Source organism: Lithobates pipiens, unplaced genomic scaffold, assembly GCF_037356315.1.
Source record: "Lithobates pipiens isolate NorthernLeopardFrog02 unplaced genomic scaffold, aLitPip1_a1.2 Scaffold_13, whole genome shotgun sequence".
In the NCBI taxonomy this organism is placed as follows: Eukaryota; Metazoa; Chordata; class Amphibia; order Anura; family Ranidae; genus Lithobates; species Lithobates pipiens.
Genome location: NW_027507718.1, coordinates 372,918,605 through 372,990,693, shown reverse-complemented (window position 1 = coordinate 372,990,693; position 72,089 = coordinate 372,918,605). Strand labels below are relative to the sequence as shown.

General features: G+C 42.1%; 1 long non-coding RNA gene across 1 annotated transcript; it reads right to left on the bottom strand.

The window, feature by feature from the left end:
* Positions 1 to 56,042: 56,042 nt before the first annotated feature.
* LOC143976129 (uncharacterized) lies at positions 56,043 to 56,828 on the bottom strand. The gene is made up of 2 exons (XR_013272527.1): positions 56,702 to 56,828; positions 56,043 to 56,279 (listed from the first exon to the last, which is right to left on the bottom strand). It is a non-coding gene; the product is annotated as an uncharacterized LOC143976129 (long non-coding RNA).
* Positions 56,829 to 72,089: the final 15,261 nt, after the last annotated feature.

Here is a 72,089-nt window from a genome sequence, read left to right as displayed (position 1 = left end):
TAGTTTACAGCTATTCTGTGCAGACAAGCAGCAATGCTGCTCAATGCCTGGTCTAATATGCTGTAATTACAAATGCAGTAGAATAGGCTCCACAGCACAAAGCAATAATGACGGACAGAAAAGGTAGTTTAAAGCTATACTATGCAAACAAGCAACAGCGCTTTGCACATTCTGTTAGAATATGCTGCAGTTGAAAATTTAGCAGAATAAGCCCTAAAGCATAAAGAAAATAACTGGAAGAGTAGTTTAAAACACAGCTGTACAGTAATAATCCCTGTCTGACAGACCCTGCCTGCACTAAGTTCTAATATCCTGAAAATACTGTAGAATAGCAGCAGTAGAAATCAGTTAAACCCCCCCCCCCCTCAAAAAAACTATGCAGCCCAGCAATGATATAACTGGCTTGACCATCAGACTAACTGTCACCACAAATATGGTGTCTGGAGTCCAAGTGGGGAGACATGCTTCTTGATACACTGGATTCATGTCCCTGTTCATCCCTGTCTACCGATTGGCTTCAAAGGCCCAGGGCATTATGAAATTGCATGTCAAATGTTCTTGTGAACATTGTAGTTATTTGTTCAAGTGTTCCCACAATATATATGTGATACTTTAGCCTAATGCATTTTGGTGTACATCCCCACTCTGACCAAGTGGGCTTTGTTCCACACTGGTCCTATTTAAAGCAGTTCTCCAGAAATTTGGATTATCAGGCAATATATATATACAGCTGTTTTAGCCCTCTGTTCCCAACCATCTGCCAAAGTCTGGACCTCAGGCATCCTTTCAAACCCATTCAAAATCACCAATGTCCCAAGACAGTGCTGCCCCATATCTCCACTAATATTCGCCCTTTTATTGAACCCCTTGCGGAAGCTATTCGGGACATCTGCTCATCATATCCCTTTGAGAAGGTCCCACTACCCACGCTATTGGATTGTACCATGACAATGTGATTGTTGCAATGACCAATCACACCCAATCTCTTACAACCCTTTATGACCTCCTAACCAATTCCAATAGTCAAATTTCTCTATATAAAGTCAGTTGTACTTCTATGCTTGGAAATGAAGCAAACTATCTCAGGTGCCTCCCCCTTCCCATGGGCTCCCGCCTCATCACTGTCGTACTTAGGAATACTTAGGAATACAGTGCCTTCAGTAATATTTTTCACTTAAATTATGAAATTTTGCTAAAGAAAATTTAAAGACTTATGTACCTCCTTATGATCCGTTCGTGCCTCATGAGCCTGCAAAATATTTTTACCTTTGTATTATATTTCTTCAAAACACCCCAGAGTAAATCATTCTACTCTACGTACCTCTATGACATAGGCAGTAATGGGAGCGCCAGACATTCAAAGCTACTACAAAGCCTACACCTAATGCCACGTACACACGATCAGAATTTTGGTCGGAAAAAGCTCTGATGGTTTTCCAGACAGAATTCCAAGGGGATTTTGCTCAAGCTGTCTTGCATACACATGGTCACACCAAATTCCGACCATCAAGAACTCAGTGACGTACAACACGTACGATATGACTAGAAAAAGGAAGTTCAATACCCAGTAACCAATAGCTTCCGTCTCATAGTTGAATCTGAGCATGCGTGAGTTTTTGTGCATGTCTTGGCAAATCACAAGAAATTCTTTAAGTATGTAAATAGTAAAAAAAGGAGGACAGACCATATTGGCCCCATAAAGAATGAGAAAGGACATCTGGTTACAAAGGATGGGGAGATGGCGAAGGTATTGAATTTATTCTTCTCCTCAGTCTTTACGAGGGAATCGGGTGGCTTCAGTAACCAAAACTGCTGTTTATCCTCAAGACACATCACAGGAAGCACCTCCATGGTTAACAGAGGACAGAATTAAAATTAGACTTGGGAAACTTAACATTAATAAATCACCGGGACCAGATGGCTTGCACCCAAGGGTACTTAGGGAACTCAGTCAAGTAATTGCCAGACCATTGTTCCTAATTTTTACTGATGGTAAATGGTACCAGCTGATTGGAGAAAAGCCAATGTAGCACCAATATTTAAAAAGGGCCCAAAATACATCCCTGGGATTTACAGACCAGTTAGCCTAACACCAATAGTATGTAAACAGGGTAAAATTGGTCCATCATCAAGGGGCACCCCGGGAACGTGGGGGAAGAACTCTGGTTTCCAGAGACCACCTTCCGCAGAAAGAATGGGTGAGGTTACTGATATAAGGGGTAAAACTTTATATCAGTGCCCCCTTATATTATTGTATTCACTCTCCCCTTACATCAGTGACCCCCCTCAGACTTGCCTGGTGGCGCTGTCACTGACCTACTCTCAGGTGCACTGTGCAGGGCTCAGTTAGATGGCTTCAGGTTGGTGACTCTGGTTTTATCCTATAGTCTCTTCTCCACAGTCCACACACATCTGACTTCTCCCATGACCCCTATCCTGGTGGCACTCCCACTCTCTCCTCTCCTGACTCCCCCTCAGAGACTGCATACATGATATAAGACAAGAGATGGTCAGAGGTTGCAGACATGATACAAGAGATGGTTAGAGACTGAGGACATGATACAAGTGATGTTTAGAGACTGAGGACAGAATACAATAGATGGCTAGAGACTGAGTACATGATACAAGAGATCGGTAGAGACTGAGGACAGGATACAAGAGAAGGGTAGAGACTGAGAACATGAAACAAGATATGGTCAGAGGCTGCAGGCATGATGCAGTAGATGTCAGAGGCAGCAGACATGATACAGGAGGTGTCAGAGGCTGCGGGCATAGTACAGAAGATGGTTAGAGACTGAGGACATCATATTAAAGATGGTCAGAGACTGCAAACATCATACAAGAGATCAATGCAGCCTCATCAGTGCCCATCAAATGCAGCCTCACTTTGTCCATTAATGCAGCCTCACTGTGCCCATCAATGCAGCCTCACTGTGCCCATCATTGCAGCTTCACTGTGCCCATCATTTCAGCCTCACTGTGCCTATCAAATGCAGCTTTATGGTACCCATCATTGCAGCCTCACTGTGCCCATCAATGCACTCTCACTGTACCCATCAATAGGCATAGGTCGAACACCCCCCCTCCCCCCAATTCAGTTTGCAGCATGAACATACCGATCAGGCAAACAATTTGGCAGAACATAAAGTCTATGGGACATGAACACGGATAATCAAAAGTGCTAATTTTAAAGGCTTATATGCAAGTTATTGTCATAAACAGTGTTTGGGAACCCGGGTCCTGCCCCAGGGGACATGTATCAATGCAAAACAAGTTTTAAAAACTGACTATTTTGGGAAGCAGTGATTTTAATAATGCTTAAAGTGAAACAATAAAAATGAAATATTCCTTTAAATTTCATACCTGGGGGTGTCCATAGTATGCCTGTAAAGTGGCGCATTTTTCCCGTGTTTCGAACAGTCCCTGCACAAAATTACATTTCTAAAGGAAAAAAGTAATTTAAAAGTACTCACGGCTATAATGAATTGTCGGTCCCGGCAATACAGATAAAAGTAATTGAAAAAATGGCATGGGATCCCCCCAGTCCATTACCAGGCCATTTGGGTCTGGTATGAATTTTAAGGGGAACCACAAACCAAAAGTAAAAAAAAAATTGTGTGGGGGTCCCCCCCCAATTCCATACCAGGCCCTTGATATAGTATCTGGAAAAAGTTTATAATACACCCAACCAGATACATAATTATGGTAGACAGATGAGGAGTATTTAAATTACCTAAACAGCAAAAGGTTCCAATTACATATTCCATACCAGGCCCTTCAGGCCCCCCTCAAAATCCATACCAGACCCTTATGTGACGAGTGAGTGCCCCTCCGTCCTGAACCATAGCAGGCCACATGCCCTCAACATTGGGAGGGTTCTTTGGGGTAGCCGGCGGGTCCGTCACGGCTTTGTTTTGTTTTTCTGGGTTTTTTTCGGTCCATCGGTGGAGCGAGAGAAGAAGTTGAATTGACTTCGTGGGACTTTTTTTTTTTTTAATAAAGGACAAAGTGTGTCTTGTGTTTTTTTAACATTTTGACATATTTTTTTAAATGGTATAGGTACAATGTACCCGTTACCATTTCAAATGGAGGGGGTGGGATACCGGGATCTGGGGGTCCCCTTGTTAAAGGGTGCTTCCAGATTCCGATAAGCCCCCCACCCACAGACCCCCACAATCACCAGGCAAGGGTTGTGGGGGTATGGCTCTTGTCCCCATCAACATGGGGACAAGGTGCTTTGGGGGTCTACACCAAAGCACCCTCCCCATGTTGATGAGAAGGAACTGTCTGAATGAGATTGCTAAAAGGTGTACCGCATCCCAAGAAGTTAGAAATAGAGAAACCCCCTAAAATGGGACTTTAAAAGTACTAACATCAAAAGTGAAAATTATGAAAAAATATAATTAATTTACTATACACAGAGAAAGATATATATGTACAGAAATAACAAATAATCCAGGATGCATGTTAATGTGCAAATGATGACAAGAAGATACAATGCAATATCCTTAACCCAACAACATTTAAGAGATGAGCTGTAGTCTCCTTCATCAGGGATTTTCACAGGAAGTACAGTATCTACGAAATGTAAATACAAAATAATCAGCCAACAAATCCTGACATTGATTACTACATAGTCATACATCCTAATCACTAAATAAGTACATTCAAGCATCAATAAATCTTAAAAAGAGGAACAGACATCGTGACGAAGAACCTCCCACCAATCACACCCACCAGTTGCCGATTGAAGGCAGCTACTAAAAATAGTAATGAGAAGGGACTCTCGGAGGGGGAAGAGTGGATATCCCCTGTTAGTGCTTCTACCAGGCACACTGGGGTCTGGGACAACATACCAATAGTGGGCTGGCGTGTGTATTGAGGCCCAATAGATGGAGAATCTGAAAGGGAACAAACACAAAAAAAGCCAAAACATAATTCACAGAGAATAAACATAGATGGGAATATTGTTAGGAGGGAAACAATTGTTTCCCCTCCAAAGGAAAAAAAATCCAAATAAGAAACATAATGCCAAAATCCACCTAAAATAAACTATGATGTCACTCATAGACCAGTAATGGAGCACAGAGAGGCGACTAGGAGCTATTTGGGGGAACCATATGCCAAGAAACCGCTGTCAGGTGGGAATACTGTCATAAAACAAAGAATACCCACAAAGGGAACCAAATAAGCCAAAAAAAAAAACAGGTATAAAAACATGATATAGTATCTGGAAAAAGTTTATAATACACCCGACCAGATACATATTCATGGTAGACAGATGAGGAGTATTTAAATTACATAAATAGCAAAAGGTTCCATTATAGATTCCTCCAGCGCCTCCAAAGAAGATCCCACTCCTGGCCCTACCTGACCTGTAGTGAGCCTGTGATTTATATAGGAACGTAGACACTCACAGCTGATCTGAAAACATACCAATTAGCTGGGCAGTGTCCGCCCAGTTACAAAACTCCATTGGCGGGCCCTCCCACGCCATGCCTCCACACGGCACCGGGTACACCTACAATGGGTAAGCAAAAATAAAAATAGAGAGTCCCCAAACCTAAGACATTAATAAATATGTGGAGAAGGAAAGAAGAAGAAATTCTTTCCTACATATCCATCTTCCTGTGTTTAGAACAGTCCCTGCACAAAATTACATTTCTAAAGGAAAACAGTAATTTAAAAGTACTCACGGCTATAATGAATTGTCGGCCCCAGCAATACAGATAAAAGTCATTGAAAAAAATGGCATGGGATGCCCCCAGTCCATTACCAGGCAGACAGATGAGGAGTATTTAAATTACCTAAACAGCAAAAGGTTCCAATTACATATTCCTCCAGCGCCTCCAAAGAAGATCCTACTCCTGGCCCTACCGGACCTGTAGTGAGCCTGTGATTTATATAGGAAAGTATACGCTCACAGCTGATCTGAAAACATACTGGTCAGTTGGGCAGTGTCCGCCCAGTTACAAAATTCCATTGGCGGCCCCCCACACCTCCACAAGGCGCCGGGTACACCTACAATGGGTAAGCAAAAATAAAAATAAAAATAGGGAGTCCCCAAACCTAAGAGATTAATAAATATGTGGAAAAGGAAAGAAGAAAAATTCTTACATATCCATTTGCCCTAAATGGGAAAGATGAATGCTATACAATACATGGTGGGTGAGACAGGCCGGGGCCCCACGCCAGGATCACGTTTCTCAATATACTGAGCCACATATTGGAAAACTAGAGGACAAAATGAAAGAACAAAAAATATTGGGTAAATAATGATGACAAATAGACATCACGTAGCTAATGTTTATGCAAACCATGGGTAAATAGTTTTGAGATGGATTAACTGTAAACTACAAAGAAAGGGGAAAAAATAAGGAAAAAAATACAATGAAATAGAAAAATACAATGAAATAGAAAATAATTTTATGGATGTCTATTTTTTTCATCCCTCCCGAATTGAAGCCCTCCAAAAAGGGCTTAAAGCAAACAACATATTTTAATCCAGGGGGACAAGTAGCCCTTAGAATATATATACACCGCAGTTCAAGCTGGAGGAGGCTTTTGTTCCAGTCTTCTCCCCTTGGACTGGGGTGGATGCGGTCCAAGATCAAAAATTTGATCTTGGCTAAAATCCCCTGGTGGACCAATATGGTATGTCTTCCCAACGGCAAGTCGGGGTTACAGACCTACATACTGCGAATATGTCGGTATGCTCTCTTCCAAAAGAGGAGCTTTGTTTATAAGCAGCCGCAGTCACATCTGAGAAGATACACCACCCCATAGGTCTGGCAAATCGCAAAATGCCTTGATTTAAAAATCTGACCATTAGGTAGAATGGGACTCCTGTTGGTGTCCATGTACCGACAGTAATCACATACACTGCACATAAAAGTGCCCTTGTATTTGCAGTGGTCCGTTTCTTTATCCCCCTGTATTCACTCTTCACCAATCTGGAGGCAACTGATGTTGCCCTCCTAAAGGTGAAGAGGGGTACATCTGGGATCAATCGGCCTAGATGGCCATTCGGCCATTCCTCAAAACCTGCACATTGAGGAATGAGATTGTATTGGTGTTTGAGGACATTGTAAAGGCAAGGTTGAATTAATTCCGATTCATTCTTGTCAAACATTGATTAAGTAACTCAAGTGGGCCATCCCAAATGGTGAAAATGTCGTCAATATACCTAAACCACACCAAGAAGTGGTCTGTGTATATTGACAAGTCCTCACCACTTAGGAACATATTCTCCCACTCCCCCAGGTACAGGTTGGTGTACGAAGGGGCAGAACAAGTCCCCATCCCCACCCCCAGCACCTGGAGGTAGTGGGAGCCATTAAAGGTAAAGACATTGTGGTGAAGAATGTATTCAAGAAGAGACAAGATAAATTCATTAACCCCCAGTCCACATCGCTGCACTGATAGATGGTGTGCTTCACAGCTGCCACCCCCTTGTCATTGGGGATGGAGCTGTAGAGCGCTTCCACATCTATTGTAACACGATAGGCATCAATGGGAATAACAAGATCCTCAATGATCTTGAGGAAATGGATGGTGTCCTTCACATAAGACTGCAAACACATCACAATTGGTTTGAGATGTTCATCAGTGAGCCGACTGGCATTCTCGCTAATGGAACCCCTGCTGGAAATGATCAGTCTACCCGTAGGGTTATGTACATCCTTATGGACCTTGGGCAATGAATAGAAAGTTGGTACTCTTGGGTTTAGGATATTGCATTGTATTTTCTTGTCATCATTTGTACATTAACATGCATCCTGGATTATTTGTTATTTCTGTACATATATATCTGTCTCTGTGTGCCCACAAAGTGCAGCTTCTGTGTGCCCACCAATTGCAGCCTCTGTGTGGCCACCAATTGCAGCCTCTGTGCCAGCCAATTGCAGCCTCTGTGCCCACTAATTGCAGCCTCGGTGCACACTAATGTCAGCCTCTGTGCCCACTAATGTCAGCCTCACCATTCTTTGGATAACACACAGCGCTCCTCTCCCTCTAGCCTCTGGTGCTTGAATGTCACGGAGCTGGGTCTGTGTGCAAGGTCCCACCCCCCTAGCTAGACTGGCTTGTGTGATAGGTGGAACACTGATTCAATCAGTGTTCCATGTAGAAGACTATCACATGAGCCGGTCTAGGGGGTGGAACTTTGTAAACACAGACCCAGCTCCGTGACACTCAAGTGCCAGAGAACAGAGGGAGGAGAGCACAGCAGTCGCCACTCAAAGAGGCCCCAGGGCAGGCAGCCTACCGGGAAATTTCCTGGTATCCTGGTAGGCCAGTCCAGCCCTAGGGACAACTGTGCACATTTGGTGGTCCTGCCCGACGGTGTACTCTTTTTGGACAGAACTCCATTTTCGTATTACAAAACTGGTATATCACAAGCAATTACACCCCAATTGGCTTTGCTGGGACTGAGCTTAGAGAATTGGCCCAGACATTATCATCTTATTCTAACACATACCTGCATACCTTCATGACGTTTATCCATCGCACATACTGTAAATGGAAAAGCAAGCAGTACCCCCTCTATCCAACAACTTATTAACATCCTTAATCAACATTTAAATTTGGAACTCATGTTTGCCAAAGCTCATATGACAATTCACACATTTATGAAGGATTGGTCCCCCTGGCTAAACAACCCTAGAAGTAAAATGATTGCTTAATATCATCAACCCTCCTCTTATCACAACTGTTCACATTCAAAGCTACCAGACCTCAGTCACAGTAAAGCCAAACAAGATCAGGTGTTGTTCTGACTTAGTTTATAACTTGTAGCTCCTCTAAATGTATTACCTCCTCTCTTTTAGCTCCTATTATCTCCACTATCCAAATTAAAAAACAAAGGACACGTTTGGAAATCTTCTGCGGAACGAACAATACATTGAAAGGTTAATGTGTTTCCTGTCCAAACTGTTTGTAAGAAAATGTATTAATTTATGTCCACTGAAGGATTTATTGGTCATTACATGATGGCACTATAGTTTGCTTTTGAATGTTCGTTTTTCGAAAATGGGTTCGGAAATCAAACACTAGTGTGTTTGATTGGAATGTTAGATAGAAATGCTACTCTGTTACTTATGTTACTTTGTAATAATAATCTTCAAGCAAACTTGGTTCCTAATTGCTAGGGGACCAAACATGAGCAGTTTGTTGCTTTATCACTTGTTATGCTTGATAAAATTCAATAAAACTTGTTTCCAAAAAAATATATATATAATATCATAAAATAACTAATTTGGTTAGTGCAATGTATACTTAGGTCCCTAGTTCATAGCTCATAAAATATAATCATAATCTATGTGTATGGCTTAAATGCTACACTGTTCATTTTTGCATTATTTTCCTTTTACAGTTTTTCTGTTTTGCTTTTCAGTCTAAGCATATTAAGAAGAAATTAGTATTTTACAGCTGTAAAACATATTTGCAAACATGAATATGTTAATGTAGCCATGTAGTAAATCATTCATGCAGCAGCAGCTGCTGTATCTTCCATATCTTTGACTAATTCCTTCAGTGCTGGAGTGTATTACCTTAGATTTTAATCCTCTATAGAAAACCACTTGAAATGTACATGGAACCCATTTCAGCAAGGTCATTCTAACACACATCTACCTTGCAGACAGAGCACAGTAATGTAAAGCAGAACATAAAAGCCTCTCAAAATGTGAAATGTACTTAGTCTCAAAAGATCACAGTATATTTATTAGAACTCCTATAATAAATATGTATATTTTTCAGCAGTTGTTTAGTTGTTATGCATAGCTAGGTGACACATTTATTCTGACAGCCTACTCAACAATGAGCATAATGATAGAAGACCAGCTCTAATCAAAGCACCTTTTTAGTTTTGGACAAAGTGATGATACACAGAACCCTTGTCATATTTTTATTGTCCTTTCTTTCTGGAGATGTGCCATCACAATGGTGAAGGAAATTCTATCTCTTGGTGATGCAGAGTATATTAACCACTTAAGCCCCGGACCAATTTGCAGCCAAAGGACCAGGCCCCTTTTTGCGATTCGGCACTGCGTCAATTTAACTGACAATTGCGCGGTCGTGCGAAGTGGCTTCCAAACAAAATTGGTGTCCTTTTTTCACACAAATAGAGCTTTCTTTTGGTGGTATTTGAGTGACAATTTTGAAAAAAATGCATTTTCTTTACTTTTTGCTATAATAAATATCCCCCAAAAATATATATATAAAAAAAAAATTCTCCTCAGTTTAGGGTGATATGTATTCTTCTACATATTTTTTGTTAAAAAAAATTACAATTAGCGATTATTGATTGGTTTGCGCAAAAGTTATAGCATTTACAAACTAGGGGATTGTTTTATAGCATTTTTATTCATATTTTTTTTACTAGTAATGGCGGCGATCAGTGATTTTTATTGTGACTGCGACATTATGGAGGACACATCGGACAATTTTTACACATTTTTGGGACCATTGTCATTAATACAGCAATCAGTGCCATTTAAATGCACTGATTCGAGTGTAAATGACACTGGCAGTGAAGGAGTTAACCACTAGGGGGCGAGGAGGGGTTATGTGTGACGTTGTGTGTTTTTTTTACTGTAGGGGCGTTGCTTGGCATGTGACGTTACTGACCGTCTTTCGCTATAACAGGGAACAGACAATCGGTGACAGCCACAGTAGGAAGCGCGGGGAGAGGTTTGTTTACACATACCTCTCCTCGTTCTTCAACTCTGTGATCCGATCGCGGGACACCAGCGGCGATCGGGTCCGCGGGTCCCGCGGCCACGGTCACAGAGCTCAGGACCGGGTCACGAGCGCTGCCCATGGCTGGGCACTTAAAGAGCAACGTACCTGTACATGCTTTTGCTCAGCCATGCCATTCTGCTGACGTAAATGTGCAGGAGGCAGTCCTTAAGCGATTAAAACATATTTTGTGAGAAAAATGGGAAGGATTAGAACCACGGTCAGATTATTTTTACTGTAGTGATTTCCTGTTGATGATTGTTCACAATATGTTTTTTTTTTTTTTCCATAAGTTTTTATTTATTTATGAGAAAAAGGGTGGTACATAGAATAAAACAATACAGTACATAGTAGGTTGTTACATTTATACCGCAGAACACCAGTTTGCAATGGAACCCTTGGATCCAAAAGAAAGGCATTTCCAAATTGTAACACAGGGTTGTACCAGATGTCACTAGTCGTAGGTATAGATCGAGTGGTGTGTAACTTGTAATGAACTATAACTTTTGTAGAAGTCAAAAAAAATCTAGAGAAAACTAGACGGCTACATCTGCGAACAGGAATCAGATGGTTTAGCCAAAAATGATAGAAAATACCTATATAGGTCGACCCCCTGCCCAGGCACCCCTGGTGGGAACACACTGTTCCGGGGGGGGGAGGGGGGGGGGATTTTAGACACCGAAAGTAAAACATTCATAGAGGTGGTCTGTGATGTGTGACAAAGTTTCCTCTGATCCCAGAGTGACGTGCAAGTCGAAATATGACTATTAGAGCCTGTCTGTGTTCTTTTGGAAAGGAAGTTATTAAAGGGGGGGGGGGGTGTAATGGGTGTCGTATGATCGGCGTCCAAAATCACATGAACAAATTGTAATAAGTCGTATCTTATGAGGGATGTATGCACTGTGTTGTGGGATGAGGGTAGAATGTGTAAGCTCCAGAGAAATTCAGGGTGTGTGTGAAGTGGAAGGGGGGATGTATGCGGAGAAGGGGGATGGCAGACACTTCAACTCAGGTCAGATATCTATCATGTACGAGTATAGACTATTAGTTCATATCGAAGGGTTGGGTGACGGGTCAAGTAGTAATGCCTTAAATTCTTGGGAGTCTCTGAAATGAAGCCAGCAGGCCCATGTCTTACGAAATCTAGTTGGTTTATCTTTGGCTTGATGTATTAAGTCTTCCATTTCTGCTATTCTCTCTGTACGTTTCAGCCAGTCTGATATTGAAGGGAGGGAAGAGTTTCTCCATCACAATGGGACACGTTGTTTAGCTGTATTGAGGAGGTGTAGCATGAGAGACTTCCTATATGTGGACTGAGGGAGTGATGTATGGTGGAGCAGGTATTGAGCTGGGGTGTAGTCTACCGCGTAGGTAGTGATTCGGGTGATCAGGGAGTGTAACTTCTCCCAGAACACTTTTATGAGCGGGCATTCCCACCAGATATGAAGAATAGATCCCACAGCTGAATTACATCTCCAACAAAGTGGGGATATAGAGGGATCAGAGGTGTGGAGTGTGGGGCAGACTCTCAAGCGGCGGGGTGAGTGGGCGGCGGGCACACTGCACACAGCTGCAGACAGTGCAGAGTGAGCTCCGCGGCGGTGGATGAGGGGGGTAATAAGAGTATGTGTAATATGCATGGCTTAGGCTGCCTGTGTCCAATAGCAGCAGCGCTGTCCTCCGAGTCCTAGCCCTTCCTTCCCCTAATGGTGGCCCAATTGCATGCCGGGAATTGTAGTTCTCCCACAGAACACAGGCACATAGACTTCAACATGGCCATCTGGTGCCTGTGCTCTGCAGAGACTACAACTCCCAGATTGCACTGCAGGGTAGAGCTAGAACACCATGTGTTGCTTCTCCAACTGAGTCCTGCTGCCTTTACCAATTTGTAACCAAGGCGGGCAGGTAGAGTTTATAACTATATATATATATATATATATATATATATATATATATATATATATATATATATATATATATATATATATGAAAAACCTAACAACAATGCACCCCCACCAAATTTAAGAGTCCAAAGGCCATATTATCTCTGCATTGACAAGACAGTTTTATTTTCACACATTCTAAAAATAACGTTTCATCTGCTTTACTGAGGATGCTTTACAGTGGCTGCGTTTGATGGACACAGTGGCTGCGTTTGATGGCACAGTCGCTGTTTTTAATGGCACAGTGGCTGCGTTTGATGGCACAGTGACTGCGTTTGATAGCACAGTGGCTGCGTTTGATGGCACAGTGGCTCCTGTATCAGACCATCTGTTTCTGACCATCTCCTGCATCTTTGTGGCATGATTGTCTGTCAGCACCCTGTCTGTGGCTCCAACTTTTCATACCGTGTTAGCCAGGTAAGAGTTTTCTTGTCATTATCATAATAAAACCATCTCCTGTATCATTGTCTGCAAGTCTCTGACCGTCTCCTGTATCATTGTCCACACACAGTCTCTCACCATCTCCTGTATTATTGTCCATACAGTCTCTGACCGTCTCATGTATCATTGCCCACACACAGTCTCTGACCATCTCCTGTATCATTGTCCACACACAGTCTCTGACCATCTCCTGTATCATTGTCCACACACAGTCTCTGACCATCCCCTGTATCATTGACCACACACAGTCTCTGACCATCTCCTGTATCATTTTCCGCAGTCTATGACCATCTCCTGCATGATTGTCTGTCAGCACCCTGTCAGTGGCTCCAACGTTTGATACCGTGTTAGCCAAGTAAGAGTTTGCTTGTCATTACCATAATAAAACCATCTCCTGTATCATTGTCTGCACAGTCTCTGACCGTCTCCTGTATAATTGTCTGCATAGGCTCTGACCATCTCCTGTATCATTGTCCACACACAGTCTCTGACCATCTCCTGTATTATTGTCCGTACAGTCTCTGACCATCTCCTGTATCATTGTCCACACACAGTCTCTGACCATCTCCTGTATCATTGTCTGTACAGTCTCTGACCATCTCCTGTATCATTGTCCACACACAGTCTCTGACCATCCCCTGTATCATTGTCCACACACAGTCTCTGACCATCTCCTGTATCATTTTCCGCAGTCTATGACCATCTCCCGCATGATTGTCTGTCAGCACCCTGTCAGTGGCTCCAACGTTTGATACCGTGTTAGCCAGGTAAGAGTTTGCTTGTCATTACCATAATAAAACAATCTCCTGTATCATTGTCTGCACAGTCTCTGACCGTCTCCTGTATAATTGTCTGCATAGGCTCTGACCGTCTCCTGTATCATTGTCCACACACAGTCTCTGACCATCTCCTGTATTATTGTCCGTACAGTCTCTGACCATCTCCTGTATCATTGTCCACACACAGTCTCTGACCATCTCCTGTATCATTGTCCGTACAGTCTCTGACCATCTCCTGTATCATTGTCGACACAGTCTCTGACCATCTCCTGTATCATTGTCCACACACAGTCTCTGACCATCTCCTGTATCATTGTCCACACACAGTCTCTGACCATCTCCTGTATCATTGTCCACACACAGTCTCTGACCATCTCCTGTATCATTGTCCACACAGTCTCTGTCCATCTCCTGTATCATTGACCACACACAGTCTCTGACCATCTCCTGTATCATTTTCCGCAGTCTATGACCATCTCCTGCATGATTGTCTGTCAGCACCCTGTCAGTGGCTCCAACGTTTGATACCGTGTTAGCCAGGCAAGAGTTTGCTTGTCATTACCATAATAAAACCATCTCCTGTATCATTGTCCACACAGTCTCTGACCATTGCCTGTATCATTGTCTGCACAGTCTCTGACCGTCTCCTGTATAATTGTCTACATAGACTCTGACTGTCTCCTTTATCATTGTCCACACACAGTCTCTGACCATCTCCTGTATTATTATCCGTACAGTCTCTGACCATCTCCTGTATCATTGTCCACACACAGTCTCTGACCATCTCCTGTATCATTGTCCACACAGTCTCTGACCATTGCCTGTATCATTGTCTGCACAGTCTCTGACCGTCGCCTGTATAATTGTCTGCATAGACTCTGACTGTCTCCTTTATCATTGTCCACACACAGTCTCTGACCATCTCCTGTATTATTGTCCGTACAGTCTCTGACCATCTCCTGTATCATTGTCCACACACAGTCTCTGACCATCTCCTGTATCATTGTCCACACACAGTCTCTGACCATCTCCTGTATCATTGTCCACACACAGTCTCTGACCATCTCCTGTATCATTGTCCACACACAGTCTCTGACCATCTCCTGTATCATTTTCCGCAGTCTATGACCATCTTCTGCATGATTGTCTGTCAGCACCCTGTCAGTGGCTCCAACGTTTGATACCGTGTTAGCCAGGTAAGAGTTTGCTTGTTTTTACCATAATAAAACCATCTCCTGTATCATTGTCCACACAGTCTCTGACCATTGCCTGTATCATTGTCTGCACAGTCTCTGACCGTCTCCTGTATAATTGTCTACATAGACTCTGACCATCTCCTGTATCATGTCCGCACAGTCTCTGACCATCTCCTGTATCATTGTCCATACACAGTCTCTGACCATCTCTTTTATCATGGATGTGAGGTCGGTGACTGTCCTTTAGCTGGGTTGGACTGTCCCTTAGCTGGGCTGTCTCTTATCTGGGACTGTCCCTTAGCTGGATTGGATGGGTCAGACTATGTCCCTCAGCTGGGTTGGACTATGACTATATCCCTCAGCTGGGACTGCCCCTTAGCTGGATTGGACTGTCCCTTAGGTGGATTGGATTGTCGCAGTTCCATAGCTGAATTGGACTATCACACTCCTATAGCTGGATTTGGCTGTCTCTCAGCTGTATTAGGCTGTCCCTCAGCTGGATTTGGATGTCCCTCAGCTGGATTGGGCCGTCCCTTAGCTGGGTCAGACTGTCTCTTAGGTGGATTGGAATGTCACAGTCCCATAGCTGGATTGGCCTGTCCCTCATCTGATTGGACTGTCCCTCAGCTGGATTGGACTGTCCCTTAACTGGTTTGGACTGTCTCTTAGGTGGATTGGGTTGTCACAGTCCCATAGCTGGATTGAACTGTCACACTCCCATTTCTGAATTGGCCTGTCCCTCATCTGATTGGACTGTCCCTCAGCTGGATTGGTCTGTCCCTTATCTGGGACTGTTCCTAAGCTGAATTGGACTGTCTCTTAGGTGGATTGGATTGTCACAGTCCCATAGCTGGATTGGAATGTCCCACTCCCATAGCTGGATTGGACTGTCCCTCAGCTGTATCGGACTGTCCCTTAGCTGGGTCGGACTGTCCCTTATTTGGGACTGTCCCTTAGCTGGATTGGACTGTCTCTTAGGTGGATTGGATTGTCACAGTCCCATAGCTGGATTGAACTGTCACAGTCCCATAGCTGGATTAAACTAACACAGTCCCATAGCTGGATTGAACTGTCACAGTCCCATAGCTGGATTGGAGTATCCCTTAGCTGGATTGGACTGCCTGTTAGGTGGATTGGATTGTCACACTCCCATAGCTGGATTGACCTGTCCCTCATCTGATTTGACTGTCCCTCAGCTGGATTGGTCTGTCCCTTATCTGGGACTGTCCCTAAGCTGGATTGGACTGTCTCTTAGGTGGATTGGATTGTCACACTCCCATAGCTGGAATGAAATGTCACAATCACATAGTTGGATTGGCCTGTCCCTCAGCTGAATTGGACTGTCCCTCAGCTGGGTCCGACTGTCCCTCAGCTGGGTCCGACTGTCCCTTAGCTGGGTCAGACTGTGCCTTATATGGGACTGTCCCTTAACTGGGACAGACCGCCCCTTATATGGGACTGTCCCTTAGCTGGATTGGACTGTCTCTTAGCTGGATTGAACTGTCACAGTCCCATAGCTGGATTGAACTGTCACAGTACCATAGCTGGATTGGATTGGACTTAGGTGGATTAGATTGTCAAACTCCCATAGCTGGATTGACCTGTCCCTCATCTGACTGGACTGTCCCTCAGCTGGATTGGACTGTCTGTTAGGTGGATTGGATTGCCACACTCCCATAGCTGGATTGACCTGTCCCTTAGCTGGATTGGACTGCATCTTAACTGGGACTGTCCCTTAGCTGGTTTGGACTGTTTCTTTGGTAATTGGATTGTCACAGTCCCATAGCTGGATTGGCCTATCCCTCAGCTGGATTGGCCTATCTCTCAGCTGGGTTTGACTGTCCCTCTGCTGGGTTTGACTGTCCCACAGATCGGACTACCTCCTAACTGGATTGGACTGCCTCTTAAGCCCCGTACACACTATCAGATTGTCTGCTGAGTTTTTCCTTCAGATTTACCAAAACCATGTAGTAGAAGGGCCTGCCTGATTGCATACACATTGAAACTCCTAAGGTTTGACCTCATATTATATGGTTTTGGTAAATCTGAAGGAAAAACTCAGCAAACAATCTGATAGTGTGTACGGGGCTTTAGCTTTTTGTCAATATACACTGAAAAACTCATTATACAAGTATCCTTGTTAATCAGTGTATTTGTTTGCTTATAAAGTGTGTGAAAACAGCAAGTGATTTAGCATGAAAACAGTTTGACCAATTGAGAGACCAGAAACAGAAGTCACTTCAATCAATTAAATTCTGTTCCCACATTGGTCTTTTTACCATTTTGTTTATTTTGTTCTAAAATTGTGTGTTACTACACTGTGTGTAGTTACTAGATTAGCAGAATTTACATTAGTTTTCCATAAATTTAAAACAAATATGGCTAAAAGTGGAAGAGAACGTGACAAAGGGCGAAAATTTGAATCTGGTCACCAAAAAAGAAAAAAGAATATTGTTTTTGAGGAATGTAAACAAGAATTGCGTGGCTCTATGCATACCTTTTTGAAGACAGGCAAGATAAGTACAAGTCAAGAGGTGCCTGAGCTTAAACATGAGACGATGGTTTTGACTGAAAGAGAAGATGATTCACAGACAAGCACTTCTGCCGAATCTGAATTGTATACCATTTTGTGTAGCGCAGAAGAAGGAATGCAAGAAAACCCTATTGTTTCAGGTTCTGAGCAACCAGTCTACATATCAGCCTCTAAGTTATGATCCTGGAGAATGGACTTTTCCAGGAAGATAAAAACAGAATCTGTTTTATACAGAAAGTGTAAGGGAAGAAAAGGTAACTTTTCCATTAGACAGTGGAAAAATACATTTTTCTACCTTTCATTACACCAGGGTTCTAAGCAACAAGGAAACACAAGACAGGCGCTGGTTAGTTTATTCCAGAAGCAAGGACTGTGTTTTCTGTTTTGCCTGTCGTTTATTCTCACCATTACGGAGCGCTTTAGTGTCAAATGGCTGCAATGATTGGAAGAACCTGAGCAATCGTCTTGGTCTGCATGAACACAGTTCTGACCACTTAGAGAACATCATCACATGGATGGAAACTGAGAAAAGATTTAGATGTGGGGAAACTATTGATGCATCTATGCAAAAGCAAATACTCCTGGAAAAGCAACGTTGGCATGAAATTCTGGAAAGGCTTATAGCCATTGTTCAATTCTTTTCATGCCATAACTTACCATTTCGAGGACACAGAGATAATTTAGAGGAAGAGAATAGTGGCAATTTTATCGATTTGATAAAGCTTTGTGCAAGGTTTGATCCTGTTCTTCATGAACACTTGCAACCAATTGAAGAGAAATGTATTCACAACCATTACTTGGGAAAAATCATACAAAATGAACTAATCTCATTGATGGCCAAACTTGTCAAGCAAAAAGTAATTGAAAAGATTCTTCACGCAAAATATTATTCCATAATTCTGGATTGCACTAGGGATGTGAGCCACGTTGAACAGATGACTGTGGTATTACATGTTGATGAAAAATCAGGAGATGTTGAAGAGCATTTTATTGGATTTTTACCAGTTGAGAAAACGACAGCTGAAGAGTTAACTAAAACCATACTGCTGGAAATTGAGGAATCAGGTTTGGACATCAAAAATTGCCGTGGTCAAGGATATGACAATGGAGCAAACATGCGAGGGGAGAAAAGTGGTGTAAAAACTAGGATATTAAATCTCAATCCTTTAGCTTTTTTTACACCCTGTGGTTGTCATAGTTGGAATTTGGTTCTGGATGATGCAGCAGCATCTTGTGTAAAAGCCAAAATATTTTTGGGGGTTTTGCAAAGACTTTACACATTATTTTCTGGCTCATCCAATAGATGGGCAGTTTTAAAAGAGAAGGTAAATATTACGCTCAAGCCATTGCCAGAAACCAGATGGGAGTGCAGAGTTGAGAGTGTAAAGGCTGTCCGTTACCAGCTAAAAGAAATTGCTGAGTGCCTGGAAGAGATGACACAGATGAATGCTGATCCTGCTTTCCGTAGTGAATGCAATTCACTAAAAGAAGAAATTTTGTCATCCGAGTTTGTTCTGTCATTAATTGTATGGTATGAGATTTTAGTAAAAATCAACCTTATCAGCAAGGTGTGGCAAAAGGCTTGTATGCAGCTGGACACTGCAGTAAAACATTTGGAGGCATTCCTGTGCTGGCTGAAAGAATATTGCCAAAATGGCTTTAATTCTGCCATTGTTACTGCCAGAGAAATTGCTGAAGAAATGGACATTACAAGGGAATTTCGACAGTGCAGGATACGCAGGACCAAAAAAATGTTTGATTATGAGTGTCCAGATGAAGCAGTTGTAAGGCTCGGTTCACACAGGGGCAACACGACTTTTGTAGGCAACTTGGATGTGACTTGACGTGACTTGACGTGACTTGACGTGACTTGACGTGACTTGGACGTGACTTACAACACTACTTTAAGTCGCCCCAGGCCAGGCGACTTGCCGTGGCCAATCAGAGAATGAGCTCTCAGGGGGGAACTCCTTTTGAGAGCTGATAATTCTCTGAGAGTCGCCTCTGTATAGACGGAGATCCGACTTGGAGGTGACCTCCATTGAAATCAATGGGTACCAGTCGCCTACAAGTCGGATTGAAGTAGTACAGGAACCTTTTCTGAAGTCAGAGCAACTTCAGTAGTGTGCATTAAGACGGCTCTCATTCACTTACATTGATTTCTACATGTTGTGCGACCTGAGGTGACTTGGGGCGACTTGAAGTCAGATCTGAGTCGCCCCTGTGTGAACCGGCACTTAACCCTGCAGACAGGTTAAGGGCCGGTTCACACAGGGGGCGACACGAGGCGACACTACTTGTGAAGCCAAGTCGGATACGACTTGTATCCGACTTAACAGCGCGACTTGGGGCGACTTACAAGTCGCCTCCAGGACAGGGAACTGTACAAGTGAGCTTTCACCCCTTGTGACATCATTCCTGTTCCTGTCTTCTTCCTTGTTCCTGTTTTTGCCAGTTGTTCTGTGTCCAAAATGCTCTCTGTGCGTTACCTTATGTCAGCTGTCCTAACAGCTGGTTTGGCAGTACTGATGGAAGAGGAAGAAGAAGAAATGAAGCGGAGGAGGAGGATGGGAAGAAGACGTCGCTACTGGATCCATCCAATCATTGCCAATCGACATAACAGAGGGCAGTTCTGGGCTATGTATGAGAACTTGCGTAGTTTTGATGACAAGTTTTTCAAGTATACACGGATGTCGATCACAAGGCAAGTACATATGCTGTATGTCATTGTCCACTTTCCACGTCACTTGCCATACAGACTTGGCATACAGACACCTTCTCTCCCGAACAAAGCGTATGAGGGACTCATTGTCCACTGGTTCTCTCCTGTTCATAGCAGACATTTTGCAGGACTGAGCTCTTGGTCTGTGTGAGTTCAAGATAACCAGGAAAACGAAACTAATGTGTATGGAAAGGAGGGGCTGCCTGCAGTGGGGGCTGGGTGACTTCCTGTCAAGTAGCCTGCAAGTAGCCTACAGATGAACAGGAGAGGCGACTTACATTGACATGAATGGGTACAAGTCGCCTAGAAGTCGTTTCCAAGTAGTACAGGAACCTTTTTTAAAAGTCGGAGCTACTGCAGTAGTGTATATTAAGACAGCTCCATTGACTATCATTGTTTTTAATGCAGCGCGACCTGGAGGCGACTTGAGGCGACCTAGACCGACCTGAAGTCGGATCGCAGTTGCCCGCAGTGTGAACCGGCCCTTAGAGCAGAATATTTCAATGTTATTGTCGACAAGATTCATGCTAGTGCTGAGCCTCGGTTTGAAGGTTTAAAAAGCTATGTCAGCAATTTGGGGTTTTTATATGATATCTCCTCTTTATGCATAAAATCTAGAAATCTGAGAAAGATCTATTAGAAAACTGCAAAGAACTTGAAGCCCTACTTACTTTACCCAATTCTTCTGATTCTGACATAAGAGGTCTGGAATTGTATGAAGAGCTACAAATGTGTATGCGTACTGTACCTGCAAAATTGGATATGTCCGGTTCCTTGAAATACCTCATGGATAACAATTTAACTGACATTTATCCAAACATCTATGTTGCATTAAGAGTCATCTTAACAATTCCAGTTACTGTTGCATCAGCTGAGGGGCTTTTCAGAACTAAAATTAACAAAAACATACTTAAGATCAACTATGAGCCAAGAGAGATTATCTGCCTTAGCAGTTTTGTCCATTGAACGTGATCTGGCTTCAAAATTAAATTATTCATCTGTGATAGATGAATTTACAACTGCAAAATGTAGGCGAATGTTTTGAAACTTCTGATATTGAAAATTAAAAAAATGTACTACTGTTAAAACTTCCCAGGGGGTTTGTGTATGAGCCCCAACTATAGTTAGCACATATATTGTGGTATTGTATATTGAAACAAAGGTTTTTTTTTTGTTTTTGTTTTGATTGGCTTTCAGTAAGTGCCTGAGAAAGGACCCTGGTATAAGTCTAATCTAATAGGGCACTCTTATACCAGGCTGTTTTCTTGCAGGCACCCTAAACAGACACCTGTTCAGAATTGACAGGCATTTGTTGGAGCAGCACCATGGTAGTTGCAGATCAAACAGAAGCAGCTTCTTTGGCTGCACAGGATAGCAGGACTTCATTTTCTGACTAAAGTTCCAATTTAAGTTTTTTTTTTATTGATGTTTTGCTAAAGAATACAAGAAACTGAGTTATTTTGTTACTTAAAAAATATTGCACGTTATACCTATTATGTTCCATGCACTACTGAGCAAATATGCAAAGTTACATATTTATATGTTTTTATGTTTTAAATTTTTGTAAAAAAGTTTATTTTCTTTGCAGTTGATTTTTAAATAGTCTCTTCATGCATTGCCTTATTTCACAGCCATCTATGAAAAAAAGATAATATTTAACAGGATAATAACTAATATAGGAACAGCACAATTTCCTTGATGCATTTATTCATTAAGCAGTGTAAGGTGCCCTGGATCCGTGTCTTTTTATTTCCTTGCTGCACAACTCTGTGACATTACAATTTCCTGGAGAGAAAAATGTTTAAATCCCTTCTGGAATACAGTCTTGCTATTAACATTGAATTTGTACAAGTGATAAGAAGAGGAAGAGAGTTTGATATTCCCCAAACTGTTACAAGATTTGTTAGAGATTATTCTTTCTCTCTGCTGCGTGATTTAGTAATACCACCAATTTCTTATCTTAATAATTTTTCACATCCGAAGCCACCATTTTATTTACACAGCTAAGTGCTCTAACATGACAGAAGGGAAAATGTGGGGGCTACAGAAAAAAATATGAGGAGCTGAAATAATGTCTACAAACAAGTAATAGAAGTTGTATAAGAAAATCCTACATTGCACATAAGTGGTGTTGTGGAATACTGGGGGATCATATTACTGTTTATAGCCTGAATTACAATTGTATAATGTAGCCTTCTGTACTCTTCAGCTATACATGTAATTGGAAGAAGAAGAACAGAAAAACAGCCAAAGTAATGCAAATAATAAACATTAGTCAACAAGTAGAGTTTATCAGTGAACTGCTCATTTTTAAGCTGGGTACTAGTAGTAAAATTTTAAACAAAAATTTGTACAAACACTCTTAGAAAAATGTGTATGGAAATTTTCAGTACATGTGAATGTCCTTTAAAAGTAGTTCAAGCTTTCATTTGCTTTTAGCATCCAATTTCAAAATGTATGGACTTTACCGAATGAGAGCCACATACAGTGTTAGAAATTTGCACATTCAAGAAAATTTTTCTAACACACTGCAATTAAAACAAGAGTTTATTAAAACTTCACCTATGGTAGCATGGGAGACAGATTTAGGTCGGAATTTTGAACCTAAACAGTGGTTAGCAATGTTAACTACTTCCCACCCGGCCAATGTACATATACGGCCGGGTGGGAGCTCTCTACTTCTGAGTGGACGTTCCTGAACGTCCTTCAGAAGTAGGGGGATCGCGCGTGCGTGCCCGCACAGCGGCGCGATCCCGATGCGCCCATGTCACCCGGACACAGCGCATCTCGGATCGGCAGGAGGGCTCTGTGATTGGCCCTCCTGATCACATGATGGCCGTGTCCAATCACTGATCACCAGTCTAGTGAAAACACACAACACACCACACAGTATAAACACAATGTCCCCACATATGTCCCCAAAACACACCTGTCCCCAAAACATACATGTCCCCAAATAATAAAAACACATGTCCCTAATAATAAAAACATGACCACCACATATGTCCCACTAAAATCACATGTTCCAATGAACTATCTGTACACATATGTCCGTGATCACCTGCACACATACATGTACATGATCATTTGCATACATATGTCCGTGATCACACAAACCAATTATTATACACTTAACCACATTTTTTTTAGCAAAGACATGTAGCAGAATACATTTTGGCTTAAATTTATGACAAAATTTTTTTTCACTTTTATCACAAAAATAAAAAACAGAGTCGTGAATAAATAACACCAAAATAAAGCTCTATTTGTGCAAACAAAATGATAAAAATGTAATCTGGGTACAGTGTAGCATGACCGCGCAATTGTTATTGAAATTGCAAGAGCGTTAAAAGCAGAAAATTGGGCTGGGCAGGAAGGGGGCGAAAGTGCCCTGCACTGTAGTGGTTAAAACACAACTATACAGCTTCTCACTGCATAAATCATTGGGAACTAACCCAAAAAGTATTAGCAAGGTGGTATAGGACTCCACACCAGCTCGCTAAAATGTATCCATCCCAGTCCTCACTTTGTTGGAGGGACTGTGGTAATACAGGCTCTATCTTTCATATATTCTGGAACTGTAAAAACCTAACCAGTTACTGGAAAAAGATTTTTGGTACGGTAGCATAAATGACAGGTATTATAAGACCTCCGGAACCTGCATTGGCAAATCTTCACTTATGCATTGAGCAGTATCCACCGATTTACCGCACTGTAGTCATACAAATATTAACCACGTCAAAACTAGTCATTGCCAGACATTGGCACAACATATTTGTTCCTAACCCTTCAGAAGTCGTCACCCAAGTAAACCTCAATTATCATTATGAAAGACTTTTAGCCATTAGGAAAAACTCTTGCGTAGCCTTTGACAAACAGTGGAAATGCTGGAAAGTTTGGTATATGAAACAAAGAGGGTAAAGCAAGCAGGTTATAGAGAAAGATTACAATGAAAACCATAGTAATATACACTAGACAGTACAATGCCTCACTGGTACAGCAAGAACCCATATGGGGTGTTGGTGTAGGTAAGGTGCCGTTGCTGACTATTCTAGTATGATAAGGAAAGCCCACAATTTTAATGTTAACAACATGGACCATTGTATCCTGTTTAGTATGTTTAGTATGTTTAGAACGTTTAATATGTTTAGCATGATTATGCAATGTGTACTGATAATCTTACTAATATACAATATGTAACATGTTCCACACATTGTACTCGTTGGAAAACCTCAATAAAAAATTATTAAAAATAAAAGAATAAGACATTTCTTCCATCCTGCTCCTTTGAATTTTTTTTGACACTATAGTCAAAAACAAAAGTTAATTTGGCACTATTAATGATTAGAAAAATGAATGAACATTCCCAAAATGTTCTTACAACAAAACATGTCAAAGGAAATTTTATCAGTCTATACCCTGCTTTAGTCAAGAAGAGTTGCAACAGATCTTTTCTTTCTCCTCTTCTTGTATTTTGAGTTTTAGAGTTTTGAAATTGTAATCTCTTTTAAATGCTCCTGCATTGCAGTCGGACATTTTCAATGAGTATGGATAGGGGCAATGAGCAGTGCTGGGACCATGGAACTCACTGGCAATATTTCATGTTCAGATTCATTTAATACAGAGGAACTCTGGCAAATTCAAGGATTTGGCTATTATTATTCCACAGTGAAATATACAGCTACACGCCAGAAAGGGGTTTTCTATGTTCTCTTGGTGAATTTGAATGCATACAGTAATTGTCATATATGAACACAGATATGATTAATTTGAAGATAAATGGTTTAAATCTGATCAATATATAGACTCGACCACAAAGTATGAATAATTCATTTTTAGATTTTCAATGAAGAGTCTGTAATATTGCACCTGTAAATTAATCTTCATAAGGAGTCAATAGCCTATCAAGTGTGACATGCTTGTTGGCAGGTTACCTACATTGTGGGTTTTCTGCACTAGTAAGATAGTTGGCTTGCCTAGGCTGGGGAAAGGGTTAACTTACTGTACCTCAGTTCCTGGGTTTTTTATGTCTTGGGCTGGTCTTCGAACCACATATGATACATAAATACGGGGAAAGTCTAGTTCCAATGAGCCAACATGGGAGCTTGAGAGCGAGGGTACACATAAGTTTATCGAGCTCAGGACTTTCAGAGCCAGCATGTAACCCCATGAAATGCCAGGGTTCGCGTGGACGTTACCAGCTATTGGAGATCACCAGTTATAGACAAACACCTGTAAAAGTATGCTTAAACAGCCGCCTATCTTAGTTTAGGGTCTGGACTATGTTGTATCTGTTATTTGTTCTGCCAAGAAGAGTTACAGCAAAAGTTGTCAAACTGTTCCAAGCCTGGTTTGAAGTCATTCATAGGGGTGCATGTTAGTTTCTGGCATATAAAACAACAGGGTCAGTAAAGCACATGTAGGGTATGAAGCAACACCACTATTCAAGGATTAACCAACCAAGAGAAGTGGAGGGGGAATGTAGTTGCTATGGGTAACCAGTAACACATGCTAAGCAAATAGCAAGCCGTCAATAAGCGTGGTATTCGGCAAAGGTGACAGGTCCTCCGGTAGCGAGGGGGTTGATGTTCTGGCTCCCTCTCTAGTGGTCGGTTCCCCCAAATGTAACTGAGACTGAACCTGTGGTATGGAGACCCCATGTAGATGGCTGCATGGTACGGGAGAGTAAATAAGCTAAGTGAAAGCACTCGTGAAGTCCACCCTAGTGCTTGCCATTCTTTTTGCGTCAAATATTTTTATTGATTTTCAACAATAAAGTAGTACAGAAACAAACTGAAACAATGCACAGCATATACAGAAAGGTGAATAGAACATCCACAGCTTGATGTAGCACAAATAGGAAAGAGCATATAAGTAGACGTAGCATCAAGATCAAATGTTAGACAACATAGTGGTACGTTTATTAATTAGACAATTACAATATTCATCAGTAGTGACAGTATCCGGACATCTCCGACACCCCTTAACGGGAACTTTCTGTGTCCTGAGATGTCCGATACTGCCAATGTGTTCCATAGGTCAGATTGTCAATGTAATTTAGCACCCATAGCGCCTTATGAGATATATGATGATCAAGCGGCAATCAATAATCTTGTGTCGCTACTTACTCGCGTTAAGTATATCAGCTTTTATTCAACTCAAAAAATGTAAGGCGGTTGGGCGAAGTGTTTGTACCAATTAAACCAAGGAGCCCATAGCTGTTGTTCTTTAAGGTAGTGCTCATTTGAATTTGTGGTTAGGAGCTCATAGAAGTGGTGGGTTTGGGTTAAGATTATGACATCATTTAAGGAGGACGGGGTTTCCGACTTCCATCTCCTAGTGATTGACAGTCTGGCTGCCAAAAGTATATGAGTTGCTTTACGATACACAGGGGGAATATTATTAATGTTTAAATTAAGTAAGGCCAATTCTGGTGAGGCTCGAATAGGGATACCAGTTACTTTGAAGATCAGCCGGAAGACATCTTTCCAATAAGTTTGTAGGGCAGGGCGTTCCCAGAAAGTATGGAGTATTGTCCCTATTTGGCCACACTTCCTCCAACAGGTAGGAAGAGTAGAGGAGGAGTAGAGCCCGCAAATTTTGATATAAGCGACGGAGTTAGGTATCTCCGTTGGGCTATTTTTTTAGTTAATTCTAGTAGTGTGGCACAAGCTGTTGCTTTATGTATAGATTGGAGGGCAGTTGTCCATTGGGATGGTGTAAAATGGCGACCCAAATCATGTTCCCATCTGGAAAGAGGGGATATTAGTGTAAATGCGTCTCATTTAATATGTTGTAGATGGTTGATATACCATTCGACCCTGGGGTAGAGTTAGATAGGTAGGTCCAAAGCTTAACAGGAATGCTGGCGCGGATTTGGGGATTGGCACTGCGACAATGCGCTATTTGAAGGTAGGTAAAGCGAGCGGGCACTCGGAGGTTGAAGTCTTTTTAGAGTTGGTGGTACGATTTCAGGGATTCTTGGTCATATAATACGCTGATTTTAGTGTTGGATGGTATATTCCATGATTTAATATGGATATTGGGGATTAACTTATGAAGGATTGTCAGAAGTGGATTCAATTTAGTGGTCAGAGTGTCATGCCATTGGTATGTAATGATACGATGCCAGATTAATACAGTAGCTTTGACCGTGGGTGGGAGGTAGGCAGGGATGGGTTGTTTAATTCGACAGCGGAGTAGCCAGTGATGAAGAGTAGAATGAGATATAAGTGCTTTCTCTATATCCCTCCTAAGGCCGCGTACACACGCGGGGACTGTTCGCCCAACTTTGTCCGTCAAACAGTTTCGGCAAACAGTCCGCTCAAAATTAGCATGGACGGACATGGCCACACACGACGGACGAACAGTTTGCTGAAACCGTGCGCGATGACGTGAACGGCACGTACGACGGGACGAAAAATACGACGTCCTATACACTGCATTATAACTTTCGGCGTGTAAATCCTTTCTGAGCATGCGCGGAACTTAGTTTGAACGAACAAGCCTACACACGAGCGGACTGTTCGCTGAAACAAGGTTTCAGCGGACAGTTTTTCGGAAATTCCGAAAAACCTTGTTCATCAAACTGTCCGCTGAAACTGTCCGCTGAAAGCCCACACACGAGCGGACTGTCCGCCCAAACACTGTTCAGCGGACAAAGTTGGGCGAACAGTCCGCCCGTGTGTACGCGGCCTAAGTGTGATAGGAGAAGGACAGAACCATTCTTTTAGCTGAATTAGAATAGTAGCATCATAGTAGTCGTTGAGATCTGGGACGGTGGAACCGCCTACTGACTTGTGTTTAATAAGTACTTGCCTTGGGCATCGGGCTTTCTTTTTTTGCCACAGGTAACGGCCCAAAATACCTTGTAGTGAGTTTAGGTAGCTTCTCGGAATGAGGATAGGGAGAGCTCTAAATAGATATAACAGTTTGGGTAATATCATCATCTTAAATGCCGCAAGTCGGCCTACCCATGAGAATTCAAATTTGCTAAGGGATTGTAGTTCTGATTCGAATTGTTTTTTAAAGGGGTGGACGTTAGCATGAAATAGGCGATTGGGAATTTTTGCTAACGTTACTCCTAGGTAAGGGATTCCGTCGTCTGTGCATTTTTAGAGATAGGTAGTGAATAGGAAACGTCTAGTTCTTTCATCTACACCCAGATCAAGAATGTGTGATTAAGCCTCATTCACTTTATAATAGGAGATAGCTCCGAATTCTTTTAGTATGGTTTGTAATCTTGGAAGGGAAATATAGCAGAAAGGATGGGACCTGCAAATCCGAATTTAGTCAATACGTGTTGGAGGTATCCCCAATGGACCCTGTAAAACGCCTTCTCTGCATCTAATGAAAGAAGCAGAGAAGGTGTTCGAGAGCGGTCCACATGATGGATAATATCGATCAAGCGTCTAGTCGCGTCAGAAGTTTGTCGTCCTTTAGTGAATCCCGTTTGGTCTCTGTGTATGAGCAGGGGCATGTAAGTCATCAGTCTCGTCGCTATCGTCTTTGCGTAAAGTTTGATGTCGGTATTTAAGAAAGATATTGGTCGAAAATTTTGGGGGACATCAGCTGTTTTACCCGGTTTCGGCAGAGTGACCACTAGAGCTTTAAGCATTTCAGCTGGGAATGTCGAGCAGGAGGCAGCATCGTTATACATTTGGCATAGGTGTGGAGCTAATGTTTCTTTAAGGAGTTTATAGTATTCTGTGATTAGGCCATCTGGACCAGGAGATTTACTATTTAGGAGAGATTCAATTGATACGATAATTTCCTGTACACTGAACGGGGCGTTAAGGGCTTCCAGTTGAGTAGTGGTAAGAGATGGCAGATGGACTGTGGCTAAGAATTGCTGTATCAATTCAGATGTAGGGTGGGGTTGGTTGGGGTCTTTTTCTAAATTGTATAAAGTGCTATAATAGCAGCTAAAGGCATCCGCTATGGACTGGGGGTCTTGTAGTTTAGTCTTTGTAATGGGGTGGTGTAGGTATGGGATTCTAGATTTGATATGGCGACCTTGGATCCTTCTCGCCAAGGCTTTACCTGCTTTGTTACTAGTATGATAGTATCTGGCTTTCAGTTTATGGTATTGTTTCTCATATACGTCCAATAAGGCCACCCTAAGTTCCTGTCGTAATGCAAAAAGTTTTTGTTTTAATTGTGGGGTTGGATGTGTTTGATTCAGGGTATCTAGAGTTTTTATATCAGCTGTGAGGGAATCTATTTGCTGCATCCTCCTCTTCCTAGCTTGTATATTGAGTTGTATGAGAATCCCTCTACTGAATGCCTTATGGGCACCCCAGAGGGTGGCCGAGTCTGACACCGAGCCCACATTGTTTGCGAAAAATTCTGCGACCTGCTGGCTTAAGATTTTTGCTGAATTAGGCGTTTTTAGAAGTTGAGCATTCGCCCTCCATACCTTATGCTTTGGTTGGGGGTTTACCAGTTGGAGTGTGATACTAATAGGCGCATGGTCTGCCCAGGTTATGGGCACAATGTCAGACTCCGCAACCCTCTGCAACAACCATTTATCAACAACAATATAATCAATTCGAGTATAGGTGTTATGGACCGTTGAATGAAAGGAATATTCACGGTCGTCCAGATGGTGGCATCTCCAGGTATCATATAAATAGTTTCTATGTAAAAAAGGTCCCACTAGTGATATGATGTCTCGTTTTGGGGTTGGATGAGTCCAATTCTGGATCATGGATAATGTTAAAGTCCCCGGAAAGGACTAGAGATCCCTTCTGCACCTTACGGATTTTCCGCATTATGTTGTTCAAAAAAGATAGTTGTTTGCGATTCAGTGTATAAATTGTTACTAGGGTCATGGGGATATTATCAATGGTACAGGTCAAAATGAGGTATCGTCCATTAATGTCTGGGATAGACTGCTGAAGCTGGAAGTTCACCGAACGGTGTATAGCTATAAGAACCCCCCTAGTTTTCCGAGGGCCTGATGCACAGAAGATATGAGGAAAGTCAGGATTAAGGATGAGCTGAACACCCCCCTGTTCGGTTCGCACCAGAACCTGCGAACAGACCTAAACTTCGTGTGAACTTTAGAACCCTATTAAAGTCTATGGGACTCGAACGTTCACAATCTAAAGTGCTAATTTTAAAGGTTTATATGCAAGTTACTGTCCTAAAAAGTGTTTGGGGACCTGGGTCCTGCCACAGGGGACCTGGATCAATGCAAAAAAAAGTTTTAAAAACGGCCGTTTTTTCAGGAGTAGTGATTTTAATAATGATTAAAGTGAAACAATAAAAGTGTAATATTCCTTTAAATTTCATACCTGGGGGTGTCTATAGTATGCCTGTGAAGGGGCGCATGTTTCCCATGCTTAGAACTGTCCCTGCACAAAGTGTCATTTTGCAAGGAAAAAAAGTCTTTTAAAATCACTTTCCATTGTCTGCTCCCGTAATACGGGTGATGGTTACAGACGAGTGACAGGCCACGGTCATTGATGGGTGACTGGTTGACAGGCCACGGTCACTGATGGATGATGGTTGCACCGCTGACAGTCATGGATGGGTGACGGGTGACAGGTCACTGCCACTGATGAGTGACGGGTGCACCACTGATGGCAGTCCCTTATGTGACAGGTGCATTTTATGGGGTGACGGTGGTGACTGTTGGGTGACAGATGACAATGGGGAGGTGATGAGACAAGTGTTGTCATTGGTGCAGACACTACAGAACACAGATCTGTAACTCACTGCCCTTGGGTTTTCTCTCCTCACACTGGAAACGGTGTGTGAGGAGGGAAGAGCCGGTAACAGGTAGTTATGGGTCTGCGTTTACCTTTAGTGATCAGCTGTGAAAAGATCACAGCCGATTACGCGGCTGTTTACCAGTGCCAGTGATGAGAAGTGGGGGGAACACGCTGCCACCGATGTGAACACACGCATGCGCCGTGCAACGTGGGGAGGTACCATCTGTGGTTGCCATGACTTCATCACAGCTGAACATGTGGTAAACAGCCATGCCCAATGGCTGTTCCCCCCTGTCAGTGACAAGCGTTGTCTCGGTGACACACCGCCACCTACAGTACAGGGCTGCATGCAAACGATCGCGTGCATGCCCTGTTTAAATGGATGAACGTCATATGACGCCCACCCAGAATGAGAGCCGCGCCTCCCAGTCGTCATATGATGATGGGCAGGAAGTAAGCAGTTAAACATGTACATTAACCCCTGACTGAGGATAAAGCAAATCATAATGTCTGAACACGATTTTACAACTTTGACATGTGTTAGTAAATTCATACATATCATCATAACTAAATGAAATATTATCACAACTGTTAATTTTGTTATTTGGTGTATTTTTTTTTTTGGACACTTAAAATCCCCATTTCCCATAGTATCCCTGCTGGAGTGACATGGGAGTAATTATTTTATAAAATATTATCACAACTACTTTGTGCATTCAGATGGATAATATCTTGTTTTTTTTTCAGGCCAAACTGGACTTTCTTTTGGTGGTAAATAGTAACAGCTATCTCCTGTCTTTTTTTATCATCAAAGGAAAACTGGCCGAAAAAAAAAAAAAATATTTTTATTTATCTATATATTTCTTGTTACTTCCATAAGCTTCCACCAAGGAACAATCAAATAAATTCTCTTGCTCCTGACGATCACAGAAATACCACATATGTGTATGTTAGTTGTTGTTTGTACCTGTAGTACAGCCCAGAAACAATAGTGTACTTTTTGCTTTTATTAGCCTACCTAAACCACATTGACACTGATTGACGCTGATACTAATTTTAAAACTTTTTTTGTTAAATCCTTCCAAAAATATACTGACCCTTACCCTTGACCCGTACTTGACTCTCAAACTAATCCTGCCACTGACCTAGATCTACCCTTGATCTATCATTTTTTTCTTTATTTTTCATTTTATTTATATATTTTTTGCAATGTATCTCTCCCCTCTATTCAGAAAGAAAAAAAAAGAAAACACATGGGCGGGATGCACAGAGACTGATCACTGTGCTAGCCAATCAGAGGCTATTACAGCAACCAGGTGAACTGGAACCTGGAGTCCTGGGTCCTGATCATTAATAGGGGACCCAGGGCTCCCAGTGACAGCCCTGTCACTGTGCTGGGAGCACGCTGTATGGTGCCCTTTTCACACAAAGGCAAATACACATATACACAGCCCCACAGGAAAAAAGTCCAGTTCTGTGAGACTGCAGAACATGTAGGTTGTCATCGCTGACCTCTCCTAGTATATGAAAAGCAAACTAGTATAAACTATACATCCCTCACTTGGTTTGATTCTAACCAGAACCACAATAAATAAACAACAGACATACTGTATATTATCAATTAGAGGGGTTCCATTGTGGTTTATGAGGTAATGAATGCTTCACAATGGCTCATAATAAAATATGTACTTATTTTTAACTGGTTACTTTTTTCCTCACCAACCTCTAAAATGCTCCCATGAACCAAATGTTAGATTATATGGCTTTAGACCATGATAATAGAAGGATAGGGCAAATATAGCTGGCCCATACAGCACTTAGGCCTCATTTTACAGCATGTACTGTAGTTCTCATCAGTCCACACAAGGATATTGAATATAAAAAAATAAATTGCTCCAGCAACCTTCATTACAAGCTCATAATGAAACTTCTACATAAGACAAGTTTTTGGCGCAAATCAAAAATGATATTATTATATTCCCACTACGAGAAAAAGTCTATGGAGTAATCAAGTCCGAGACAGTAATTGAATGCTCTTAGTTCATCTTGTGGGGGGGGGATCCGCATGCAGGGCTGCCACCTTTGAAGAGCTGAAACCAAGCTCCCGGATTGCTGCAGATAAGAAGAAAAGAAGAGAGGGGCACCTCTGGGTGCAGATTTTTCCAAACGCTTTATTTACAATGTAACGATAGTAAAATTTGCACCCACATTTGGTAGGTTAAGAGTAGGCATTTATCATTATGCATACTCATGACGTCACAGCTCCGTGCCCTGGCCGTCTCTGCTTCCCAAGCCTCGTTTTGAATCTACATACACTGCGTCCACCACAAGCCGGCACCTATCTAACATCAGTTGTGGACAACGCTGAGAGGAACAGGAAGGATGGCAGATGTGGACCGGATCACTGGCTGACGTTTTTAATCAGATACACGAGATGATCCCTCTTATGATAAATGCCTACTTTTAACCTACCAAATGTGAGTGCAAATGTTACTATTGTTACATTGTAAATAAAGCGTTTGGAAAAATCTGCACCCAGAGGCGCCCCTCTCATAATAAAACTTCTGCCAATGAGGATTTCCTTTAGTTTTTTTTTTGCTATGGCCATTTTTTTCACCCCAAATTGCTTTAAATAGAGCAGTTGCTCTGATCATTCAGTGCATGGTTCCACTGAACAGACAAAACAACATTAGAAGTTTATGTCCGTATCTTAGCCATAAAGGTAAAAGTTTCCTCAAATCCATATGTCATAACTTTCAACATATTACAAACAAAATTAAAATTACTAGAGGGATACTCACTCCTTTCAATTTAGAGAAAAACCAACCAAAATATTACATCTTAAAGTCATGCGATTCCACCCATTCTGAATATCATGAAAGTAAATACTCAGAAAACTTCTGAATTATGCTATATTATTGATTGTCCTGCCATAGTGTAGCATCTTACCCTAGATGTCACATATTTACAGATGTCATAGTGATTATTCATCATGGATCAGTTCCCAAATTTGTCACTTTTGCTGTGATTAGATGCACACTTTAAAATCAATTCCCTACAGTTCATAGTAAAGGCACTGCACACTGCACTTCATGCCCTTGTGGAGGGTTGAGAGCTGGAATTCCCCAACTAGAGCCAACGGCTCCAAAGTACCAAGGTTTCGGTCATCATTTTGGTTTCTAAACAATGTACAGTTTTCTATAAATGTAACAAACTACAGTTTGTGGATTAAGAGATTGCTAAAAAAAAAACAAACAAAAAAAAAATAGATCTTTATTTTTCTAGATAAAACCAATTACATGATACCACAAAAAAGTTCCTATAGTCAAAAGTAAATGTATCCAAAATGAAAACTCACTTTTCAATCATACATGGAATGATTCTAAAATTTTCTGATGTTTTATTTTCTAATACCTAACCTGGAATTTCATTATTACCTTAATGTACAAATCAAAGACTTGCAATATATTTAACCACTGCACATTTCAAAGGTACAGACCTGCTATAGACTAAATCATGCCAGGATACAGAGACTAATCAGTATCAATACAGGGACACCTGATGTGCACATTCTTGTTCCTGATAAACTTCTCACATACTAGTAAGGATGAGGATAATGCACATTTTTGTTTTATCTACACTTTAACAGCCACTAATGAACAGAAGTATTGCCGTTGTCATGGGTGTTTGCCATGAGCTCACATCTGCTTTGCAATATAGCCAACTGTAGCACCCTGTGCAATAAGCATCATGCTATGAAATTCATAGCTGTCCAATCTAAACTTCTGATAGAATACAATTGTGAGTGTTAAGACTCCTCAATTAGTGTGAAATTATTAAGGAAGTCACTTCAGCCCCAGGTAAACTACTAAAGGGAGTAGGGATGGACTGAAAACCCACCATTCGGATCACACCATTCGGATCACATGCGAACAGGCAAAAAATGTGTTCGAACATGCGAACATTGTTAAAGTCTATGGGAAAATGAAAAATCAAAAGTGCTAATTTAAAGGCTTATATGCATGGTATTCTCTTAAAAAGTGTTTGGGGACCTGGGTCCTGCCTCAGGGGACATGTATCAATGCTAAAAAAAAGTTTTAAAAACGGCAGTTATTTTAGGGAGCAGTGATTTTAATAATGCTTAAAGTAAAACAATAAAAGTGTAATATTCCTTTAAATGTCATACCAAATGGCTTGGAGGTCCCCCTCAAAATCCATACCAGACACTTCAGGTCTTTTAAGGGGAACCCCACGCCAAAATTTTTTTTTTAAATGGCAGTGGGTCCCCCCAAAAATCCATACCAGACCCTTATCAGAGGGGGAAGGGTCATCCGTTTACATAAAAAATTGACCTCTGACAGCACAAGGAAAGCCATAGGGAAGTCCCCATATGTCAGAGGGGCCCTCTGTTATATAAGCGCTGTCACCTGAACAGAAGCATCACACAACGGGAGACTCCCATTGAGGTGGATCGTCTGGAGGACCAAGCGGAGAAGAAGAAGCTGGAAGAAGATACTGGACGAGAAGACCAGAGGAAGAAGCAGAGGAAGATAGAGGAAGAAGCGGGGGAAGAACAAGATGGAGGAAGAAGAAGAACACAGAAGAAAAACCAGAAGATGGAAGAAGAAGCGGGAAAAGAAGAAGAAATGAATAAAGGAATTGTCAAAAAAAATTTTTGACACTTTTTTTGAGAAATGGTAGATGTACATTTGTACCCCATTACCAATTCACACGGGGGTGCAGGATCTGGGGGTCCCCTTGTTAAAGCCCCCTGCCCGCAGACCTCCACAACCACCGGGCAAGGTTTGTGGGGATGAGGCCTTTCTTCCCATCAACATGGGGACAAGGTGCTTTGGGGTCTACCCCAAAGCACCCTCCAAATGTTGAGGGCATGTGGCCTGGTATGGTTCAGGGCGGGGGGGTCGCTCTATCCCCCCTCGTTTCCTGCAGCCTACCAAGATGCATGCTCAGATAAGGGTCTGGAATGGATTTTTGGGGGGACGTCACTACGTTTTTTTTTTCATTTTGGCACAGGGTTCCCCTTAATATCCATATCAGACCTGAAGGGCCTGGTATGGAATTAGGGGGGACCCCATGCATTTTTTTTTTAATTTTGGGTTGGGTTCCCCTGTGGGGGAATCCCATGCTGTTTTTATCAATGAACTTTTATGTGTATTGTCGGGACCAAAAATGCATTATAGCCGTGAGTAGTTTTAAATTACTTTTTTGTCTTTAGAAATGTAATTTTGCTGTCAGACTGTTCTAAACACGGGAAACATGAGCTACTTTACAGGCATACTATAGACACCATCCAGGTATGAAATTTAAAGGAATATTACACTTTTATTGTTTCACTTTAAGCATTATTAAAATCACTGCTCCTGAAAAAACAGCCATTTAAAAAAAAAAAAATTTGCATTGATACATGTCCCCTGGGGCAGGACCCGGGTCCCCAAACACTTTTTAGGACAATAACTTGCATATTAACCTTTAAAATTAGCACTTTTGATTTCTCCCATAGACTTTTAAAGGGCGTTCCAAAGGCTTTCGAATTCGCTGCAAACACCCCAAAGTGTTTGCTATTCTCATGTTCGACCCAAACATAAAGACCATCCCTAATAGGGAATATGTTCTATTCCAAATTGATAGATATATTTATGATGACACAGTAAAGGTTAAAGGGAGTCATGCTACTCCTCTTGGCATTCCACCTAACTTCACATCTCTCATACAGCAAAAAAAATGTGTTTGTATAAAAATCATTGAGATGAAAAAAAAAACAAGGAAGTCCTTAGTAAAACACAGGTTTACGTTACATCAGAGGGGGGCGGGGTCACCCACACGTCACTGGGGAAGCCCGGCTTTCCCTTTTCATCAGAGGGGGCAGGGTCAGGTGACGGGTGGCCCCGTCCTCCTCAGCTAAGACGTGTCAGGCTGCCAGGATTCCAGCAGTGTCGCCGGTGGGGACAGGATGGATGTGCTGGACCTTCAGGAGAGATCACCCATCGCTGAACCCCGGAGAAGAGATCGGATCACCCATCGCTGGACCCTGAAGAGATGATCAGCCATCACTGGATAGCAAGAGTGGATTACCACCACTGGAATCTTTTTTATTTTTTTTTATTTTTAATAAAGGACTTTTCCCAATGGTGTGGGAAATTTGACGCGGGGTTCCCCTTAATATCCATACCAGACCTCAAGGGCCTGGTAATTGAATTTGAGGGAACCTCACGCTTTTTTTTATTTTTTATCAATGATTTTCAAAGACTGTTCTCTGTATTACCGGGAGCCGACAATTCATTATAGTGCTTTTAAATGACTTTTTTTCCTGCAGAAATGACACATTGTGCAGGGACAGTTCTAATCACGGGAAACATGCGCCCCTTTACAGGTATACTATAGACACCCCCCAGGTACGAAAGTTAAAGGAATATTACACTTTTATTGTTTCACTTTAAGCATTATTAAAATCAATGCTCCCAAAAAAACTGCCATTTTTAAAACTTTTTTTTGCATTGAACCATGTCCCCTGGGGCAGGACTCAGGTCCCCAAACACTTTTTATGACAATAACTTGCATATAAGCCTTTAAAATTAGCACTTTAGATTTCTCCCATAGACTTTTACAGGGTGTTCCATGGCTTTTCGAATTTGCCGTGGACACCCCAAATTGTTCACTGTTCCGTGAACAGGCAATGTTCAAGTCGACCGTGAGTTTGACTCGAACTCGAAGCTCATCCCTATTCACAGAATAATGCATGACTTCTGTCTATGGTCTGAGAATTGCATGTACCTCTGGGTCTCTAAGTCTAGTGTTCTTCAGACACAACCTTGCAGAACACTCACAGACACAGAGAACTCACTGATGCAGCTGGAAGATATTTTTATTACAATAGCAGTCCTGCATTTGTGATGTAACACAGAGTGAATGATAAGGCATGCATTGGACCCTGTGACCTGGAACAGGAGGCTGTGTTGTCCCTTTGGCGATTAACAGACAACTGTAGCAAAACATGGACATGGGGGATTGATCAGCCATGACAGTAAAAACTTCCGCCACAACCTGTGAGCCCAACATTACGAGGTAAGGCAAACAAACCAGACAGGGAATATAACTATACTAGTACCTAGTTAAAACAATAAAAAAAAACATTTTAAAGTGTACAGTTCCTTTAATGCCGTGTACACATGGTCGGACTTTCTGGCAGAAAAGGTCTGATGGAATCATTCCATCAGATATTCTGATCATGTGTGGGCTTCATCTGACTTTTTCTTTCGAAAATTCTGAAGGACCTAGAAATAGAACATGTTTTAAATTAATTACTATCAGGAAAACCGTTTTTCTGTATGCTATACCGATGGACCAAAAATGGCACAAGGGCAGCTATTGGCTACTGGCTATTGAACTTCCTTTTTCTAATCCTGTCGTACGTGTTGCACATCACTGCATTCTAAACGATCGGACGTTGGTGTGACCATGTGTCGGCAAGTCCATTTCAGCAGAACTTTGTCGGTACCCCGTCAGAAAGACCAACAGAGTTTATTCTAATGGAAAAAACGGTTGTGTGTATGCAGCATAAGTGTTTGTTTAGAAATACCAATCTCATTCACCAAGCAAATGGGATAATATAACTAAGGCAAGAGAACTATCAGGCATAAATCCCTCTGCCATATGCCCACCAACACTGGGCCAGTTTTTAAAAAAGAGACACAAATAAATATTGCTGGCCTCTTTTCCCAAAACTCAGCTCTGGGGTTGATGGGCATTGTAGTAGATGCTTGTGGTCCTTTGCCTTGTGGTTACAAACCAATACTTGGTACAGTAGGCTGGTATATTTATTTTTATTTACATAACTACAAAATTAGAAAAATAAAAAGAATGGTAGATTGTTGGTGCCTGTTAAAACTCTGAATGCACACCGATCAAACAGCCAGTAGAATGGATATTTAATGAAGTTACAAGTCAGCCTACACAAAGCTCTATTATTCCAGGACTAGATTTCTGAGAAGTCAATCCAGACCCAGCTTCACTATGACACATTTCACCAAAAAAGACTTAACCATAGAGATAATACATATTTAGTTATTTTATACAATAGTTTGAATTCCTAACTTCTTATACACAGTATGTCAATAGGAAGATTTATAAATTGAGAGATCCAATTTTGTGGACAGTGCTCTGCATCTGGCCAATGGGGGTTATTTACGAAAGTCAAATCCACTTTGCACTGCAAGTGCACTTGAAAGTGCACTGAAAGTGCACTTGGAAGTGCAGTCGCTCTAAATCTAAGGGGTAGATCTGAAATGAGTGGAAGCTCTGCTGATTTTATCATCCAATCATATACAAGCTAAACTGCTGTTTGTTTGTTTTTTTCTTGCATGTCCCTCTTGGATCTATAGCGACTTTACTTCCAAGTGTACTTTCAGTGCACTTTCAAGTGCACTTGCAGTGCAAAGTGGATTTCCCTTTAGTAAATAACCCCCAATGTGTTTTATGTAAGTTCAATCTTGATTCATATAGATTAATTGTCTCATCTTTAGCAGTGGTGGTCTGAAAATATGAAAAATATTAAAAGATGGCTAGATACTTACTTTAGTTATTGTATATATTGCACAACAAGAAAAATGAGCCCTTTAACACTGGTTTGTGCTTCATTTGGTGTACATTTCTTATACAGTGCCAGGTTTACAAAGCGTAACAAATGTCCTTGCAGTGCCTAATAAATAAAAGAACATGTCCTGCGGAAACTGGGAAACCCAGGAAGACACAGCTGTGTTTACACATGCAGTGTACAACAGTTTATCAGCTTACCATTTTAGAAATGGGTCACTGAAATGTATTTACCTACATAAATCAGTGGGAGTTAAGATCAGAAAGCAAGAACTGTGAGGCGGGAAAGAAATCTCAAATATAGTTATTCAGTGAGGAAGAACACAAACATAATTTATGCCTAAAGTTTTTCCAAGGTAAGAAAATAGAAGCAAATATTTGGTTGGTTCTTTAAAGCTAGTGGTCAATAAATATCCTCAGATAACATATGTGACTTACAAATTAAAGCAGTATCCTCTTTTTTTGGATATTGCTAGGCATAGTTAAAATTCCTATCAGATTTTTTTTTACATCTATGTCTGAAAGAGAAGATTTCTGTTCACATCCTGTCCTGGAGGCATGGGGGGACATGAGAGAAGATGCTCTCCTAGATATCTGTCACTGGTGTCATCATTCTAATACTTACTCTTCATCCCTGTTCAGTGTTTTCATAATTGTATTTTGAGGGGGGTTTCCGACACTTACTGTCCCAGTGACAATGGTCAGCAGGACAAAAATGTGAATCTCTTCAACAGGGACATACAGTAGATAAAAAATAGTTAGCGTTATTCCCAACTTTAGAAAAAAAGTTTTGGTTAGAAATATATTTTAATTGATATATACTATTTCTCAAGGAGTTTATTCTTGCAGTGTCAAATTCTGTACTACCATTAGGCAAGAAATACTGTGTATGTTTTTGTATGCATTTTTTTCCTGAAAGTTCTACTTATACAATTAAAAGTTTTTTTTGAAAGTCTAGACTGCATTAGTAACATTTTGCATGTATACTTATACATACCTTTAAGCCCTTGTACACACGGTCGGATATTCCGATGGACAATGTCCGATAGGACTGTGTTGTCTGATAATCCAACAGTGTGTGGGCTCCATCAGACTGTTTCCATCGGAGTATGCGACGGACCAAGTTTTCCAACTTGTCTATAAAATTTTCGGACAACATGCTCCGATCGGACTTTGTCCGATCATGTGTAGAGAATTCTGATTGGACAAAGTGCCATGCATGCTCAGGTCAAATTCCTAGACCAAAGCTATTGGCTACTAGCCTGAACGTAGTCCCATCGTAACGAAATAACATCATCACGTTAAGTACGATCAGATTTTCTGACAACTTTGTCTGACTGTGTGTATGCAACAGTTTCGGACAAAATCCTTCGTACAAAATCCTTCGGGCAAAATCCGTCAGACAAAATCCTACGGATTTGGTTGTCGAAATGTCCAACCGTGTGTAGAAGAACTAAGGTTTCTATTAGATATGAATCTTACTTAGGTTGTCTGGTACTATTTAAGAAAATAATCTGCATGAGTTTTGGAAAAAATCTTAAAATGCCTTTTAAACCAGGGATTCACATAGCACTACTCACAACTGTTTAACCACTTGCCGACCAGCCACGGTCATTATACTGCGGCAGGTCGGCACGATCCCGCGAACTGTTGTAGTTGTTCGTCGGCTCCTTTAAGCGGTATAGCAGGCACATTGCGGGGGCGCTGATGCTTGTGGGCGGCGGTGGTGATGACTGCCGGCCACGCGCAATCGTGGGCTCGAAAGGCACAACAGGGACATGTTTGTGTAAACACACTCTCCTCTGTGAGGAGAGGAGAGGCAGATCATAAGTTCCTAATAGCTAGGAACCATGATCTGTCATCTCCTATAGTCAGTTCCCTCCCCCCACAGTTAGAACACACAGTCAGGGAACACAGTTAAACCCTTGATCGCTCCCTAGTGTTAACCCTTTCCCTGTCAGTGAAATTTGCATTTTTATAGCACTGATCACTGTATAATTGTCAATGGTTTCAAAAATGTGTCAAAAGTGTCCAATGTGTCTGCCATAATGTTGCAGTGCTGATAAAAATCACAGATCGCCGCCATTACTAATAAAAATAATAATAATAAAAATGCCATAAATCTATCCCCTATTTTTTAGACACTATAACTTTTTTGAAAATCAATCAATATATGCTTATTGCAATTTTTATTACCAAAAATATGTAGAAGAATACATATTGGCCTAAACCGAGGAAAAACTTAAAAAAAAAAAAAAAAAAAAAAAAATGGGGATATTTATTATAGAAAAAAGTACAAAATACTGTGTTTTTTTCAAAATTGTCGCTCTTTTTTTGTAGCGAAAAAAAGGGGGGGAGAGATGATCAAATACCACAAAAAGAAATCTCTATTTGTGGGAATAAAAGGACGTCAATTTTGTTTGTGAACAACTTCGCACAACTGCACAATTGCCAGTTAAAGCGACACAGTGCTGAATCACAAAAAATGGCCTGGTCACTGAGCAGCCAAATCTTCGGGGCTGAAGTGGTTAAGCAGCCTTCATCTACTCTCTAGGTATTCTGCTTCTTTTTAAGGTTTTGAGATTATAATTGTGGCGGAATATGGTACATACAATATATTACCACAAGTATTTCGGAGGCCTGCCTTTATACTTACATGAACTTTAAAATGATTGTAAAGTCTTGTTTTTTTCCCCATAGAAATAACAAACATGTTATACTTACCTGCTCTGTTGCAAGGGATTTGCACAGAGCAGCCCGGATCCTCCTCTTCTTGGGACTCTCTTCTGTGATCCTGGCCCCTCCCGCCTGTTTAGTGCCCCCATAGCAAGCAGCTTGCTATGAGGGCAACCGAGCCGAGTCACAGCTCCCTGTGTCCATGGAGCCTTGATCTGGCCCTGCCCACTTTCTCCCCTGATTGGCTAGCTGACTTTGATTGACTTTAACCAGGAATAGGGAGGCCCACCAATCAGAGCCATGCTGTGCCAACCAATGAGGCATCAGCCTGTAATGATATATAGTATATATAGTCTCCTAGATGGGAGGGGAGAGTGCACACTCTATGGTAGAGCAGTCCCCAGAATGGAACCTTGGTGGGCAGTAGCATGAGAGTGGTAACTATGGGAAATCTCCCTTGTACTTGTATCTAAATGTTTGTCTTATGGCTTTTTTGTCCTGCTGTTTTGTAGATTAATGTTTTGAGTAGTATACTCTGTATTCCTTCCTGTAATCTGTGGTTTTTACCCTTTTCCTGTACCATAGGTAGATTTCTGTGTATTAAGTTTAGGCCTCCTTACTATATACCAATAAATTCTTGTTATTGTGTTAAAGCTTTCACTCATGGTCAAAGAACTCTCATTAACCGAAATCATATCTGAGAGATATTAAATCTCAAAGATAACTTACGGGTAACATTATTCTGAAATGTGTTTTCCATGAGCTTTAATTACCTGATAAGGTTTTAACTTTACTGTGACATTAGGTGAAATCATCTAAATCATGTTAGTTATGCTAGGTAACTCTTAAAACACCTTTTGATTATTCTGACCACTCTCACCTCCTGAATATGAATTGCAGACTGTGCCTCTAACATCCTAAACTCTGGGGATGGTACACTAAGGTACATAGGTGACTAATTAAACATAGCTTTTTGGTTACCTTTCACATATAAAATTTAATTAGAAATACCTGCATGGGAATACATGAGAAACAGCTCTTTCGCTATACCCTTGAAAGGTATGTTTTTGAAAAGCATTGCTTTTGGCTATAGGGTTACATATTCAAGAACTACGAATATGTAATGGTGGCCCTGGCAGACTTGGACAGTGGCCAAACATGGTCCATAGCATCCCTTTCAAAATGCACCTCAGTTATGGACAAGGGTACCAATTGTTTTAGAAAATGTGGATGGAGTGCATTAACTTGACAGTCAGAACAAGACTTCAAATCCTTCTTTATATAATACACTCAGTCATATTATATGAGGCTAATTTCTGGTTCTTGAGGAATAGTATTACCCTTTGTTGATGGTTTCCTTGTCTGCTCCTCTAGGCCAAATTCATGTCAGCTACTACCTAACAGGATATCCAACTAATAGATTCCCCAAAACAAGCAGAGGGAATCTGATACAGAAGCCACACAAATATTTAATTGTCCAGATATGGATTTATTTCAAGGTAGCACTAAAACTTAATCACAAAGTCAATGCTTTTCAGGAGTCAGAAAATTTGCCCTTTATCAGATACAAACAATACAAAGATACAAAAACAGAATTTTAATTCATAAAGGAATGAGAAAAATATATATACTTAATATATAGAGACACAGAGGGTTTGATTTACTAAAACCTGGAAAGCGCAGAATCTGGTGCAGCTGTGCAGCTAATCAGCTTCTAAGGCTGGCCATACATGTTACATTTTTTTGTACAATTTCCCTTTAGATTTACTGTAAGGTATGTAGTGCAAGAGCCTGCCTAATTGGATACAATTGAAAGTTGTTTAGTTTTGACCTCATTTTATATGGTTTTTGGTAAATCTAAAGAAAAATTGCACAAAGAGATTAAACGTGTATGGCCGGTCTAACTTTGGCTTGTTCAAGTAAGCTTTGACAATAAGGTCTGGAAGCTGGTTGGTTTCTGTGAAGTGCTGCATCAGATTTTGCACTCTTCAGTTTTAGTAAATCAACCCCAAAAGCAAAAGTTCCACTTACAAATGATGTCTTATAATATCTGCCCATTCTCTTTCAGTTCTACCTCAACATTACTGAGAACATGAGCACTGTGGAGCTGCTGCAGCCTCCCCCTCTTATTGAGCTAAGACATGCATTTAAGGTTGGAGCTACACACAGAATTACAGAATGTGACATATCATATTTGAGACTAAGGAGAGGGAGAGAGTTCTCAATAAGAAAGTGACTGCCCCGGGCTTCAGCAAAATGGAGCCTCAGGCAAGAAGAAACAGAAGCAATGCCGAAGGCAATTTACAGCACACCCTAAGTTTGCCGACATAATTATTAATATGGAATATATGCTCCTTGCTAAAGTACATTCATTTTTTTCAAGTGTTGTTACACTTTAAATTTAATGTTATATGCATGATAAGCAAAATAAAACATAGATATTTTTGATTTACCAATAATAGGCACCCTATACATTTAAGTGTGTACATAAGACTATCTTTAAGCCCAGGTTCACGTTGAACTGCGGGAATGAAGCCGTGCAAGTTCAGCTGAACTCGCACGATTTCACTCCCGCACGCCAGCCCCGTTTTCGACAATTTCAGAGAGACATCTGTGCAGCCGTTGTCAATGTAAATCGCAGCCCGAAATCGCAAAAAAGTAGTACAGAAACTTATTTTTGAAATCTGTGCAGCACCGCAGATGCAGCATAGCACCAATTAGGACAGTGCTATTGACGGCAATTGCTTGCGATTTAACATGTCAAATCGCATGTCAAAACGCTCCAGTGTGAACCAGGTTTAAACCATACTTCTTTCCCCTCTGCTGTCATTTCCCGCTTTTTTTCTTCTTTTTTTAAATGAGTACCAGGTTATCATCATTCAGATTAAATAGAATGAGAAGAAAATAAGCCGCCACCAAGTAATGAAGATTCTCTTCTACCATAGCTTATCTCCAAATAACCCTCACCTCATGCACTATAAAAATAGATCTTAGCAAACAATAGACTCCATTCATAAAGCTTTACACAAGGATAAGGATTTTTTATTTTTTTTGCCCTGTCACTCATTTTATTTTTTGCCATGTGACTCTCATATGCTGAAATTAACTGTCTTAAAACAGATAAGATGACTTAGTTTGACTATAGTGGGCTGCACGTTAAAGTACAAGAAGTGAAAAATAAAAATATTTAATTGCCCTTGTGCTTTCTTATACTGAGAATGATGTAATGAATGTTTATACTGTGTGTTTATATTGTGTTTATATATATATAAATATATATATATATATATATATATATATATATATATATATATATATATATATATATATATATATATCGTATATTTGTGTGTGGCTGCTTCACTGCTTTGTTGTTATTTCATTAAGGTTTATTAATGGAACATACAAGAGAAAAGGTATTGATATCTGATGGCAGTGATATATTGATACGTCTGTAAGTCAGACATCAATATCATTGACTGGAACTCCAGGCACCAGTTCAGCTCAAAAAGTTAACTGGTAATGCTGTCCAGATATTGGTGAAATGATGTTAGGCTTACAAATCTGCTTTGTTGCAAAGTGTGGTGATTCATTGAAAGGGCGCAAGAGCTGAGCATTGTCATGGGGACACATAGCAATGCAAAAAAATATAATACAAATAAAATAACAAAAAACGTACAATGGGGAGAGGGTTTTTTTCTGACGTTGAAGGTATCATTGAAAATACACAAATCTTTTAAATAATATACTTGGGGATTGCCAAATAGCTGCATTATTTGAACAGAATTTTTTTTACAGTGACAATGTACATTGGCAGCACAAATTTGGTTGTGGATTTTTTTTTTTACTTTTAAAATTAGCTTGTCTAAAACACAGATGCAGCATTCATTACAACTTTGAAAAATGTTTTCTGTTTTGACTTCAGCACTTGATTTTGTGGAAGTGGAACAGTGGAAGTAGCAGCAACAACAGATCCAAAAGCTGTAGGAAAGTTTAATATAGGAAAAGTAAAAAAAAAAAAAGAGCTAAAGCCCTCAACCTTGTAGAAATTGGTAAGTGGCACAAAAATGCCATTGTATAGCTTGTGAGCTTCTTTAACAATACCACACTATATTGTTTTAAAGGCTTAATAAAGTGTCAAAATAAAATGAACAAAACACTTTGAAAGCAAACCCCACATTCCATAAACCCTCTCCAATCCTGATATCTTTAGTGTATTATCTGAGAGAAAATAGGCACAAATAATGTTCACTGGCTAGACAGTGATGTAGCCATCTCAAAATCTGATTGTCTAAGCCCTACTGCGTTCAAGTTATTTGGTCTGAGCCCCTACCATATAATCTAGCGCAAAGTTCATTGGGTTTCTCTAGACTGGCAGAATCCCAGCTGAAATTCCTTTACTTTGTTTTTACTTATATTATTTTTGTAATTTTTATTTTCATATGTATTTTTTATTTTCGTTTTTCCTGTATTTTTTGTAGTGAGGCATCAGAGGTTACTGTATGTACATCTGCAACTCATCTGTTTTGCCAGTTTAATCTTTCTTCTTCCAATTAGCAGCCAGTTGTATTTTTTTTAAATATACATTTATCTTAGTATATCAGGACACTGGAGACATACATGTAGGGGAAAAACATATAGCCACAGGCTACTCACCCCTGGAAAACTCTAGGTTTTCATTGTATAGCTTGTTGACTTATTTTTTTAACAATACCACACTACACTAACAGTAGAACACGCAGGCACACTTTTCATCCCCCAATCACCCCCCTGTCACACTGACACCAATAGCAGTTTTTATTTTTTTAATGATTACTGCATTGGTGTCATTTGTGACTGTTATAAGTGATAGGACAATTAGTGGTAGGCCCCTTTAGGTCTAGGGTACCCCCCTAACAAAGGTTTAACCCCTTGTTCACCCCGTCACCAGTGTCACTAAGCAATCTTTTTTCTGATCGCTGTATTAATGTCACAGGTGACAGTTAGACAGGTAAGTATTTAGGTTCGCCGTCAGCTTTTTATAGCGTCACGTACCTCCATATACTACCTAGTAAAGGTTTTAACCCTCTGATTGCCCCCCTTTTTAACCCTTTCATCAGTGATCACTGTATAACTGTTATGGGTGACGCTGGTTAGTTAGTTTGTTTTTTATAGTGTGAGGGCACCCACCATTTATTACCTAATAAAGGTTTAACTCCCTGATCACCCGGCAGGTGATATAATTTAGGTTTTAGGGTCAGATAGGGTCTGTGTGCCCCAGGAAGCGTCAGGTTAGTGCCAGTACCGCTAACACCCACACACGCAGCATACACCTCCCTTAGTAGAATAGTATCTGAACGAATCAATATCTGATCTGATCAGATTTATACTAGCATCCCCAGCAGTTTAGGGTTCCCAAAAACGCAGTGTTAGCGGGATCAGCCCCAATACCTGCTAGCACCTGTATTGCCCCTCTGTCCGGCCCAGCCCAGCCCACCCAAGTGTAGTATCGATTAATCACTGTCACTTACAAAACACTAAACACAGATAACTGCAGCATTCGCAGAGTCAGGCCTGATCCCTGTGTTCGCTAACAGTTTTTTTGGTAGCGCTTAGATACAGTCGCTAACAGTCAGGAGCTTTTTTACCTGTGAGTCTCACTAGCGTAAATTTAGAGCCCAAAATGGCAAAGTACACTAGTGAAAAAGCCTACCGGTTTCTGAGCATGACACATAGTGAAGAGGAAGTCACTCATCTGTCAGATTCAGGCTCAGAATATGATCCTGTAGATGACAGCGGCTCCATGACAGATAGCTCTGACGACAGAGTTGTGATCCCGGCCAAGGTCAGGCGTACCAGACTCCGATCTTCTTCTTCTGTCATTGAGGTGCAAATACCACAGGTCCCTTGTATGGAGCAGAGAAGTACTAGTGCCGCTTATCCTTCTTGTGAACTGCCAAGCACCAGCAGCTTAGTACACCCTGGTTGTAGTCAAACCAGCACTGCAGTATCACGTGGTGACGTGGCAAGTCCCATAAGTTCAGTTAAAGCTGGTGAGGTGGCAAGCACAAGTAGTGTCCCACTGCCACCAAGAAGAAGACAAACACAGGCCCGTCATGCTGATAGTGCCCTTCCTGTTGCCAATCCTAATTGGGAACCCACCACTTCTGCAGTACCTGTACTTTCCCCATTCACTGGCCAACCCGCCATTCAGGTGGAAACAGTTGATTTTATGTCACTTGATTTTTATTCGCTGTTTTTCACTGAAGATCTCTATAGATCTATTGTGGACCAAATTAATTTGTACACTGGTCAACTCATCGCCACTATTCCCCAGTCCTCCCTTGCCAGAGATTGGAAACCAATTATGGTTTCTGAATTTAAGCTCTTTCTGAGCCTATCCCTCCTCACGGGCATAACTAAAAAGAGTGAGTTGCGGTCATATTGGTCCACTGACCCGATTCACCATATGCCCGTGTCCTCTGCCTCGATGACCAGGGCACGATACGAGCAGATTTTGCTGTTCATGCATTTCAACAACAATGAACTCTGTCGTCCTCGTGGAGACCCTGGATACGATCAGCTCTACAAAGTCGGCCCCTCGTAAACCAATGTTTTGCAGACTAGTTTACTCCCCATCAAGTTGTCTGCGTTGATGAGTCCCTGAATACGTTTTCTGGCCACTTGTCATTCAAGCAGTACCTTCCCAGCAAGCGTGCCAGATACGGGGTCAAGATGTATAAGCTCTGTGACAGGGCCACAGGCTACACATGTAGTTTGATGGTTTATGAGGGCAAAGAAAAAGTCACGAGGTGTGACGCAACGCGTCAGTGAAGGAGTTTGGTGTCGGACATACTACTTCCGGTTACGGCCGAAACCGGAAGTCTGCGTCTGCTGTGTGTTTTCCTGTGTTCTTTCATGTAAGTGCGGATTTTTTATTTAATAAAATTGCTATTAGTTACTACACATGAAAGTCCCCTTTGTCTTCTTCCATTCCATACCTACTGGATACCTTGGAGCAATTGGGAGAATATTAACTGCTTATACACAGTGATATACAGTGATGCACTAACAGCGGTAGAATACTGAGGCTGGATGGATAAAGAGCCAGCAGCATTTCTGATTATCTACAGCGCCTATTTGCCATTTATTGGAGGTGAGAGGCTGGGGGAAATAGGTGGTGCACATAATAGGCACTGAAGTTTGCAGTGGATTGTCACTTTTGGAAATCACTTCTACATTTTCTGCATGGACTTTATTTTTTGCAAGTTTAAAGTTATTTGTGCATGTTTTTGTGGACAATCACTTGTTAGTATTGAATTCTTTTGCACATAATCACTGGACTGATATCTACAAAAATCTTTTTTCACTTATTTTCAAATTTTAATTTTGAATTTTTATTCATTTGGATTATTTATGCAGACTCATATTTATTGCACTGTATATGTTTTATTCGTAATTTCACCATTTATATTGTAGTGGGATAGCATCTCATTTGCACCTTAGTCCTATTTTTGACATTACATATTTATTTATTTTCATGTATTTCTAGGTAGCGCCGCATTTATTTATTTAATTTTTATTCACATACTTTTGGTGCTGAGATCACCGTTTTGTGCTGGCTGCTTCCTGTATATGTATTTTTATTCATTTAGTCCTTTAGTTAACCACTAGGTGGAGCGCATTAGCATTTCTTTATACAAAGATAGTCATGTAGAGCTGACAAACTGCCCTGACTACATAGGAAGCGCTGGCAAGATTGTGTGGGACTTGGTGTCACCCTTATTCGGAAAGGGGTACCACTTGTACATGGACAATTATTACGCTCCACTTTTTAGTCACTTGTTTTTTTCAGTATTTCAGTATTTCAGTATTTTTTTATTTGTTTAGCAAAAAATAAAAACCGTAGAGATGATCAAATATGACCAAAAGAAAGCTCTATTTGTAGGAAAAAAAATGATAAAAATGTCATTTGGGTACAGAGTAGCATGACCGCGCAATTGTCATTAAAAGTGTGACAGCGCTGAAAGCTCAAAATTGGTCTGGGCAGGAAGGTGTTTAAGTGCCTGGTATTGAAGTGGTTAAGTTCCAGGAAGAGATTGTCAGAGCCCTTCTGTTTCCAGACGGTGCCCCACCTCACCATCCGCAACCAAATGCAGTAAGCCGGCTGCATGAGAGGCATTTTCCTTATGTTCTCCTGAGTCCCCCTACCCAACAAGGCCCCCAAAGAAGATGTCGTGTCTGCAGATCCCAGATGAGGAGCTAGAAGACTGCCTTTTTTTATGGTGTGGGTCTTTCAAGTGCTGTTGCCAACTGACTGCATGGCAGGTCATCATATGTCTGGTCAAGCATGTCGTGCCCAAGTGGCTGATGTTCTGGCCATGCTTGATTCACTTCAGACATAGGTTGCAAACAGCAACGGTGTGATCTGCTGCACACATGTCGAAAAAGACACACACCAAGTAACTTTTAAAAATCAGCGGGGAGTCAGCAGTGCCCTGCACCTGTGAACTCTGCGGTGTGATGCAATAGGGTGGCTGCCCTTAAGCTGCCCCCTAGAGGACATCCTGCCTCATTGGAGTTACAAAAAAAGGGTGAGAGTCACCCTGGGACTTTAAATAAGGTGGTCACAGTTAGCCATTGAGTAACAAGAATAATAATAATAATATAAATGTTTATTAAAATGAATGTACATACATGGATAATATAGCATATTAGCTCAGACAATGTATTTGCACATAATAAAGAGAATAAATAAGGTTGATACAAACATTATACAATGCAGTATATACAAATGCACGCATCAGAAAGCCCAACGCGTGTTTCACAAGATCATAGCTCTCTCATCAGGGGTGGATGCAGATGAGATGTATCTAAATAGCCAAAAAGATGTGTCACAGTGGTAAATGTAAGAACTATGGCAGAATGGGCCAGAGCAAAACGGCCCAAAACTTACCAATGAACGAAACCAGAGTTTCCATCGCTGAACCCCCAAATGGATACACAAACAGCTGAACAGCAATGGAAATCTCTGTGATGTGCATAGTATTGGTGAGTGGAGGAAGTGATCTCAGCCATGTCACACCCCTGACTGCAGTTTGTCATCTTGGATGGACAGGAGTCCATGGTGCATGCGTACTCCCATTGACAACTGAGGCCCTGGCATTGGCTAACCAATCCATCCTCTCATGGTGTTGGGGGTGGAGCGGGCCAGACCCCTTCAGGGAGAAAAGTCAGGGGTGTGCCATGGCTGAGATCACTTCCTTCGCTCACCAATACTATGGACATCAGAGAGATTTCCATTGCTGTTCAGCTGTTTGTATATCAAGGTAAATACACTCTCCCCACCCCAGCACTCACCTGGTACTTCATCTGCATTCCCAGCACTTTTTGCTTCATTTAAAGTGGTTGTAAGGCTTACCTGTAGGTCCAAGAAATATCTCCTAAACCTATATGGTTTAGGAGGATATATATACCTGAAGACAGCCACCGCTGTCTACGGCGCATGCGCGCAGGAGCACTGGGTAAGCCGACACTTGCGGCGATATGCCGCGAGTGTCGGCTCCCGTGCCCATGCGCGGGAGTGACATCATCGCATCTCCGGCGAGTCACAGCCCCGGAGCAGCGAGACCCACCAAGAAGATGGATGCTCGGAACTACAGGGGACAGCAGTGACTTCGCTGGCTCCTGTGTCAGGTAAGTGACACATAATGGACTACTATGCGATGCATAGTAATCCATTATGCTTTACCTTTGCAGGGAATCAAAGAGGAAGTAAACCCAATGGGGTTCTGCCATTGTTCTTACATTTGCCATTGTTCTTACATTTACCACTGCCATTGTTCTTACATTTACCACTGTGATACTACATCTTTTTGTCTATTTAGATACATCTCATTTACATCTCAGATACATCTCATTCGCTTTTAAGTACACAATGGGGTTTATTTACTAAAGCTGGAAAGTGCAAAATCAGGCTCACTTCTGCATAGAAATCTAATGAGCTTCTAACCAGGGCTCGAGTCCTGCGGGAACGCGTGGGAACGGCGTCCCTGCACTATTTTCACTGCGGGAACACCGTTCCCTTTGCGGGACTCGAGCCGCCTAAATGAGATGTATGCAGAGTAGCGCAGGAAGTGTTTGGCTGTAGTAAGCTCTCCCTCCCTTTACACAGCGCTGTTCGCTCCCCGGTGGCCCCCCTCTATTCTTGTCTATGGTCTATCCCAGATGATGTCACTAGCCAATGGGGATAGACGAGAAGAGAGGAGGGGCCGCCGGGGAGTGAACAGCACTGTGTGAAGTGAGGGAGAATTTACTACAGCTAAACGCTTCCTGTGCTACTCTGCATACTGCCTAGTAAGATGACAATGTGCCCTATAATGTGCCCCCTGGTGTGCTATGTGCCCCATGCCCTAATGTGCCCCCCTGCCCTGATTTCCTATGTGCCCCATGCTGTAATGTGCCCCCTGCCCTGATGTCCTATGTGCCCCACTGTGCCCCATTATGTGCCCTGATGTGCCCCATGCCATAATGTGCCCCCTGCCCTGATGTCCTATGTGCCCCACTGTGCCCCATTATGTGCCCCATGCCGTAATGTGCCCCCTGTCCTGATGTCCTATGTGCCCCACTGTGCCCCATTATGTGCCCTGGTGTGCCCCATGCCGTAATGTGCCCCCTGGCCTGATGTCCTATGTGCCCCACTGTGCCCCATTATGTGCCCCATGCTGTAATGTGCCCCCTGCCCTGATGTCCTATGTGCCCCACTGTGCCCCATTATGTTCCCTGATGTGCCCCATGCTGTAATGTGCCCCCTGCCCTGATGTCCTATGTGCCCCACTATGCCCCATTATGTGCCCTTATGTGCCCCATGCCGTAATGTGCGCCCTAGCCTGATGTCCTATGTGCCCCACTGTGCCCCATAATGTGCCCTGATGTGCCCCATGCCCCGATGTGCCATGTGGCCTGATGTGTCCCGTGCCCTTATGTGCTATGTGCCTTGATGTGCTATGTGCCCCATAATGTGCTCTGATGTGCCATAATGTGCCCTGATGTGCTATGTGACCCATAATGTGCCCTGATGTGCCCCCATGTGCCAACATTTCCCATGCCCTGATGTGCCATGTGGCCTGATGTGCCCCATGCCCCCATGTGCCCCGTGCCCTTATGTGCTATGTTCCCTGATGTGCTATGTGACCCATAATATGCCCTGATGTGCTATGTGCCCCATAATGTGCCATAATGTTTCCTGATGTGCCCTGATGTGCCATGTGGCCTGATGTGCCCCGCACCCTTTTTATGCTATGTGCCCTGATGTGCTATGTGCCCCATAATGTGCCATGATGTGCCATAATGTGCCAATGTTTCCCCCATACCCTGATGTGCCATGTGGCCCGATGTGTCCCATGCCCTGATGTGCCCCATGCCCTTATGTGCTATGTGCCCTGATGTGCTATGTGCCCCATAATGTGCCCTGATGTGCTATGTGCCCCAATGTGCCATATAATGTGCCCTGATGTGCCCCATAATGTGCCATAATGTGCCCCATGCCTTGATGTGCTATGTGCCTCGTGCCCTGATGTGCCCCATAATGTGCCCTGATGTGCCATAATGTGCCCTGATGTGCCATGTGGCCTGATTTGCCATGTGGCCTGATGTGTCCCATGCCTTGATTTGCCCCATGCCCTGATGTGCCCCGATGTCCTATTTTTTTTTTTTTTTTGGTGGGGGAGTGGATCTTGGGTGGGAGTTCCCACACTTTTTTCCCTAGGACGAGTTGTGGAGTGGATAACAAAGCCGTCCTCATCTTCCTCATCCTCTGCCACCCAGGCTTAGAGTAGTTTGCCTTCCAACTCAGCTTCCAAAGCGGCCTATTCCGCCCACTCCTTGTCCACAGTCACTCCTTCCGTAGCCCCACCATCATGCACAGAGGAGTCCCCAGAATTATTTAGACCCCAGTGTCGGTTTATAGGGAATTTTTTTTACCCCAACTCTACATGTGTGGAGGTGATGGTGAAATGGTTATATCTAGGACGTAATCAAGCACTCTCTCTTTGTTGGACTCTACTAAATCTTTAACATGAAGTGATCACATTGTTGCAACGATTATTTTGGACTTTAAATGTATATGCACTTTTATGATAGCACACTTGTAACAGCAGGAATGTGTTTGTTTATGTAGTGCTGCCTTGATGAATGATTCGAATCGGAGCGCGGTATGTGACAGAAATGAATGAAATGCTTTGAAATGATTACAAATGATTCAAAATGCTTTGAAATTATGGGAAATGATTCAAAATGTTTTTAGAAATGATTAGAAATGCTTTGAAATGGTTAGGAAAGATTTGAAACAACTGAAATGATTGAAATGATTGAAATGTTTACAAACGAATGCCTGATGTGGCATCAACCGGTGCGTTACAAGTGAGTGATAGCGAATCATCTTGTGACACATGGTAAGAACTTTGTTTGGATATGCAAACACGACAGTGCAAAAATGAAAGTATTTGTACGGATTGCGTGAAATGTTGTGAGTTTAGATATCACAGTTTAGTGACATGGTAATTGCCAGCATGAAACGAAAAAACGTGTTGTACGACAACTGCGACTCGACTACGACTGCTACGAAGACCTCGTAAGATGGCAACTTACAAACGCGGAAGCTCACGGACGCAAAGCTCACGGAGACATCGGACTCGGAAAAAACGATGAAGACGGGACTGACGCATGCGGGATCTCACGAATGCTTAGTCTCGAATAGTCGGCCTAGTGACGTAACGGGTATCGCGCACAGGAAACCGACAAAGACCACAGGCGAACAGGCTGGTTAAATACCCCCCGGCTCCTCCCATAAATTCAGGCCACCATACCAGCCTTCTTTTATTTATATATATATATATATATATATATATATATATATATATATATATATACTAGACTGTATATACACAGTACCTCACAAAAGTGAGTACACCCCTCTCATTTTTGGAAATATTTTATTATATTTTTTCATGTGACAATACTGAAGAAATGACACTTTGCTACAATGTAAAGTAATGAGTGTACAGTTTGTATAACAGTTTAAATTTGCTGTCCCCTCAAAACAACTCAACACATGGCCATTATTGTCTAAACTGCTGGCAACAAGTAAGTATACCCCTAAGTGAAAATGTCCAAATTGGGTCCAAAGTGTCAATATTTTGTGTGGCAACCATTATTTTCCAGCACTGCCTTAACCCTCTTGGGCATGGAGTTCACCAGAGCTTCACAGGTTGCCACTGGAGACCTGCTTGGCCAGTCCATCACCTTTACCCTCAGCTTCTTTAACAAAGCAGTAGTCATCTTGGAGGTGTGTATGGGGTCGTTATTATGTTGGAATTCGGCCCAGTCTCTGAGGGGAAGCGATCATTCTCTGCTTCAGTATGTCACAGTACATGTTGGTATTCATGGTTCCCTCAATGAACTATAGCTCCCCCCAGTGCCAGCAGCACTCATGCAGCCCCAGACCATGACACTCCCACCACCATACTTGACTGTAGACAAAGGATATATATAGAAAAAGGCTAATGGTCACATTCGTATGGATGATAAAAGGGTGCCACATCCCAGTTAAAGATTATTTAGAGATAAGGGGAATTGAGAAAAGGGACTGGAGGGTAACCAACCCCCGGGACTTTTATGACGGCACCAAATATATTTAAACGGTAAGTAAAATCGATAAAGTTTTATTTAGTGTACAGAGAACATTTTTCAGACAAAAAAGACAACTTCATCCATTTACATACAGAGTAGAAAATGCGGGTATACAAAAGTTGGTATATAAGCCTACAAGACTCCACAGATTACCACATTCATATACGATTTAAACTGCATTGTTTCTTTCCTACATGTTTCGCTCTTCTGAGCTTCCTCAGGACAATTGCAGCATACAGCAATCAATAGAAAACTGAAATTATACAAAAAGATTTTTTTAAAATACATATACACAAATGGTTCTGTACACACAAGACCCCCCGAGGGGCACAGAAAGTGTCCACCAACACAGGTTGACACAACCAGTTAAGTAGATCTGTTGGTGGATTCATTCGGGTCCAACGTATTGGTCGGAAAGGAATGAAACAACCACCTTTAAAGTATTGAAACACAAGGACATAGTTTTCATATCAGTATTAAATAGCAAATTGATTCCCTAGAAGGGAGCAACCAACTCATTCATATGAGTGGCATCCCAAAGAAAAAACAATTAGATAAACAAAATATAGAATATAATTCTCCATCATGGAGATTGCAGATAGAATTATATAAAACAAAAAAACAAGAAAAAGAGACAAAAAAATAAAACAAACAAAAACGAAAAAAACATCTTACCCCATATAGCTGATGAATTTATATAAATGTTTATCGTTGTTTCCAAATATTATACACATCAATTTGTGCTTAGGCAAGGATAAATTATCTTCTCCTCCTTTACCATCAAACAGGCGGATCGCGGCGAGAGCACCATTAGGGATCCCTCATTCCTCCCCCCATGAATCTGCAGAGGCACGAGAAACATATATAGTGTATCTGGGCCATTTAAATGTGATCTTAACATGGCACAATTAATATTATAGACATACCTGGTGATACCAAGAGGGTGACTAAACTAGAACCAACTGGTTAAAAGAGGGAATTATTGATTGTGCAGGAGGACAAGGAGTGTAAAGTGAGGGAGATGTCTGTAGAGCGTAGATCTCGAGACGAATTGTCTCAATTTTATTTTTGAAGTGATTAGAAATCTCAGTGAGGCAGTGAGTAAGTTAGTGGGTGGGGGTAATTGAGGACGAAGTGGTAAAGGTAGAAAAGAGTTGACAGGGACTGCGTGAGAGGATGTTAATGAGAGTGATAAAGTAGGTCTGTTTGGCAGTGTGCAGGCAGGAATGGTATTTTTGGAGGGCAGATTTATATTATCTTGAATACTTACAAAAATGTGAGGGGTGTACTCACTTTTGTGAGATACTATATATCAGGGGTGCTCAACCTGTGGCTCTCCAGCTGTTGCGGAACTACAAGTCCCATGAGGCATAGCAAGACTCCGACAGCCACAAGCATGACACCCAGAGGCAGAGGCATGATGGGACTTGTAGTTTTGCAACAGCTGGAGAGCCACAGGTTGAGCACCCCTGCTATATATATATATATATATATATATATATATATATAAAGTGTATAAATATATCAAATTTCCCCCATAATGTTCGCTGTTCGGCAAACGGTCGAACACCCGATGTTTGGGTCAAACATTGAGTTCATTCCTATTCCTGTTGCTCTCCAATCAATACGAGATATCAATTATAATTTAAATAAAGGGGAAGGTCCCATTTAATAAAAAAAAAAAAATTAAGTGTTGTCAATTTAAGAGCTATCTGTCAATTAGTTGTTGTGGTCAGGTATTGGTCCAGATCTTTGTACACAGGCAAGGTACATAAGAAAATGTACCCCAGCACTTCAATTAAAAAAACTCAAGCATATTTTGTTAAAGTACAGTATATATATACCCAACTACTAAACTCTGATACTTAGCTCGATATTAGATGATGGTTATGCCGTCCATACAACACCAACAACATATCACTATACAACAACATAGATTTAATAACGTCAGGTGGTTGAAAACAAATGTTCGACACATTTAGCATGATAATATGACTTGAAAAGTCTTATTTTATTTTAATACCTAGCCCAGCCCTCTGGTGAGAAGGGCTGCCTGGGATGGGGGGGGGGGGGGGGGGTGAGCACAGCCAATCACAGAGGGGAAGAGAGGAGAGTGGCCAGCAGGATGATCAGAGCAGGGAACATTACAGCTTACATTTCAATAGCTGTATGTTACCCCGCCATGCACATACAGCCCCTCCTCTTTTTCTGGGACTTTGATAGACAGATCACCTGTCCAATTCTAGGATGGGTGACATGTATCAAAGTTCCCTGGACAGGGGGAGGGGGCTTATGTGACGATGCATGGCAGGGGGACATACAGACTATTGAAATGAAATCTGTGATGTTCCCTGCTCTGATCATCCAGCCAGTGGCTCCCCTCTATTCCCCTCCACAGGTAGGCTGCATCTTGGGCACGGGCTGCATGGTGGGCACAGGTTGCATTGGACACAGGCTGCATGGTGGGCACAGGCTGCATGGGACACAGGCTGCATGGTGGGCACAGGCTGCATGGGACACAGGATACATAGTAGGCACAGGCTGCATGGGACATAGGCTGCATGGTGGGCATAGGCTGCATGGTGGTCAAAGGCTGCATTGGACACAGGCTGCATGGTGGGCACAGGATGCATTGGACACAGGCTGCATGGTGGGCACAGGCTGCATTGGACACAAGCTGCATGAGACACAGGCTCCATGGTGGGCAGAGGCTGCCTGGGATACATGCTGCATGGTGGGCACAGGCTGCATTGGACACAGGATACATGGAACACAGGCTGCATGGTGGGCACAGGAGGCATTGGAATCAGGCTGCATTGGACACAAGGTGCATGGTAGGCACTAGCTTCTTTGGACACAGACCGCATGGTGGGCAGAGGCTGCATGGGACACAGGCTGCATGGTGGGCACAGGCTGCATTGGACACAGGTTACATGGTGGGCACAGGCTGCATTGTACACAGGCTCCATTGGACACAGGCTGTATGGTGGGCACATGCTGTATGGGGCACAAGCTGCATGGTGGGCACAGGCTGCATGGGACATAGGCTGCATGGTGGGCACAGGCTGCATGGGACACAGGCTGCATGGTGGGCAAAGGCTGCATGGAACACATGCTGCATGGTGGGCAAAGGCTGCATTGGACACAGGCTGCATGGTGGGAACAGGCTGCATGCAAGGCACATGTTGCAATGGTGGGCACAGGCTGCATTGACAGCACCGGCTACATTGGTGGACACAGGCTGCATGATTGGCACAGGCTGCATGGTGGGCACAGGCAGCATTGGACACAGGCTGCATGGTTGGGAAAGGCTGCATGCAAGGCACATGTTGCATTGGTGGGAACAGGCTGCATTGACAGCACAGGCTACATTGGTGGACACAGGCTGCATGATTGGCACAGGCTGCATGGTGGGCCAGGCTACATTGGACACTGCATGGCGGGCATGATAGGCACAAGCTTCATTGGACACAGACTGCATGGTGGGCATAGGCTGCATTGGACACAGGCTGCATGGTGGGCACATGCTGCATTGCACACAGGCTGCATGGTGGGCACATGCTGCATGGGACACAGGATGCATGGGATACAGGCTGCATGGTGAGCACATGCTGCATTGGACACAGGCTGCAAGGTGGGCAAAGGCTGCATGGGACACAGGCTACATGGTGGACACAGGCTGCATGATTGGCACAGGCTGCATGGTGGGCACAGGCAGCATTGGACACAGGCTGCATGGTGGGAACAGGCTGCATGCAAGGCACATGTTGCATTGGTGGGCACAGGCTGCATTGACAGCACAGGCTACATTGGTGGACACAGACTCCATGACTGGCACAGGCTGCATGGTGGGCCAGGCTACATTGGACACTGCATGGCGGGCACGATAGGCACAAGCTTCATTGGACACAGACTGCATGGTGGGCATAGGCTGCATTGGACACAGGCTGCATGGTGGGCACATGCTGCATTGCACACAGGCTGCATGGTGGGCACATGCTGCATGGGACACAGGATGCATGGGATACAGGCTGCATGGTGAGCACATGCTGCATTGGACACAGGCTGCAAGGTGGGCAAAGGCTGCATGGGACACAGGCTACATGGTGGGCACAGACTGCATGGGACACAGGCTGCATTAGACAAATGCTGCATGGGACACAGGCTGCATGGAGCACAGGCTGCATGGTGGGCTCGGACTGCATGGGACTTAGGTTGCATGGTGGGCATAGGCTACATGGTGCACATGCTGCATGGTAGGCACAGGCTGCATTAGACACAGGCTGCAGGGTGGGCACAGGCTACATTGGACACAGGCTGCATTGTGGGCACATGCTGCATGGTGAGCACAGGCTACTTGGGACACAGGCTGCATGGTGGGCAGAGGGCGCATTGGACACAGGCTGCATGGTGGGCACAGGCTGCATTGGACACAGGCTGCTTGGTGGGCACAGCCTGCAAGGGACACAGTCTGCATGGTGGGCACAGGCTGTATGGGACACCAGATGCATGGGACATAGTCTGCATGGTGGACACAGGCTGCATTGGACACATGCTACATGGTGGACACAGGCTGCATGCTGGGCACATGTTGCATTGGTGTGCACAGGTTTCATTGATATGCGCAGGCTGCATTGTTGGACACAGGCTACATTATTGAACACAGGCTGTATTGGTGGGCACAAGCTGCATTGCTGGACACAGGCAGGCTGCATTGGTGGGCATTGATACATTTGTTAATATTTTTATAACTTAATTCTGCATAAAACATTTAAGTGACATTTCATTAGGTAATTTATGAGGGTGGGTTTAGGGGCGAGATTAGGGGCGGGGCATGGAAGGGGTTGAGCGGGGCAAATAGTGGACAGTAACCCTTGAGGCCTGGCTAGTAGCTCAGGACTTGAAATTTTGAGTCGTTACCTAGCCTATATGAAAATAACAACTGGTGAGGGTGATCACACCCTGTCAGATGCTCTCTGAAAAGAAACTATACGATTCTGTGCTGATACACATTGCACAGGCCACTGTTTTCACTATTTACCACTTGCTGTGTGGCTATTTTACATAAATGGTACAGAACTGTTTTTTAAATTTTGTAAAAATTGTTTTTTACTCACATGTTTTAAAAAATAACTTTAGATCTGAAGATTGCATATACCTCCAAAATATATATTTTCTGAAAGCAGAGAAGAATACCAATGTACGTATCTCTGAGGAGAACTGGCGCTACCATTTTCAGCGATGCTGCTCTAATTGATGTACACATCTCTGAGGAGACCTGGTGTTGGCTCTTCAGTTGGCGCTTTTTCTTTTGGAGAAAATCTATCAAGGTAACATCTTACATGGAGATATACCAAATTACAGTACCAGAGTCATTAAAATCCCTATTTGAAGAATATTATTGACTCCAAAAGTATAGTAATGAAATTATTCCTAGTCTCAACAACTTAGACCTAATAAAAGACATTTTAATACATTGTCAGCTGTACACATTGGAAGAAAAGTAAAGAAAAAAAAAAAAAAATTCCCCCTTTCTGATTTTTTTTTTTTTATATTTGTCACACCTAAATGACTCAGATCATCAAACAAATGTTATTACACAAAGATAACCTGAGTAAATACAAAATGTAGTTTTTATATGATGGTTTCATTTATTAAGGCAAAAAAGCTGTCCAAACCTGCCTGGTGTTATGTGAAAAAACATAACTCGTTGTGCCACCCTTGGTGGCAACAACTGTAATCAAGCGCTGAAAACTGTAAACTGGCAATAAGTCTTTTCACATTGCTGCAATTTTGTCCCTTCACAGAATTGTTTTAATTCAGCATCTCAATTGGATTTAGGTCCGGGCTTTGACTAGGCCACTCCAAAACCTAAATTTGAAATGAACTTGCTGTTGTGTTTTAGATCATTGTCCTGCTGCATAACCCAAGTGCACTTGAGCTTGAGCTTATGAACTGATGGCCAGACATTTTCCTTTAGGATTTTCTGGTAGAGCTCAGAATTCATGGTTCCATCAATTATGGTAAGTCATCCATGACCTGAAGCTGCAAAGTAGCCCCAGAATTATGAATGAACTGTGATTAACCATTTTTTCTATAATTTGTTTTCTATTATTTGGGTCCGCGGGATGGCATGATTGAAGATGGATGGACATCGCAGGACACATTGTATTAATTTGTTTTTTAAAGTAAAGCAATTGTCAAAAACTGTCTGTTGTGGTTTTTACATTCTGACACTTTTTTCGGTGAATGGGTAGGGGTACAATGTACCCGACACCCATTCACATGGGGGGGGCGGTGTCTGGGGGCCTTCTTGTTAAAGGGGCTTCCAGATTCCAATAAGCCCCCTGCCCACAGACCCAGACAACCAATGGCTAGGGTTGTCGGGAAGAGGCTCTTGTCCCCATCAACATGGCGACAAGGTTCTTTGGGGGACCCCAAAGCACCCTCCCCATGTTGAAAGCAAGTGGCCGGTTTGGTTCAGGAGGAGGGGGGGCATTCACTCATCCCCCTTTCCTGGCCTGCCAGGCTGCTTGCTCGGAAAAGGGTCTGGTATGGATTTTGGGGGGACCCCATGGCAATTAAAAAAAAAAATTGGCCTGGAGTTCCCCTTAAAATCTATGCCAGACCTGAAGGGCCTGGTATGGATTTTGGGGGAGACCCCATGCCATTTTTTTTGCTTAATACTGTCATAGGGTTCCCCTTAACCACTTCAATTCACTGTATTATATACTCTGTACTGACTGCACTGTATATATATATATATATATATATATATATATATATATATATATATATATATATATATATACCAGACTGCCTGCACTGTATATATAGTCTACACTGAATGCACTGTATATATATATATATATATATATATATATATATATTCTACACTGACTGCACTGTATATGTATACAGTGGGGGTTATTTACTAAAGGCAATTCCACTTTTCAAGGCAAGGCAGCTTCGTGGTCATTGATAAACACTTTCATGAGGCACTATTGTGTTGAGCCGGCGGCTCTTTCTTCTGTTAACTTCGGTTTAAATGTTCTATCTGTTTAAACGGTGCCAATTAAACCTTTTTTTGTTGAACCAGCAATTCTTGCCCACCCGGATGTGTTTTTGCCAAGGAAATGTAGAAGAATACATTTTGTCCTGAATTTATGAAGAAGATTTATTTGCAAAAAAAAAAACAAAGAAACTAAGAAAAATGCTTTTTTCAGTATTTTTTGTATTTTAGTAAAAAACACAGAAAGCAAGCTTTATCTGTCTCAAAATTAATGCTAAATGATTTCATTTGAGTACAGTGTTGTATAACTGATTAACTTCCATTCAAAGTTCGGCAGCACTGAAGTCTGAAAATTGGCCTAGACAGGAAGGAGGTGAAAGTGTCCGGTATTGAAGTGGTTGAAATGACACTAATGAACAAACTAATTAACCACTTCAACTTTCAGCATTGTCGCAATTTGAATGACAATTGTGTGGTCATGCTACAGTGTACTTAAACAAATTGTTTTAATTTTGCTCCCACAAATAGAGCTTTCTTTTGGTGGTATTTGATTACTGCTGTTTCTGTTATAAAGTTTTGTAAATAAGTATGTTTTCTCCTTCACTGATGAGCACTGATGAGGCTGCACTGACGGTCACTGATAAGGAGGCACTGATGGGCACTGATAGGTGGCACTGATCGGCACTCATGGGCAGCACAAATGGGCACCGAATGACTGCACTGATGGGTACTTATGGGTGGCACTGATAGGCATGGATGGGCACTGATCAAAACAAAATGGAAAGTTTCCTGAGTTGTTTTTTTAGGCAGCAAAACATTTAAACATTTGCATAGGTATGTTGAGTAAGTCAGGAATTTAAGTTATGTTCAAATATACAGTAGATTCATTATAAAATACAAACTCCCTGGTGGCCCTGGCAGCATCCCTGGTGGTCCAGTGTGGGCATCCGTGGGGGGGGGGCTGTGCTGATAAACAATCAGTGCAGACCCCCCTGTCAGGAGAGCTGCCGATCGGCTCTCCTCTACTCGCGTCTGCCAGGCATGAGTGAGGAAAAGTCAATAAATGGCTCTTCCTGTTTACACCATAATCAGCCATGATTGGACACAGCTGATCACATGGTAAAGAGCCTCCATCAGAGATCAGAGTGACACACCGCAACCCCCATTCGCCGCTCTGCGCGACCCCATGGCCATCCATATGACATCCAGTCAGAATAATTAAACCACCACCTGGCCATCATTCTGCTATAGGCTGGGCGGGAAGTGGTTAAACAATTAAATAAATAAATAATGACACTATCTAAATGACATTGACAATAACACTGCCACTAACTGCCACTAACACTGACACTCAGTAGACTAGACCAAGTCCTAATATGAGTAATTCTGATAGCAATCTCTCAATCCAGTCAAACCAGTAAAGTGTCATCAAACCAGTGTAAACCAGTGACAGTGTACCTAATCTATAGCCACACCAGTCCCACTGTCACCAGACCAGTGTAATCCAGCAATGGTGTTCCTGATTGTTAGTCACATCATTCTCATTGTTGCTAGACCAATGCAGCCTGCAACATTATTTATGATGGCTTCCATTGTTCCAGATTGCTGCCACACTTTTGCCATTCTCACTGTTTGCTAACCACATCCTTGCCTGCTGCCTGTATTGACCTTCATCTCCCACTGACTGAATTCCTGACCCCAGTCCCAGCCATCCTATGTGTACAACTGCACTCCAGGAACTACAGGAACTCTTTTGCCCTTCCTTTCTTCAGTTTCCTGTACTTGCTGGCTAGTGGATGAGAGAAAAGGAGTATCCAGAAAAATGCAACTCTTGGTGTAAGTTTCATAAAACGTGTATTGAAAGGGTGACTCATGAACCTCAAACCAACACATTTCAAGAGAATGAGTATTTATGAGTGGGGGTAGGTTCTGGAGTGATCACCACATTCCGAGCTTCCAATTGGCAGAGCTTGTGATGATGATACTACAGGCTATATATATATTTGCATCATCAAAGGCTGGCACTCTAGTGATGAACATAGGAACCGAGGTGCCGAAAAATGGCAGCAGGCGCTCTGAACCGGAGAGTCAAAATTTGAAATATTTGGCTGTTGCAGGAGGCAATTTGTTGGCCAAAGAGCTATAGATAATAGTGTCTGCAGGCAACAATAAATCATAGTGGAGGTTCCCTGCATGTTAATGGCTCCATTTCTGTCAATTAAGTTGTAGATTTGGTCTTCAATGCTGAGAAATACAGGCATGCACGTATCCATCATGCCATTCCATCAGGTAGGCATGTGATTGGCACCACATTTATTCTGCAGCAGAACAACAAACATCCAACCAATGTCATTAAGAACTATTTTCAAAAGAAGAAGAACAAGGAGTCCTGGAAGTGATGGTTTGGATCTCACAGAGCCCTGATCTCAACATCTTTTAGCCTGTCTGGGATTACATGAAAAGACAGAAGGGTCCATGGCAGCCAACATCCATAGAAGATTTGTGGTAAATTCTTCAAAATGTTTGGAACAACCTACCTGCTGAGTTCCTTCAAAAACTGTGTGCAAGTGTACCTAGAAGAATTGATGTTGTTTGAAGGCAAAGAAAGTCACACCAATATTGATTTGATTTGGATTTCTATTCTGTTCAATAACTTTCCATTTTGTTAACCAGTTGCCTACCAGTTGCCTACCTATGTCCATAAAACCTCCTCCTCTGTACACAAGGCAGTTTCTTACCTCCCCTGCTCCTTCCCGTGCATAGCCCCATGAGACCCGGTGTCTGTAGAAAGATAAGCTCCCACTCCTATGACTGAGAGCCAGTCAGAAGCCTTCCTCATTGAACGATCACTGTGACAGCCATTTACAGTTATCATTCAGTGTAACATTTATAAACATTAACAAAAGTAACACACTAGCTATCTTATCTCCGCCATTCCCTGACACACAGCAATCTGTGAGTGAGAGAGCTGCAGCCAACAAAGAATAATGTTTATTGTGTGCTCAGGGCATTAGCTAACTCTAAATTAACCAGGACATGCCCTTATTTTACTACTTAACCAATTCATTTCAGTAGATCACCCTGTATAAGCACTATTTTGTTTCATCTCCTGTTCCATGTTTCTTTTTTAAATTATTTGTTGGAATGATACAGTACATATATACATTGTTGTTGTTAATGGTTTACTGTTAACAAATCTGTTTAATTTTAAACCAGTAAGAACTATAAATTACTGATGCATTATGAGAAAAATGAAATATATGCAAACAAAAAAAAATAAGTAAGTAGAACAAGCAGCACAATAAAATGTATGTGTTTTCCCCACAGTAATGGCACTTGTGTTCAAAATATTACCGATTAAAATTGAAATAAAATTAATAAAAAAACAATAATTGTTTTTCCCGCTTAAACACAAATAAAATAAAAATTACAGAGGACCTTAGGATCAAAAGGAAGCCTAGTTTGTCCCAAAAAAACAGTATACAGTTAGGTCCATATATAATTTGAGGGTATGTACATCCAAATCGAAGGAACGGTCTAGGAATTACAGCTCTTAAGAATAGCCCCCCCCCCCTTTTTTTAAAGAACCAAAAGACAATTGAATCAAAATCTGTTTCATGGCCAGATGAGGGCTACTCCTTCGTTATTTCTTCATCAAATATGCAGGTAAAAGGTCTGGAGTTGATTCCAAGTGTAGTATTTGCATTTAGAATCTATTGCTGTGAACCTACATCATGCGTTCAAAAGAGGCTGTCCATCAAGTGAAACAGGCTATTGTAAGGCTTCAAAAATAAAACAAATCCATCAGGGACATAACAGCATAATTAGAAGTGGCCAAAACAACAGTTTGGTACATTCTGAGGAAAGAAGAACGCATTGGTGAGCTTAGCAACATAAAAAAGCCTGGCTATCCACAGAATACAACAGTGGTGGATGATCGCAGGATCCTCTCTATTGTAAAGAAAAACCCCTTCACAACCTCCAGACAAGTGAAGGACACTCTCCAGGAGGTGGGCATATCATTGTCGAAGTCTACAATCAAATTAAGACTTCATGAGAGCAAATACAGAGGGTTCACCACAAGGCATTTAAAAAGCCTGAAGAATAGAAAAACCAAATTAAACTTTGCCGAATACATCTAAAAAAGACAGAAAAGTTCTGGAAAAACTGGATGACAGGAAGAAAAAAAAGTGGAGAAGGCTTGGAACAGCTCATGATCCAAAGCACACGTCATCTGTAAAACATGATGGCAGCAGTGTGATGGCATGGGAATGCATGGCTTCCAGTGTCACTGGGCCATTGGTGTCTATTGATGAGGTGACAGAAGACAGAAGCAGTCGGATGAATTCTGCAGTGTTTAGAGATATACCGTCAGCCCAGATTCAGCCAAATGCAGCAAAGATGATTGGACGGCACTTCACAGTACAGATAGACAATAGTCCACACTGCAAAAGCGACCCAGGAGCTTTTGAAGGAAAAGACGTGGAATATCCTGCAATGGCCAGGTCAATCACCTGATCTCAACTCAATTACACATGCATTTCACTTGCTGAAGGCAAAACTAAAGGCAGAAAGACCCGCAAAGAACAACTGAAGACAGCTGCAGTTAGCTTATTTTTTTCAATTATCCACTTCGGGTCTCACACCTGTTTACCCCCTATGGACCAGACCATATTTTCACATTTCCACTATGTGTCTATTCATGAGTCTATAACTTTGTAATTACTTATGATACAGAATTGACACATACAGTTAGGTCCAGACATATTTGGACACAGGCACAATTTTCATACTTTTGGCTCTGTATGCCACCACAATAAAATTAAAATGAAACAATCCAAATGAATTTTGATCTGCCGACATTCATATTTACATAGTTACATAGTCCCCCCATATTCAGGGGCTCAAATGTAATTGGACAAATGAATATAATCATACATAAAATGTTAATTTTTGCTTTGTTTGTCGAAAATTCCTTACTGGCAATGATTGCCTGAAGTTTTCATCACCAACGACTGGATTTCTTCCTTTCTGATGCTTTGTCAGGCTCTAAGGGCCCGTTCACACTACCGCGACACGACTTGCGCGCGACTTATCGACGCGACTTCGACGCGACTTCGACGCGACTTTCGACGCGACTTCGACGCGACTTAGCGCGACTTCGACGCGACTTAGCGCGACTTACAAGTCGCCTCAAGCACAGGCGACTTTGCCTATGGCCAATCAGCGCTACTCAGCTCTTGTGACATCATTGTTGTTCCTGTCGCTTCCTGCTTCCTGTCGTGTGTCTTGTCCTGTCACCACAATGTTGTCATTGCCTTATTTGATGAGAGCTGTAGTAACTGCTGGTGTGGCAGTGTTAATGGAAGAGGAGGAAGAGAGGAAGCGAAGGATGAGGATGAGAAGACGACGCCGCTACTGGATCCATCCAATTATTGCAAGTAGAGACAGTAGAGGCCAATTTTGGGCCATCTATGAAAATTTGCGTGTTTTTGAGGACAAGTTTCACAACTATACCCGGATGTCAATTGCAAGGCAAGTACATATGCTAATAGACTATTTTGTCCCATTTATTTTTTATTTTTTGAAAGATATATTTTGTAGCATTTAACGTAGAGAATAAAATGGCGAAGATTGATATTCAGCAGAATTGTTTGTCATCTACCTATGCTAAACATCAACTGGGGTGATCGGCAAGCTTGCATGTATCACATTAAAGCGGTGCGCTGGCTGGAAGGTGAAAAAAGTCCTGCTAGCCGCATCTTTGGAGCAGTGAAGGAGCGGTGTATTCACCACTCCTAACCACTCCTACCCATCAAAATCAATGGGACAGGGCCGCACAACCGCTGGCAAAGCGCCTCTGCATCGGCGCTACCCTTTTTCGGGCGCTAGTGGGTGTTAAAACCACCCCGCAAGTGCCCCCAGACCACCGCTAAAACGACGGTAAAACGCAGCTAAAAATAGCAGCCTTTTACCGCCGACGGCCGCACCAGCCCAGTGTGAAAGGGGTCCTAGAGGCATCAGATTTGCATATGTTATTACATCGGTAATAGTGTAGCTACAAATGTCAGATATTTCTCATGTAGAATATATCAAATTACATTTTTTATCCATTTTACAGTTTTGATGAATTGCTTCGTCTAGTTTACAACCATCTGGAGCGACAGAACACCTCATATAGGAGGAGCATCTCACCTACTGAAAGATTGATTATTACGCTCAGGTAAACTATCTATTTTTTTGATGCACATTACCATTATCACATTGTTATTATATGTGCAACAATCTAGCCTGAGCTCATTTGTCTTGGCTTCTCCTACGGGTCATATGAGTGCAATTATTTTGCAATCCTGTGCCCCTTTTCAGTGCAGAGTGAACAGAAGTCCACTTTGTGCAGATATCACGAAGATTAGTTGAGACAGCGCATCATCCTTCATTTGCCAGCAGCTGGCTGGACTGATGACAGTGGCAGCCTCTCAGCAAGCTGCTATCCACCCCTCCACATTGAGCGTGGGGGAGCAGAGCAGCTGAGAGACAGCACCTCCCATCTTGGGGAGAGGACAGAACAGAGACATAGACGATGTATGTTGACTCAGTTCTGTGTGAAGAAACAGCAGTGGACAGTTGCATCATTGCTGCGATGTTGCATCCACCTAGGTACGTAAGATTCTTCCAAATAAAAATATTGTTGAAGAAATATTGCAAAAATTATCACACCAACATCCTTTTTTTTTGAAAAAAACTTTAATTATTAGAACAATATATAACCATATATCAACAAAACAGAACATATGTTTATTTTTAAAATCTTACAGGTTATGGTACACTGGCTCATATGGTGAGGAGCTGGTGGAAGGCCTTGGGGATGGTGTTGGTGTAACATTAGCTGAAGTTGCTGATGTCAGTGGGGATGGAGAGGGATAGGGTATAGGTGGATGGGCAGGACTAAGGGCATGTCCATACTCATTGGAGTAGGGACGGAAGTGAGGGGGATAGTAGGGATGGGTTCTGGGTGGTGGTGGGGTTGAGTATGTGTAGTAGGGTCCGGATGGTGGTGGTGGTCCAAACATGGAAGCGGATGGAATAGGATCATTTGTAATGCTCGCTTCTATGAGATCCATCACTGACTTCTTTACGTCATTTTTCCTCTCCTGCGGTACTCTTTTTAGCATTTCGGCGACCATGAGTCCAAAACCATGGTCTTCCGAATGCAGCTCGTCCAATTTTTGGTTCATACGATCAACCAGTTCGGAAAATCGCTCTATGTTTTGGGAGTTACTGCCCCTTGCTGGTCTACTTCGTTGTTGACGGAGTCGGATAGGCTCAGCCGGCTGCTGACTAGTGGAAGCCTCTCCCTGGTTGCGGTCCGCTTCTTCACCTTGCTGTTGTTCCAGCAGCAAAGGATGATCCAGGGAAAGCGACAACGAGCCTTCCACTTCTTGAGATGCTGCCTCCTCCTGTGCTGCATCCTGCCGTTCACCAGCAACTGCCCAACTTGATTGTGTTCTGCAATAAACATATAAAAGAACAGTTACCCCCTTCTTAGTAGAATTGTATAGTATCACTTTACAACTATGTAAGATTTTATCTTACTCTCTCAGCTCCAGGAAAGGCCGCAGAAACTCTAGTTCGTCTGCGTGCACATAGGGGACGATACGCTTTCCTCCAGACCCACTCCTGGCCTCATTCAATTTGCGAATGTAGCGAGAAAAACAGTCGCGCAAACCCTTCCAACGGATTTGTAATATTGATACTGCAAAACATAAATAGGAACATAAAATGGTTTATGTCTTTTGTCTTTCAGATACCTGGCAACCGGTCATTCCCTAGTTAGTCTACATTATGAGTTCATGTTGGGCAGATCAACGATCAGCTACATTATCCAAGACACCTGCCAAGTCATATGGGATGTGCTTAACAGCATGGTTATGAAACGGCCTACACAAGATAATTGGCGTGATATAGCAGAAATATTTTGGCGTCGGTGCAATTTCCCAAATTGCCTTGGAGCTATAGATGGGAAGCATGTGCGTGTCGTTAAGCCTGTTGGTAGTGGAAGTATGTTCTACAATTACAAAAAATATTGTTCTTTTGTACTTCTTGCTGTTGTCGATGCAAACTACTGCTTCACCTATATCGATATAGGATCCTACGGAAGTAGCTGCGATTCGCGTATTTTTGCAAATTCCTCATTTGGTGAAAGGCTACGATCTAATCAGCTAGATATTCCTGAGAACTGTCCTCTTCCGGGCACAACTGAACCCCCAATACCCTATGTGTTTGTCGCAGATGAGGCTTTTGCATTGTCGCAACACCTAATGAGGCCTTACTCCAATAGAAATCTGACAACCCCCAAGAAAGTCTTTAATTACCGGCTGACAAGGGCAAGAAGGATGGTTGAGTGCACGTTTGGAATTCTTGTCAATAAATGGCGTTTGTTACATACGCCTATCGCATTAAACATTGAAAATGCAATTACTGCTGTCAAAGCAGCTTGCGTGCTGCACAATTTTGTACGGGTACGTGACGGGTACCGTTTTGAGGATTCCCTTATGCATGACTTGGAAAGTGCACATATCACTGCTGCAAGGGGATCCTGCGATGGTGCCACTGTTCGTGAAAAGTTTGCATCATACTTTATTTCACCGGACGGTGACTTAGAATGGCAATTGGATGCCATTTCCTAACTGCATTGCTCACTGCTTTACATCTAGAATTTGCTAATGTGTTATTACGGTTATAATGTTTTCCTGCTATGTAATCTTTATTTCATGTAATAAAAATGATATGTTGGTTATTTTTTTTTCTATAATGTAATAATAAAAGAATCATTCATTCACGATCATTCATTATTAACATTTATTAACACTAGCAGTTAGCATCAGTGAAAGAATACACAAAAGTGACATGGCAGGTGACGTGGCAAGTGACGTGGCAGGTGACGTGGCAAGTGACGTGGCAGGTGACGTGGCAAGTAACGTGGCAGGTGACGTGGCAGGTGACGTGGCAAGTAACGTAGCAGGTGACGTGGCAAGTGACGTGGCAAGTGAC